Source organism: Choloepus didactylus, chromosome 21 (genome assembly GCF_015220235.1).
Source record: "Choloepus didactylus isolate mChoDid1 chromosome 21, mChoDid1.pri, whole genome shotgun sequence".
NCBI lineage: Eukaryota > Metazoa > Chordata > Mammalia > Pilosa > Megalonychidae > Choloepus > Choloepus didactylus.
Genome location: NC_051327.1, coordinates 36,581,035 through 36,652,828, shown reverse-complemented (window position 1 = coordinate 36,652,828; position 71,794 = coordinate 36,581,035). Strand labels below are relative to the sequence as shown.

Below are 71,794 nucleotides of genomic sequence, written 5' to 3'. Positions count from 1 at the left end.
GATACCTCACACAAAGATATTGTTCAAATTCAGTAAGATATTTCACATGTGAACTAAAATTTTCATTTTCCCAATAAAAATACTGCACACTTGTGTCTCACTGTTTTAAATTCTAAGTACAAATAAAAAACTCTACATGTTCCCCTGGCGTGACAGAACGGAAGTAAGCCAGGTCCTGGATTTTTTGTCTAATATCGTGACGTCCCTCTTCTTTATGTTGAGTCTGTTGTTTAAATGCAGGAACTTGTATCCATGACGTAAACCATTCCTGAAGCAAACTCCTGGGATTACAAACTGTCAGGAACTTAACTTCCAAAATAATTGTGTGTAGCTGAGTTCATGTGTGTTGAGGGCTGACTGCATACCTGTATAACAGGAACTTCTGTGAAGTAACTTCCATGTAGAATACAAAGTTGATTAAAGATTATGTAATAAAAATATGCTGATTTGGAATTTACAAACATTTTATTAAAAGTCAGGGGAGCGGATCTAAGATGGCAGCATAGAGAGGAGTGGAAGCTAGTTAGTCCCCCTGGAACAACTAATAAACAACCAAGAACAACTAGTAAATAATCTGGAATAACTGCTGGGGGAACAAACCTGACTGTCCACTCATCATACACCAGTGTGATTTGGGAGGAGTGCCCAAGATCCCAGCATAAAATCTGTAAGTAAAAATGGTGGATCGAAGCCAGGTGCCTCCTCCCCCCACCGCCTGAGCTGCAAAGCCTCGTGGTGCTGGAAAGCAGCTGTCTCCCAGCAAGCGAATATAGCTCAGCTGAGCTCCAGCTGGGATTTTAATTAACAAGTGTGGACTGCTTGCTATGAATCCACAAGCAGACAGAGGCTTTGGGTGATGACTGACCTTGGAGAGCCGGAGGGTGGCCACAGACTGGCCCTGAAGGGGGCTTTCTGTCCCTGTTTCAGCTCAGTGGAGAAAGCCTCAGCCATTTTCAGTTCCCAGTGCTCTGACCCAGACAAGGGTAGAGATAGCACAGGCAGAGAGAGACCATAGAAATGCTAATGACCTCTCCCTAGTGGGGGGTATCTTCCCTAAGAGGAAAGAGGTGGGGCCCAGCTCTACTACCTGCCCTCCATTCAGAACCAGACCCTAGAGTCTGGGGGAAAACAGCCATGGGCCACACCTCCTTACACCAATCTGAAGTTACAGGCTGACAGGCACCACCTGCTGGGTGGAAAAGCACAGTGACCTGAGGCATCACAGGGTGCACCAGTTTTCTAAGACACACCCTCAGGGAAACCAGATGTTGAAAATTTCTTCTTTCTGGGACCTGAGCCTGTTCTGGTCTGGGAAAACATGATTGCGATAACCAAGGAAACCAAGCCTAGACAACAGAAAACTACATCCTGCACTAAGAAAAACAAAGTTGTGGCCCAAAGGAAAAAACTTACACTTCAACTGAGATGCAGGAATTGAAACAACTAATAATAAGTCAATTCAAAAAGTCTAGGGAAGATATGGCAAAAGAGATGAACCGTATAATGAAAACACTGGGCATACGTAAGGTAGAAATTGAAAGTTCAAAAAACCAATTGGCAGAATCTATGGAAATGAAAGGCCCAACACAAGAGATGAAAGACACAATGGAAACATGCAACAGCAGATCTCAAGAGGCAGAAGAAAACACTCGGGAACTGAAGAACAAGGCACCTGAAAGACTACACACAAAAGAACAGATAGAGAAAAGAATGGAAAAATATGAGCAATGTCTCTGGGAACTTAAGGAAAAAACAAAAAGGAAGAGTGTATGTGTCATTGGTGTCCCAGAAGGAGAAGAGAAGGGAAAAGGGGCAGAAGCAATAATAGAGGAAATAATCAGTGAAAATTTCCCATCTCTTATGAAAGACATAAAATTACGGATCCAAGAAGCGCCGCATACCCCAAACAGAATAGATCTGAATAGGCCTACACCAAGACACTTAATAATCCCATTATCAAATGTCAAAGATAAAGAGAATCCTGAAAGCAGCAAGAGAAAAGGTGATCCATTACATACAAAGGAAGCTTGATAAGACTATGTGCAGATTTCTCAATAGAAACCACGGGGGCAAGAAGGAAATGGAGTGATATAATTAAGATCCTGAAAGAGAAAAGCCACCAACCAAGAATCCTATGTCCGGCAAAACTATCCTTCAAATATGAGGGAAAGCTTAAAGTATTGTCTGATAAACGGGCAATGACAGAGTTTGTAAACAAGATATGTGCTCTACAGGAAACACTAAAGGAAGCCCTGCAGACAGAAAGGAAAAGACAGGAGTGAGAGGTTTGGAACACAATTTTGGGAGATAGTAGCACATCAATGTAAGTACACTGAACAGAGATGACTGTGAGTATGGTTGAAAGAGGAAGGTTAGGAGCATGTGCGACACCAGAAGGAAAGAGGAAAGATAAAGACTGGGACTGTATAACTCAGTGAAACCTAGGGTGCTCAACGATTGTGATAAAAGGTACAAATATGTTTTTACATGAGAGAGAACAAATGAATGTCAACATTGCAAGGTGTTAAAAATAGGGTAGGTTTGGGGCAAAAATACAATCAATGAAAACTAGAGACTATAATTAACAGAAACATTGTATTATGCTTCCTTTAATGTAACAAAGGCAATACACCAAAGCTAAATGCATATGGTAGGGGGACATAAAGGAGGGGTATGGGACTCTTGGCATTGGTGATGTCTCTTTATTCTACTTTGGTTTGATACTACCTTTCCTTTTGTCGCTTCCTAGCTGTTATGTTTTTTTGGTTTTTTTTTCCTCTTTTTTTTCTTTTATCTCTCTACCTTCTTTGACTCTACCTCCTTCTTTGTGGAAGAAATGGAGATGTCCTTATATAGATAGTGGTGACGGGGTGAATATATAAATACGTGATTATACAGGGAAACATCAATTGTTTACTTAGGAAGGAATATATGGTGTGTGAACAAAACTGTCTTAAAAAAATGGGTTGATGAAGAAACCTTGAGGGCACTATATTAAGTGAAATAAGACAGACACATAAGGATGAATATTGCAGGGTCTCACTGATATGAACTAGTTATAATATGTAAACTCATAGACATGAAATATAAGTTACCAGGATATACAATGAGGCTAAAGAATGGGGAGTGGTTGCTTATTATGAGCAGAAGTTCAACTAGGGTGAACTTAAACATTTGGAAATGGACAGGGGTGATGGCAGCATGTTGTGCAAATAACTAACAGTGCTGAAAGGTGTGTGAAGATGATGAAAAGGGTAAGCTCAGAGTCACATATGTCACCAGAAGGAAAGTTGGAGGTTAAAAGATGGAAATGTATAAAACAATGAATCTTGTGGTGGACAATGTCCGTGATTAACTATACAAATATGAGAAGTCTCTCTCACGAGCTAGAACAAATGTATGACACTATAACTAGAAGTTAATAATAGAGAGGCATATAGGAAAAATATATATACCTATTGCAAACTATATACTACAGTTAGTAGTATTTTAACATTTTTTCATCAGCAGTAACAAATGTACTATACCAAAACTATGAATCAGTAATGGAGGGGGGCGTGGTTAGGGGTATGGGAGGATTTGTTTCCTTATTTTGTTTTTATTTCTTTTCTGGAGTAAAGAAATTGTTCTAAAAATTGAAAAAAAAAATTGTGTTGATGGATGCACAGCTGAATGATGGTACCATGGGCAGTTTATTGTACACTTTGGATCTTTGGACAATTGTATGGTATGTGAACAATCTCAATAAATATATATATATATATGAAACAAAATAAGCAAACAACCCAGTTTAAAGAAGGCAAAAATTTTTAACAGACACTTCACAAAAGAAGACATACAGATGGCAAATAAGCATATAACAAGATGCTCATCATTACAGAAATGCAAATTAAAACCACAATAAAACAGTCATTAGAGAAATGCAAATTAAAACCACAATAAGATACCACTATGCGTCTATATGAATGACTAAAATAAAAAAGACTAGCCATATCAGGTGTTGGCAAAGATGTATAAAATTAGAACTCTCATAATATACTGCTGGTGGGAAAGTAAAATGGTACAATTACTTTGAAATACCACTTGGTAGATTCCTAAAAAAGTTAAACACACCCCTATGATATGATCCAGTCATTCCCCTTCTAGGCCTTTACCCAAGAGAAATGAAAGCATATGCCACAGAAAGACTCATATATGAATATTTTATTTGTAATAGCCAAAAATTGGAAAAACTCAAATGTTCATAAACAGATGCTTTGATAAACAAATTGTGATATAGCCCTGCAATGGAAAACTACTTAGTAAATAAAGAGGAACGAACTCTTGATAAATGCCACAATATGGATGAATCTTAAAATAATTATGCTGAGTGAAAAAAGCCAGACCAAAAAATATATATATTCTAAAATTCCATATATATAAATCCAGAAAATGTTAACTAATCTATAGTTACAAAAAACAAGTCAGTGGTTTCTTAGGGATGGTTGGAGAGAGGCAGGAGGAAGGGATTCTAAAGAGGCACGATGATCCTTTTGGGTATATTGGATATGCTTACTCTCTGGATTGTGGTGTGGTTTCATGGGTGTACATGTATATATATATTTATAGATATATATACACATATATATGCCAAAATGAATCAAATTGTACACTTTAAATATTTGTATTTATTGTATGACAATTAAATTTCAATAAAGTTGTTACATATGTTAAAAAAAAAAAAAAAAACTCGGTCACTAACCCCAGTGATTGTTTAGAACTTGAATCAATAAAATATTTTTTGGGGGGAGGAGCATTTTATCACCGACATTGTTTAGTATTGCCTGTGCATGCTATGTTAACTGGTTTTATTATCATTTTAAAATTTTCTTCCATGTAACCCCCACTGTCACTGCTTGACCCTGGGACCCCACTGCTAAAGAGTTTTTTTAAACAAGTATGTTCAAGGCCTTACTTTTCATACTTTCAGTTTCAAAATTTTTGTAAGTTGATTCCTTGAGTCCTGTGGGCTGCGTTGGCAGGATTCAGTACTCCTTTCTGGTGAGTTTTGGTTGAGTCCTGGCCACTTATTTGGAATTCACTTTTCTCAGTGGCCTTTGAGGTTCGGTCATTCATTCATCCATCCATCCACTTTTTCATTCTTTCAGCAAACCCCAAATTGAGCACCTGCTGTGTTCCAGGCACTCTGCACAGTGCTGGGGATGCAGTGACGAGCCAAACCAGGCAAGGGCTTTTCCCTCATGGAACTTACCGCAGGGCCTCCCTGCTGAAATCATGCTCTGTGGATCAGGCTCTCCTGGGAGCTTGTAGGAAACACAGAATCTCGGACCCTGGTCCAGCCCCCCACAGTGAGAGTCTGCAGTTCAACGCGATCCCCAGGTGATTTGTGAGTACATTAGCGTGTGAGAAGCCCAGATCTAGAGGAGCAGACAAGGACTTAGGTCTGGGTAAGAGACACAGAGTACTGCACTTTAGAACACAAACGAAAAAAGCATCGTAAATAAACAAGACCGTGGGAAATGCCCTGATTTGCAAGTGTTTGCATATTTAGAATAATCCACAGTTCTTTTTCCTGACCTCTCCACTGCCCAGCATTCTTTCACGTGGCCCTTGGCAATAGACAGGATAACAGCCCACGGGTTCTAATCCCCTGCACCCGAGATGTTTCCTTCTGGGGCAGAAGGGACCCTGCAGCTGGGATTGAGTTAAGGATCTCGAGACAGGAGATTAACCAGATGAGCCCACTTTAACGAGGGGTCCTTAACAGGCAGAGAAGGAGCGGTGACGACGGAAGTGGACAGCAAGAACTGAATTTGCTGCTGCTGGCCTTCAAGGTGGGGGAAGGGGCCAGGGCCCAAGCCATGCAGGCAGCTTCTAGAAGCCGGGAGGGGCAAGGAAATGGGCTCACCCTTAGAGCCTCCCGAAGTAGCTGGTCCTGCCAACACTTTGGTTTGAGCCTTTTAAGACTGAATTGGGATTTTGGGCCTCCAGAACGGGAAGACAATAAATTTGTGTTGCTTTAAGCCCCAACTAGTGGCCACCACTGTGTTCGAGGTGATCTGTTATGGCATCAATAGGAAATGAACACTCCCACGCTCGCCCACAACAACCCAAAGTCTACCAGAAGGCTTTTTAATAATGACAAACGTCACGCTGCATCTCCAGATGATTCATCCGACTTCAGAAAACCTGGTTCATGTGTCTGGCTTTCCAACTCTGTGGTTGGGTGGCCTTCCCAGCCCTCTTCACTTGTGAAATGGGGAGGGGCTGGAGGCCTGGGGACTCCAGGGAGAAGGGCCCCCCACCCCTCACCCTCTCCAGCCAGGGCTCTCCATCTCCCACGCTGGACTACTGTGGAAGAGGTTTGAAAACAACCATCTGCATCAGAGAATGCATTTGAAATTGCATTTTTGAAAATTTTCATAATAAACATGGGAGAAAAACTATAGTAGAGACTTCACTGAGATAGTCTCTGAGCTCCCTGCCTGCCCCAACAGAAGTTGTCTGTGGTTTTTTATCTGGTTCTGGTTTCCCTGAGGAAACAGAACATTCCCTGAGCCATACCCAGACACAGCTGTGTGTCCCCCAGCACAAATTCACCTCTCTGAGCCTCAGTTCGGCCACCTGTGAACTGAGGGAGAGACCAGTGCCCACCTCCGGGGCTACAGAGAGACACGGTCTTTATGCACAGCCAAGCGCGGTATAATAATAGTAATACAGATAACAATTGTGGAGCACCTGCTAGGCGACGAGTTCCTTGCTGTGTCTGGGGGAAACACATTTGTCTTCCTTTCCAGGCTGGGAGAGGGTGCTGAGCTGGGATCTGAACCCAGTCCATCAGACTGGAGAGTCCACTCGTGGGAAAGATCACCTCTGCCTGACCTGCGTGAAGGGCGTTTCCCCGTGTGCTGGGTTCCCACCCACAGGAGCCCCTCAGTCAACAGAGCGGAGGGGCCGGGTGCAGTTACCTAAGCAGGCTGGGGGAGAAGGCCAAGGCATTCGCTTGGGTCCAAAAGGGTTTGTCTCAAGGCTTTCCCCTATTTTTCACTCCCGACGTCCATTCTTCTCTTTCTTATAGCAGGAGTAGAATGTGCATGGGTCTTATCAGGACTTTCAGATTAATCCCTTTCTTCAAGGAGCCCCACCCTGCTTAGGAAAATCAAACCAGAGCCCCAAATGGCCTAAAGGTGAGCTTCGTCCCACTTCGCGGATGGCGGGCTGTCAGTGGGGCCTGCTCTCAAAGATCCCCGTCAGTCCATCACTCAGCCGCCTTCCCACCTGCAGAAAGCCGTGCACCCTGGAAGCCACCACCGTACTTTCCTCAGCCCCTCTGGGCTTCTCCAAGGCTCCACTTCCCACTCCTTGCACAGTAGCCCTGCAACTGGTGCCTGGGGGCCCTCGGGAGCCCCTCTCTGGCCTTGCTCTTCATGTGTGAGCCCCCAAACACCTACAGCATGGGGGGTCCTGGCCAAGGCAAATAGGCAGGAGCTGCCAGGGCTGACCTGGATCTATCAGCTTCTGAATCTGGGGCAAGGCTTGGGCTCCAGGAAACCCGTGATCTGTACTCTCTGGAGACCACAGGGAGGGGGAAACCTTCAGGACAATATATGTACACGTATGAAATATATGGTAAAATAATAGATATGCAGAGGCCCACTGAGGGGGACAACCTTTGAGAACAACATGTATCCAAATAAAAATTACACATGCACTTTGATCTTGCAACTCCTGAAAGTTATGCCCACAGATTTCCCAGAAACGTGGTAGAATATTTATATCATTGAACATTATGCTAAGTGAAGAGACCTGGCTCAAAGGCCTGCATATTCTGCGACCCGGGTATATGACATTCTCTAGGGCCAGAGAGCTAGTTGATGGTTGTCAGGACAGGGGGTAGACAGAAGGGCACAAAGGAACCTCCTGGGTGATGAAAAAGTTCTGTATCTCCGTGGTGGTGGTTGATACCTGGGTGTCTATGTTGGGACTCATGTCACAGTACACTGAGTATGAATTTCACTCTGGAAATTGTACCTTGTTGAACCTGACTTAAAGAGATGCACTTAAAGGACATTTATTGCAGCAAAGTTTTGTAATAGCCAAAGGTAGAAAAATAACTTAAATGCCTGTAGAAAGGAACGGTAATATAAATAATGGTAATCCATATAACGGAGTACTACGCTGCTGCTAAAACGAAAAGAGATGTCTATGAACCAAAACGATAGTCTCCAAGAGAAGTGGAAAATAAAGCGTGTGGTATTTGCCATTAGGTAGAAAAGATATGTATTTATGTATGTGTACATATGTGTGAGAATTAGATTAAGTTTAGCTTTCACACAGGGTGGGGGCAGCTCGGGAATGGCAGAGAGTCAAGAAGCCAAGCTATAATTGGTGGCCAGTCCTCCTGTTTATCTGCCCACCATCCTTGCAAGGTGGAGACTGGGGGTGGGGGTGGGGGTAGAGCTTCCTAAAATAGCTTCATAGTTGTTACCAAACTAGCTCAGACTGGCTCTGCCATTAAAGAACAAAGGAAAGAGGGGTGGAGACTTGTTTCAAACATTTCCAGTTTGTGCAGGAGACTTTTTTTCAGATGTTTCCAATTTGGGCAGGCTGCATGTTTCAAATTTGCTCCAGCTAGTTAGGCTTGTGGAATAGAAGGTAACCTCTGAAGTATCCAGCTATTGGAAAAACTGGAGGGACTTGTGAGTTAGGTGTAGGGAATAAATACTGCTGGGTCTATTGTTCTGTGCACCAACCCCCCACATTTTGGTTGGGCGCCCGTTCTTGCAAGATCGTGAATAAATTCCTTTCTTCTTCACAATTGGGTGAGCATTTATTCCTTTTTAGGAATAGTGCTTGTTTCTCACATATGTGTAGACTAGCTCTAGAAAAATACAAGTCTGAGAATAGTAGTTGCATCTGGTGAGACTGGAAGTAGCCTGGGGTGATACAGTGTTCAAATTGTTAATGGTTTTACCACAACCCTTTATTGCTTAAAAAACACCCCAATTCTTTTTGGTCCATTTCTTGGCTGCCGTCTTTGCCCCAGGCACTTTTCAGACACGGTGTCCTGTTCTTACAGGATCCTGCAAGGTGAGTGATGTAGGTACTGGGGGGTGGAGGGGCAGGTAGGGCCCTTCTTATAGGTTCACTGTGGACATGAAAGTGGAATCGGCACACAGGTACACAGAAGGTGCTCAATAAATGCTCTTTCTCTTTACTGTCTCCCTGCCTTAGTTCTCTCATACCCACTCAGTTCTAGTCCTTCTTTTAGGCAATTGTCCTTGACCTGAGGAGAAGTTGCCATTGAACATCCTCCACTGTCAAGGGAGATTTGAGAGTTAGATTCTTTTCCTTTCCATTTCAGTGGGAGGAAACCTCCCACAAATCAAGCACTCCTCTCGTTCTATATTTTGAAATTTTGTGGCTACTCCTCCCAACCGAAGGAGGGGTGTTTCTTGGCGAGATAAAAATTTTGTTACAGAATATGTGTCTCCATTTGGCAGGGCTACTGTAGCAAATACACAACCTGGTTGGCTTAAACAGCAGGAATTTACGGCCTCACAGTTTGAGAGCCTAGAATCAAGAATCAAGGGGCCGGCAGATGTGACTGCATGTCGGCAATCCAAAACTCTGTCTCCACCTCTGCCACAAGCCATCTCTCCTTGACTCTCTCCTCCACCCAGGTCCACAGAACTCTGCTTATAAAAAGGACTCAGTCACATCGGCTTAAGGTTTACCCGATGCAGTTTGGCCTCCTCTTAATTAGCAGGGTCTTCAAAGATCCTATTTACACATTGCAGGACTGGAGGTTAGAACTTGAACACAGTTCATGACAATAAGATAATTGTTGGAATAATTATCTGAAATCAATTCCTCAGGTCATTTATTCTGAAACAATACAACTCAATTTTAGAAGCCCGTTCGTTCATTCGTTCAGTACATGCTAGATGCTGGGCATTTCAGGAAGAGCAAAGTGGACGTGGTCCCTGTCCTCAGGGAGCTTATGACCCCCCCCCCCCTTTAAAGTCAGGTTCATCAAAATACTCTTTATGTATGGTACATTCTCCCTTTTAGCTGTATAGTCCCATGAGTTTTGACAAACACGTATCATTGTGTAGCCATCAGCACAATCAAGATACAGACAAGTACTATCACCCCCCAGAATTTTTTCGTGCCCTTTTGTGGTCAGCCCTCTGCCCATCCCCACCCCTGGCAACTCCTGACCTCTTTTCTGTCCATGTGGTTATTGGTTGGTTGGTTGATTTGCTTTTTAAAGCAAGTTTACAGGAAGGGTTCCTATATACCACCCCCCTCCATATGGTTTTGCCTTTTCCAGAATGTCATCATCTTATCCTGTCGCCGCCATAACAAAGGACCACAAACCAGGTGGCTTAAAGCAACAGGAGTTTGTGGTCTCAGTACTGAAAGCCAGAGGTGTGCAGTCAAGGTGTCGGCAGGGCCCGCTCTCTTCTGGCTTCTGGAGGTTTGCTAGCAACCCATGGTGGAGCTCCCTCTCTCTCTGTGTGTGTGTGTGTGTGTCCAAATTTCTTCTTTTTATAAGGACACCAGTCATGTTGGAATAAGGGCCCACCGAAATCCAGTTTGTCCTCATTTAGCTAATAATGTCTTCAAGATCCTGCTTCCAAATAGGGTCACGTTCATGGGACCAGGGGTTAGGATTTGCACACGTCTTCTGGGGGGAACAGTTCAACCCCTAACAGTTGCATAAATGGAACCACATGGGGTGCAGCCTTTGGGGTCTGGTTGCTTCCCCTTACCTTACTACATCGGAGACTCACTTGTGTCACTGCATGCAGCAATGGTTCGTTCCTTTTTGTGGCTGAGTAGTATTCCACGGATGTCCTGCTGTCGTGGAATCCCCTGGACAAAGAGAGAAGAAAACAAACGGTGACCGGATCAACCCTGAATTGATTGTGGTTACTGGAGTGGACTCTATGAAAGTTTCCCCCATGGGGCAGGGTTGGGTCTGGGAGACCAGATGCGATTGTCACAGAGAAATAAAAAAGTTGCCTTTTCTTGCATCCCCAGCTCTGTGGGTTGAGAAACCAATAATCACTTTGTTGAAATTTGCTTTTTTTTTTTTTTTATTTTCTTCATTCAAGCATTATGGCCCCAGGCTGCTTGCAAGTGAGCAGGGTTCTGCTAAAAGGCTTTGTGACACCAGTGCCGAGTCATAGAGGTTCTGCCAGCCCCTAAGAGAAGCCCTCTCCCCTTTCCTGCTGATGCTTTTGCCCCCCTGGGCAGAGTTTGGCCCGTGTGGTGCTGATGGAGGAGGATGGAGTTTCTCGGAACCCTGCAGACCGCCAGTTACTGTGGCCCCAAGAAGGCCTGTGATCTGGCCACGCTGCCCCCCGCCGTGCAGGCCCCCGTGGTCCAGGAATGCTACCAGCCCTACTACCTGCCCGGGTACCGCTACCTCAACTCGTGGAGACCCAGCCTCTTCTACAAGGTCTCCAACATCAAGACCTGCCCGGATGAGGGGGCTGCAGGCCGCCACGCCCTACAGCCCCCCACCATCCTGCCGGCGCTGCGCTCGGCACTCTTCTGCCGCTACAGCCCCCACGACTGGGCGCAGGCCAACCAGCTGCAGCTGCGGGGCGCCGAGGCCTCCCGGCTGTGGGCCGGCCGCCTGACGGGCGACTCCATGCGGCTCCTGCAGGACAAGGACCAGCTGACCCAGCAGATGCAGGAGGGCACCTGCCGCCACCTGGGCCAGCGGCTGTCGAACATCGGCTTCTGGAAGGCCGAGCTGGGCTACGAGCTAGAGAGGCTTCTGAACGAGAGTCACAGCATGGAGACGATCAAGAGGCGGCTGGAGTGCGCGGCCAGCGAGGTCAACTGTCCCCTGCAGGTGAGCATGGGGGTGAGGGGCTGCACACACACACACCGCTCCCCCAAGGGAAGGTCCAGGCCGCGGGCACTTTGCAGGCCAGCTCGAGCCACATCGGAGCATGGGACCGGTTATTAAGGTGAAGATCTATGCTTGATTGAAGCAGGGTAACCCCAGCCACATCTGGGTTTCTCAGGCTGAATTTGATTTCCTTTTCTCCGTGGGGTCACGTCAGAGCTGCAGGGGTTGCATCAAGACGTTGTGTGCGTGTGTTTGCGTGTGCATGTGTGTGTAATGGTCCTTTCCAGTGTTTACTTAAAATAACTGCTTGATTGCTCTCCTCAGCACTTTTCACCTTCTGACCTACCCTGTAGTTTACTTGTTTGTTGTGTTTCTCCCCTGACTGCAATCTAGGCCCCATGAGGGCAGGGACTTTTGTCACTTTGTCCCCCATGCCGTGACGCATCAGCCTGTCCGGGCTGGTGCCCGCCAATGTCTACGCTGCTTGTGTGTTGCCTCCTCCAGTGTTTCTCATGTATGCACTGTTCCCACAGAGTCCAGCACATAGTAGGCCCACAGTAAATACTTGTTGATTAAATGGGTAAATATGCCAATGCCTGGAGAAAAATGCCCAAAAAGGACATTATTGGGACACTTGAAAAAATTGGAATATAAACCGTAAGCTTCATATCCACAGTAAAGCTCTTGAACTTGGTTACTGCACTTAAGGTGGCTACACAAGTGAATATCCTTGTTCTTAGGAAATGTACATGGAAGTAAGTGCTCAAGCAGCATGATGCATGCAACCTGTTCTCAAATGCTTAGAAAATAGATGATAGATACAGATACAGTGACATGACAATTGTGGCAAAATGTTAAAAGTTGGTAGATCTGAGTAAGAGTTCTCTGTATTGTTTTTCTATTATTTTTGCAACTTTCCTGTTTCTTTCTGCTCTGTCATCCTTAGCAGGTGACTTTTGTCCTCCTCTTTTGCAAAAAGTATCATACTTTCCAGGCGGGGGTAGGGCAAAGGGCAAACATGCCAACTGCATCTGTCCTTTTTTTATTGGGGAAAGTTCTGTTTTTCCAGAAGGTCCCACACGCATTTCCATTTCTAGCCCATTTGGCAGCACCCAAAATTGATTGTCCCCCTCCCCTCCAACTCTCACTCCCCCGCCTGTCTGGAAAAACCGGCTCTGCCCGGTCACACGGGGCCTCCTGTGATTAGCCACATGGTGGCACAGGGACCCAAAACAATTCTATTTGCCTCCCTCCATCTCCACGGCTCCCACCACAGTCCAGGCACCCTCTCACTGGACAAGAGCGACCAGCTCCTACCTAGTCTCCCACTCCTGTATCCCTATGTCCCCTTCTCCTCATAGCAGCCAGAAGGGATGCATTTTTTTTTTTAAATTAAATTCAGTTCTATTGAAATATAGCCACGGAGGCGGGGCAAGATGGCAGACTGGTGAGCTGTAAGTTTTAGTTACTCCTCCAGGAAAGTAGGTAAAAAGCCAGGAACTGCGTGGACTGGACACCACAGAGCAATCTGTCTTTGGGCATACTTCATACAACACTCATGAAAACGTGGAACTGCTGAGATCAGCGAAATCTGTAAGTTTTTGCGGCCAGGGGACCCGCGCCCCTCCCTGCCAGGCTCAGTCCCGGGGGAGGAGGGGCTGTCAGCTCCGGGAAGGAGAAGGGAGAACTGCAGTGGCTGCTCTTATCGAAAACTCATTCTACTGATTCAAACTCCAACCATAGATAGACTGAGACCAGACACCAGAGACTCTGAGAGCAGCCAGCCCAGCAGAGAGGAGACAGGCATAGAAAGAAAACAACACGAAAAACTCCAAAATAAAAGCAGAGGATTTTTGGAGTTCTGGTGAACACAGAAAGGGGAAGGGCGGAGCTCAGGCCTTGAGGCGCATATGCAAATCCCGAAGCAAAGCTGATCTCTCTGCCCTGTGCACCTTTCCTTAATGGCCCTGGTTGCTTTGTCTATTAGCATTTCAATAACCCATTAGATCTCTGAGGAGGGCCGTTTTTTTTTTTTTTTTTTTAAATCCTTTTTGCTTTTTCTAAAACAATTACTCTAAGAAGCTCAATACAGAAAGATTCAAAGAATTGCAATTTGGGCATGTCAAGTCAAGAGCAGAACTAAGAGAGCTCTGAGACAAAAGGCAATAATCCAGTGGCTGAGAAAATTCACTAAACAACACAACTTCCCAAGAAAAGGGGGGTGTCCGCTCACAGCCACCATCCTGGTGGACAGGAAACACTCCTGCCCATCGCCAGCCCCATAGCCCAGAGCTGCCCCAGACAACCCAGTGTGACGGAAGTGCTTCAAATAACAGGCACACACCACAAAACTGGGCGTGGACATTAGCCTTCCCTGCAACCTCAGCTGAATGTCCCAGAGCTGGGAAGGTGGAGCAGTGTGAATTAACAAAGCCCCATTCAGCCATCATTTGAGCAGACTGGGAGCCTCCCTACACAGCCCAGCAGCCCAGAACTGCCCTGGGGGGACGGCACTCACCTGTGACATAGCACAGCCATCCCTCAACAGAGGACCCGGGGTGCACAGCCTGGAAGAGGGGCCCACTTGCAAGTCTCTGGAGCCATACGCCAATACCAAAGACTTGTGGGTCAGTGGCAGAGACAAACTGTGGCAGCACTGAACTGAAGGATTAGACTATTGCAGCAGCTTTAAAACTCTAGGATCATCAGGGAGATTTCATTGTTAGGGCCACCCCCCCTCCCCGACTGCCCAGAAACACGCCCCACATACAGGGCAGGCAACACCAACTACACACGCAAGCTTGGTACACCAATTGGGCCCCACAAGACTCACTCCCCCACTCACCAAAAAGGCTAAGCAGGGGAGATCTGGCTTGTGGAGAACAAGTGGCTCGTGGACGCCACCTGCTGGTTAGTTAGAGAAAGTGTACTCCACGAAGCTGTAGATCTGATACATTAGAGATAAGGACTTCAATAGGTCTACAAACCCTAAAAGAACCCTATCAAGTTCAGCAAATGCCACGAGGCCAAAAACAACAGAAAATTATAAAGCATATGAAAAAACCAGACGATATGGATAACCCAAGCCCAAGCACCCAAATCAAAAGACCAGAAGAGACACAGCACCTAGAGCAGCTACTCAAAGAACTAAAGATGAACAATGAGACCATAGTACGGGATATGAAGGAAATCAAGAAGACCCTAGAAGAGCATAAAGAAGACATTGCAAGACTAAATAAAAAAATGGATGATCTTATGGAAATTAAAGAAACTGTTGACCAAATTAAAAAGATTCTGGACACTCATAGTACAAGACTAGAGGAAGTTGAACAACGAATCAGTGACCTGGAAGATGACAGAATGGAAAATGAAAGCATAAAAGAAAGAATGGGGAAAAAAATTGAAAAACTCGAAATGGACCTCAGGGATATGATAGATAATATGAAACGTCCAAATATAAGACTCATTGGTGTCCCAGAAGGGGAAGAAAAGGGTAAAGGTCTAGGAAGAGTATTCAAAGAAATTGTTGGGGAAAACTTCCCAAATCTTCTAAACAACATAAATACACAAATCATAAATGCTCAGCGAACTCCAAATAGAATAAATCCAAAAAAACCCACTCCGAGACATATACTGATCACACTGTCAAACATAGAAGAGAAGGAGCAAGTTCTGAAAGCAGCAAGAGAAAAGCAATTCACCACATACAAAGGAAACAGCATAAGACTAAGTAGTGACTACTCAGCAGCCACCATGGAGGCGAGAAGGCAGTGGCACGATATATTTAAAATTCTGAGTGAGAGGAATTTCCAGCCAAGAATACTTTATCCAGCAAAGCTCTCCTTCAAATTTGAGGGAGAGCTTAAATTTTTCACAGACAAAGAAATGCTGAGAGAATTTGCTAACAAGAGACCTGCCCTACTGGAGATACTAAAGGGAGCCCTACAGACAGAGAAACAAAGACAGGACAGAGAGACTTGGAGAAAGGTTCAGTACTAAAGAGATTCGGTATGGGTACAATAAAGGATATTAATAGAGAGAGGGAAAAATATGGCAAACATAATCCAAAGGATAAGATAGCCGATTCAAGAAATGCCTTCACGGTTTTAACGTTGAATGTAAATGGATTAAACTCCCCAATTAAAAGATATAGATACGCAGAATGGATCAAAAAAATGAACCATCAATATGTTGCATACAAGAGACTCATCTTAGACACAGGGACACAAAGAAACTGAAAGTGAAAGGATGGAAAAAAATATTTCATGCAAGCTACAGCCAAAAGAAAGCAGGTGTAGCAATATTAATCTCAGATAAAATAGACTTCAAATGCAGGGATGTTTTGAGAGACAAAGAAGGCCACTACATACTAATAAAAGGGGCAATTCAGCAAGAAGAAATAACAATCGTAAATGTCTATGCACCCAATCAAGGTGCCACAAAATACATGAGAGAAACACTGGCAAAACTAAAGGAAGCAATTGATGTTTCCACAATAATTGTGGGAGACTTCAACACATCACTCTCTCCTATAGATAGATCAACCAGACAGAAGACCAATAAGGAAATTGAAAACCTAAACAATCTGATAAATGAATTAGATTTAACAGACATCTACAGGACATTACATCCCAAATCACCAGGATACACATACTTTTCTAGTGCTCACGGAACTTTCTCCAGAATAGATCATATGCCGGGACATAAAACAAGCCTCAATAAATTTAAAAAGATTGAAATTATTCAAAGCACATTCTCTGACCACAATGGAATACAATTAGAAGTCAATAACCATCAGAGACTTAGAAAATTCACAAATACCTGGAGGTTAAACAACACACTCCTAAACAATCAGTGGGTTAAAGAAGAAATAGCAAGAGAAATTGCTAAATATATAGAGACGAATGAAAATGAGAACACAACATACCAAAACCTATGGGATGCACAAAAGCAGTGCTAAGGGGGAAATTTATAGCACTAAACGCATATATTAAAAAGGAAGAAAGAGCCAAAATCAAAGAACTAATGGATCAACTGAAGAAGCTAGAAAATGAACAGCAAACCAATCCTAAACCAAGTAGAAGAAAAGAAATAACAAAGATTAAAGCAGAAATAAATGACATAGAGAACAAAAAAACAATAGAGAGGATAAATATCACCAAAAGTTGGTTCTTTGAGAAGATCAACAAGATTGACAAGCCCCTAGCTAGACTGACAAAATCAAAAAGAGAGAAGACCCATATAAACAAAATAATGAATGAAAAAGGTGACATAACTGCAGATCCTGAAGAAATTAAAAAAATTATAAGAGGATATTATGAACAACTGTATGGCAACAAACTGGATAACGTAGAAGAAATGGACAATTTCCTGGAAACATATGAACAACCTAGACTTACCAGAGAAGAAATAGAAGACCTCAACCAACCCATCACAAGCAAAGAGATCCAATCAGTCATCAAAAATCTTCCCACAAATAAATGCCCAGGGCCAGATGGCTTCACAGGGGAATTCTACCAAACTTTCCAGAAAGAACTGACACCAATCTTACTCAAACTCTTTCAAAACATTGAAGAAAATGGAACACTACCTAACTCATTTTATGAAGCTAACATCAATCTAATACCAAAACCAGGCAAAGATGCTACAAAAAAGGAAAACTACCGGCCAATCTCCCTAATGAATATAGATGCAAAAATCCTCAACAAAATCCTTGCAAATCGAATCCAAAGACACATTAAAAAAATCATACACCATGACCAAGTGGGGTTCATTTCCAGGCATGCAAGGATGGTTCAACATAAGAAAAACAATCAATGTATTACAACACATTAAAAACTCGAAAGGGAAAAATCAATTGATCATCTCAATAGATGCTGAAAAAGCATTTGACAAAATCCAACATCCCTTTTTGATAAAAACACTTCAAAAGGTAGGAATTGAAGGAAACTTCCTCAACATGATAAAGAGCATATATGAAAAACCCACAGCCAGCATAGTACTCAATGGTGAGAGACTGAAAGCCTTCCCTCTAAGATCAGGAACAAGACAAGGATGCCCGCTGTCACCACTGTTATTCAACATTGTGCTGGAAGTGCTAGCCAGGGCAATCCGGCAAGACAAAGAAATAAAAGGCATCCAAATTGGAAAAGAAGAAGTAAAACTGTCATTGTTTGCAGATGATATGATCTTATATCTAGAAAACCCTGAGAAATCGACGATACACCTACTAGAGCTAATAAACAAATTTAGCAAAGTAGCGGGATACAAGATTAATGCACATAAGTCAGTAATGTTTCTATATGCTAGAAATGAACAAACTGAAGAGACACTCAAGAAAAAGATACCGTTTTCAATAGCAACTAAAAAAATCAAGTACCTAGGAATAAACTTAACCAAAGATGTAAAAGACCTATACAAAGAAAACTACATAACTCTACTAAAAGAAATAGAAGGGGACCTTAAAAGATGGAAAAATATTCCATGTTCATGGATAGGAAGGGTAAATGTCATTAAGATGTCAATTCTACCCAAACTCATCTACAGATTCAATGCAATCCCAATCAAAATTCCAACAACCTACTTTGCAGACTTGGAAAAGCTAGTTATCAAATTTATTTGGAAAGGGAAGATGCCTCGAATTGCTAAAGACAATCTAAAAAAGAAAAACGAAGTGGGAGGACTTACACTCCCTGACTTTGAAGCTTATTATAAAGCCACAGTTGCCAAAACAGCATGGTACTGGCAGAAAGACAGACATATAGATCAATGGAATCGAATTGAGAATTCAGAGATAGACCCTCAGATCTATGGCCGACTGATCTTTGATAAGGCCCCCAAAGTCACTGAACTGAGCCATAATGGTCTTTTCAACAAATGGGGCTGGGAGAGTTGGATATCCATATCCAAAAGAATGAAAGAGGACCCCTACCTCACCCCCTACACAAAAATTAACTCAAAATGGACCAAAGATCTCAATATAAAAGAAAGTACCATTAAACTCCTAGAAGATAATGTAGGACAACATCTTCAAGACCTTGTATTAGGAGGCCACTTCCTAGACTTTACACCCAAAGCACAAGCAACAAAAGAGAAAATAGATAAATGGGAACTCCTCAAGCTTAGAAGTTTCTGCACCTCAAAGGAATTTCTCAAAAAGGTAAAGAGGCAGCCAACTCAATGGGAAAAAATTTTTGGAAACCATGTATCTGACAAAAGACTGATATCTTGCATATACAAAGAAATCCTACAACTCAATGACAATAGTACAGACAGCCCAATTATAAAATGGGCAAAAGATATGAAAAGACAGTTCTCTGAAGAGGAAATACAAATGGCCAAGAAACACATGAAAAAATGTTCAGCTTCACTAGCTATTAGAGAGATGCAAATTAAGACCACAATGAGATACCATCTAACACCGATTAGAATGGCTGCCATTAAACAAACAGGAAACTACAAATGCTGGAGGGGATGTGGAGAAATTGGAACTCTTATTCATTGTTGGTGGGACTGTATAATGGTTCAGCCACTCTGGAAGTCAGTCTGGCAGTTCCTTAGAAAACTAGATATAGAGCTACCATTCGATCCAGCGATTGCACTTCTCGATATATACCCGGAAGATCGGAAAGCAGTGACACGAACAGATATCTGCACGCCAATGTTCATAGCAGCATTATTCACAATTGCCAAGAGATGGAAACAACCCAAATGTCCTTCAACAGATGAGTGGATAAATAAAATGTGGTATATACACACGATGGAATACTACGCGGCAGTAAGAAGGAACGATCTGGTGAAACATATGACAACATGGATGAACCTTGAAGACATAATGCTGAGCGAAATAAGCCAGGCACAAAAAGAGAAATATTATATGCTACCACTAATGTGAACTTTGAAAAATGTAAAACAAATGGTTTATAATGTAGAATGTAGGGGAACTAGCAGTAGAGAGCAATTAAGGAAGGGGGAACAATAATCCAAGAAGAACAGATAAGCTATTTAACGTTCTGGGGATGCCCAGAAATGACTATGGTCTGTTAATTTCTGATGGATATAGTAGGAACAAGTTCACTGAAATGTTGCTATATTATGTAACTTTCTTGGGGTAAAGTAGGAACATGTTGGAAGTTAAGCAGTTATCTTAGGCTAGTTGTCTTTTTCTTACTCCCTTGTTATGGTCTCTTTGAAATGTTCTTTTATTGTATGTTTGTTTTCTTTTTAACTTTTTTTTTCATACAGTTGATTTAAAAAAGAAGGGAAAGTTAAAAAAAAAAAAGAAGAAGAAAAAAGACACACAAGGAAAAAAAAAAAAAAGATGTAGTGCCCCCTTGAGGAGCCTGTGGAGAATGCAGGGGTATTCGCCTACCCCACCTCCATGGTTGCTAACATGACCACAGACATAGGGGACTGGTGGTTTGATGGGTTGAGCCCTCTACCATAAGTTTTACCCTTGGGAAGACGGTTGCTGCAAAGGAGAGGCTAGGCCTCCCTGTATTTGTGCCTAAGAGTCTCCTCCTGAATGCCTCTTTGTTGCTCAGATGTGGCCCTCTCTCTCTGGCTAAGCCAACTTGAAAGGTGAAATCACTGCCCTCCCCCCTACGTGGGATCAGACACCCAGGGAAGTGAATCTCCCTGGCAACGTGGAATATGACTCCCGGGGAGGAATGTAGACCCGGCATCGTGGGATGGAGAACATCTTCTTGACCAAAAGGGGGATGTGAAAGGAAATGAAATAAGCTTCAGTGGCAGAGAGATTCCAAAACGAGCCGAGAGATCACTCTGGTGGGCACTCTTACGCACACTTTAGACAACCTTTTTTAGGTTCTAAAGAATTGGGGTAGCTGGTGGTGGATACCTGAAACTATTAAACTACAACCCAGAACCCATGAATCTCGAAGACAGTTGTATAAAAATGTAGCTTATGAGGGGTGACAGTGGGATTGGGAATGCCATAAGGACCAAACTCCACTTTGTCTAGTTTATGGATGGATGTGTAGAAAAGTAGGGGAAGCAAACAAACAGACAAAGGTACCTAGTGTTCTTTTTTACTTCAATTGCTCTTTTTCACTCTAATTATTATTCTTGTTATTTTTGTGTGTGTGCTAATGAAGGTGTCAGGGATTGATTTAGGTGATGAATGTACAACTATGTAATGGTACTGTAAACAATCGAAAGTACAATTTGTTTTGTATGACTGCGTGGTATGTGAATATATCTCAGTAAAATGATGATTAAAAAAAAAAATAATAAAAAATAAAAATGTAGCTTATGAGGGGTGACAGTGGGATTGGGAAAGCCATAAGGACCACACTCCACTTTGTCTAGTTTATGGATGGATGTGTAGAAAAGTAGGGGAAGGAAACAAACAGACAAAGGTACCCAGTGTTCTTTTTTACTTCAATTGCTCTTTTTCACTCTAATTATTATTCTTGTTATTTTTGTGTGTGTGCTAATGAAGGTGTCAGGGATTGATTTAGGTGATGAATGTACAACTATGTAATGGTACTGTAAACAATCGAAAGTACAATTTGTTTTGTATGACTGCGTGGTATGTGAATATATCTCAATAAAATGATGATAAAAAAAAATGCAAAAAAAAAAAAAAAAAAAAAAAAGAAATATAGCCACATACCAGTCATCCATGGTGTACAATCAGCTGTTCACAGTACCATCATATAGTTGTGCATTCATCACCCCGATCCATTTCTGAACATTTTCCTTACATCAGAAAGAATCAAATTAAGAACAAAAAAAAAAAACTAAAAAAGAACACCCAAATCATCCCCCCCATCCCGCCCTATTTTTCATTTAGTTTTTGTCCCCATTTTTCTACTCATCCATCCGTAGACTAGATAAAGGGAGTGTGATCCACAAGGCTTTCACAATCACACTGTCACCATTTGTAAGCTACGTTGTTATACAATCATCTTCAAGAGTCAAGGCTACTGGCTTACAGTTTGATAGTTTCAGGTGTTGACTTCTAGCTATTTCAATACATTAAAACCTAAAATGTAATGTCTACATAGTACATAAGAATGTCCACCAGAAAGATCTCCCAACTCCATTTGAAATCTCTCAGCCACTGAAGCTTTATTTCGTTTCATTTTGCATCCCCCTTTTGGTCAAGAAGATGTTCTCAATCCCATGATGTCAGGTCCAGATTCTTCCCCGGGAGTCATATCCTGTGTTGCCAGGGAGATTTGTACCCCTGGGAGTCAGGCAGAGGGGATGCTTTTAATTAATTAACTGGATCTTGGCGCTCCCTGGCTTAAAACCCCATCCATGGCTGCCCGTTGCAGCGTAGCTGACCTCTCAATTCCTGGTCACAGCCTCTGGCCCCTGCATGGTCCAGCCCCTGCCCACTGCTCGGGCCTCCATCTGGCCTGGCCTCCGTCTGCTCCTCCTGCCACCTCAGGGCCTTTGCACCCGCTGCTCCCTCTTATCATCATCGCTGCATGGCTGCCTCTCGTGGTTCAGGCCTCAGTCCACCTCCTCCCTGACCACTGCCATCACTCCTCTCCACAACCCCCGGGTCATCCTCATTGCAGTCCTAATCACAGCCAGAAATGGAAGTGTTTCTTCACATGTTTACTTGTCTCCATCAGAGTGTAGACCCTATGAGAGCAGGGACCCCACCTGTCTGGTTTGTTGCAGCATCCCCAGCACCTCCATCAAGCTTGGCACGTAGAGGGGCTCGGTACATTCTTATAGGACAAGTCACTGAATGGCCCCAGGTACACATGCACCCTGACATCGAGATGCCAGCGCTCTCCTCCTGCTCTTTGTGATGTCACAGGCAGGGGCCCAGTCACCTTCTCCCTCAGCCTCCTCCATTCAGGCGCCCCCCCAGCTGTCCCTTCTTCCATCTTCCATCCCGCTCTGCTTTGTGTCTCCCTCAACAGTGGGCCCGTGGGGGTGAGGACCGGAGAGAGAGAATCTCCAGGCATGTGGCAGAGTGGGCTGGGCCTCCCGGGACCCCAGTCACTTTCCAGAGCTCTCCCTTCATTTTGGGATCTCCAAAATTGGGGTTTCATATTCATTTGTGGGTGATATTTACTGACACGGTTCTGAGTGTTTTACGCTTGTCCAGCGGATCTAATCTGTACAACAGATCTGTGAGATATGCATCAGTATTGTGCCCAGCTGCAGAGGAGGAAACAGAGGGTCAGAGAGGTTAGGTAACCTGTCAGAGCACACACAGTAGGAAGTGGCTAAGCCTGGATTGGAACTCAGGTGGTCTGGCTCCGGACACAGGCTCTTAACCACTAAACTATGGTATGTCTGGAGTTAGACCTCCCCTCGTCCAAGAATCACCCCCTTTTCTAAGTTAAAAGAAACTTGGAGAAGGGGCCCATCCAGTCCAACAAGGAGCCAAATCAGCCAGGATGTCTTCTCATCCATAACCCCTTAGTTTATATAGCAAGGTCTGAGCAAGTGGGAGAGTAGAGTCCACAATCAGAAAGAAGATACGCTGTTAGTTAATTGTATATACACAGAGCCCAGCAGATGTAGACCTAAAATCATCTTCAAGTACTTCACAAAGCCCCTGTCCACCACAGAGTCCTCCTCTTTCTGGTTCCTTCCTTCTCTCCTAAAGTTTCTCTTGGTCTTTTCTACTACCCCTCTCCCTGTGCCCTTCACTCCATCCTGGAGGGGCCTGAGTTCTCACTTTGCATCTTTAGAGGTGATTTTAGGTGTTCGAGGTTTGTTAGTGCAGAGCAGAGGTTGGCAGACAAAGAGAGCCAAATCTGGCCCACCATCTGTTTTTGTAAATAAAGTTTTATTGGACACAGCTATGCCCATTTGTTCACCTATTGTCTGCGGCTCTTTTCATGCCGCCATGACAGAGTTGAGTAGTTGCAATAGAGTGTTAATGGCCCGCAAGTTGAAAATGTTTACCGTCTGGCCCTTTAAAGAAAATGTTTGCTGACCTCCAATGCATAGCATCTACACAACCAATGTGTCATGAAATATCTTCAACGCTTTCTGAGGCCGGCAGTGTCTCTAAGTCTCTCCTCTGCCTTAATAGAGATGCCCGCCCCTCGAGGAATGAGGGGTGAGGAAGGAAAGAAGATGAACCCCCCACCCCCCCATCCCCAGCTTGGCTCCCCATTCCCAGGCCTGGCCTTACCACCAGTGAACCGCATGGCAGGGCCGAGCTTAAATGTTGGTCGTCTAGATGGCTTCCGTCCAGTGTCTCCTTTGGGATTTCTGTGGCTGTAACTGGGGTGTCCCTGAAAGTAGGAAATTAACCATTTTAAAGTGAACGGTTCACTGGCATTCAGTATATTCACAATGTTGTGTAACCACCCCCTCTATCTAGTCCCACATTTTTATCACCCCATAGGCAGTCTCAGCCACATCAAGCAGTCCCTAGCAACCACTAATCTGCCCCTTGTCTCTATGGATTTGACCATTCTGAAAATTACGTATGAACGGAATCACATAGTATGTGGCCTTTTGTGACTGGTTTCTTTCACTTAGCATCAAAATTTGAGGTTCATCCATTCTGTACCATGTATCTGTACTACAGTCCTCTTTATGGCCGAATAACATTCCACTGTGTGTATATTCCACATTTTGTTTATTCAGGCATTTGTTGATGGGGTGCTTTCCCCTTCTGGCTGTTGTGCAGTGAACACTGGTGTGCAAGCATCGGTTTGAGTTCCTGCTTTCAATTCTTTGGGGTCTATACCAAAGAGTGGAATTGCCGGCTCATATGGTAATGCTGTGTTTAACTTTTTGAGGAACTACTAAATTGTTTCCCACAGAGGCCAACTCATTCTACATTCCCACCAAAAATAGACAAGGGTTCCCATTTCTCTACATCCTCACCAATGTGTTATTTTGTTATTTTTTTATTACAACCATCCTAGTGGGTATGAAGGATTATCTTGTGGTTTTGATTTGTATTTCCCTCTGATTGATGAAGTTGAGCATCTTTTCAAGTACTTGTTAGCCATTTATATATCTTATTGGAAAAATGTCTATTCAACACCTTTGCTCATATTTTAACTGGAATGGGGGATTTTTAAGGAAGGGCCTTCACTTTCTAATCTGGTGGCCCATTAGAATCCCATTTCAACTATCTATACTTTCTCATACAGACTTGGGATGCTTCTCAGCACTGTTTTATCAGTTCTACACTATTCATGTTTGTGTGATCTGGGTATATAACTTATCTCAAAAGGTGACCCTCAGGACACAAGAACTGAAAGACTATGCCTTTGGAGGGTTATTCCTCTCCCATCCCTCTGAACCTCAGCCTCTTTATCTATAAAATGGGAGGATTGGGAGGGATCATTGATTTTTGCCCCCTTCCCCTCAAAGCTGAGAACTCTCTTCAAATATGACGTTAAACATAACAGATAAAGCAGATTAAAGTCGAGCTGCAAGGAGTGACTGGTGCCTCATTTATTTGACTGAGACACCCCGCAGACATGGAAACCCAAGGGCCACTGGGAACACCAAGTTCCAAACCACCAGACTGATGTCCACCGCAGCCCTGTGCAGGTCCAGAAACCTGCAAGGCTCTGTGATGACTCACCTGGCCGAGAGGCAGGGGACGAGGCTTAGGAAGCAGCACTGACAAACTGCACCTGGATAAGTTCAGGACCTCTAATAAGAGGACTGATGATTGTATTTCTGCAGATTGGGCTTAAGAATTAGGATCTGGAATGAGTGTCTAGAGGGTGGCAGTAAACTCCCTGTATCCTGACGTCTTTCAGAAGAGGAGAGATCCAGCATGGCTCTAGAATTTCTATACAAGAGGGGCTCAGGGATAGCAGTTTCTCCCTGATGGGCTTAGGGATGACAATCTGAGGGATGGATGAGTAAAGACTTTGTCTTGAAACCGTGTTTTTTACTTGGGTTGTATAATAAGAATCAATAAAAACAGCAAAATATTCTAAAGACTATTATATTTGCACATTACATGAAACAGAGGAAATGTCAGCAGTTCACATTCACTATTATTACAACAAATCTCCACCGAGCGACAGGTCACAAAAATTTCAGTTGAGGCTGTGCTGGGGCAGGGAGCTCCCGGGTCCTGTGCACCTTCCAAAGCCCGACCTGCCCGGCATGTTCTCTGCTGCCCCCTGGTGGTGATTGTCTGCTCCAGCCCCCCCTGTCAGCGGGGACCCTTCTGGGTTCCACATGTGGGTGGCACTTCTGCAGGGTGATTGGTTCCCATGCGGTCAGCTGGAGAGGGTTAGAGTCAGGGACCCGTCCTCCACATCTCATAGTCCTGAGGGATGTGGCCTTTGTTTCCCCAACCAGTGCCACCCTCCCTGTCTCTCCCCCATGGCCTGCCTGGGGATAAGGGCTTTAGCCAGATGTGGGGGGGGGGGGGGGAGGCTACACAGAGGACAGCAGCCAACCTGTCTTATGCAGTGGAGTTTTACTGTATTACAATTTGCCAAGGCTTGCGGGAAGCTCATGGAAGGGGTGTGACTCCTTGGTGCTACAGTTCAGAGGAAACTTGAACGCAGTTCTGGGGACACTGCTTGACCCCACTTTTTTCCTACACATGTCCAGCATCCCCTAATGCATTGGCCATGAGATCCCACAGCCCCCACCAAGGGAGAGGAGCAAGCAGAAGCCCACCCCAAGGCACAGTGATGCGGCCACATAAGCATCCGCGTTGCCAGGGAAAACAGCAGACTGTGGCAAAGGTGGGAGGGTCCAGCTGGAGCTGCGGGGAGATACACTGATCCCAGTTGTTCCCCACAGGTGGCCCTGGAGTGTCTGTACCATCGAGAGAAAAGGATCGGCATTGATTTGGTCCATGACAGCGTGGAGAAGAACCTCATCCGGGTAAGACATCTCCATCCGCCCGGCTCACTGAGGGAGGAGGGAGCCAGCTGGTCCAGAGGAGTTTCTGAGCTGCTTCTCGGAGCCGAAGCCACATGCGCCACCCATGGAGAGTTAGGGCTCAGAAGCATGGCGGTGGTGGTGGTGCTTAGCCTGCAGTTTGGCAACAGGCAGAAATGGTGATCTTTGACCTTTTAGTCTTTTCATCTCCAAAATGGAGATCATCATAATACAAATACCAAGAAATAGCAGTAATAAAAGCTTGTGTTTGTCAAGTGATTACACTGTGCCACTTCATGTGCTTTAGTTAACAATAAAATAATCTATAAGTGAGCACTTGGCACATAGTAGATGCTCAGTTTTCTTTTAATCTGGAAGTAGATAAAAAGAAAAAGCAGGACAAAGAAATGTGGAGCCTCCCTAATCAATGCTTTGCCACCCGGCCCTGGGATCACAGAAATTTCCTTGCTCTCACCTTGGGGGTTGGGAGGTGGTCAGGGAGAGGTGAGGGATGGTGGTGCTGGCCCAAGAGACAGGATGCTGTGAGTTTTGAAGGTACCCTGTTATTTCCAACCTTTTTCATTTCAGGAGGTCGATTTGCTAAAATGTTGCCAAGAACAGATGAGAAAACTAGCCCAAAGAATTGATATCCAGATGCGGTAAGGGCTTCTTTATTTCCCATGCCACCCCTCCTTGGGGTTTGTTTTGGAACTTCCGGGTTTCTGGGGGGATGTCAGATGGGCGTACTTGTCTCTCTAGGTGGTTCTTTTGGTCTGTGGTATGTTGGTAAACATTTACCAACCAGCTCTCCAAAAAAAAAACAATGCAAGCCCTGATTTGTAGCTTGGCCAATTTCTGTGGTGTAAACACTCCCACCGTGGCTGATTTCAAGCTACCGGCCCGATGTTATTGAGATGCCAGCAAAGCACTGGCTGTTCTTGTTTGCACCAAGGGTCCTGGCAAAAGGAAATTGGCTTCATTGAGGCTCCCATGTGCGATTTATGAACCTCTGGACATGGCCAAGGGTGGGTGGCGTTAGGCAACAAGGTGAGGGGCCAGGGCATCTCCAGAGTTGTTGGCAGATGCCTTGAGCCAGGAGTCTTCAAAAGGAATCCACTTCTTGTTCTTGGGTGATTATGTAGCTGGCATCATGGGAAGCCAGGAGGACCCTCTCGTAATTAAAGGGAGGTTGAGTTTTATGGGGCTCAGGGCCCACAGCTAAGCCTTTGGCACCCAGCTTCCCCAAGGCAGCCTTCCCGTCTGGCTCTTGAGCTGGGCACTCTCCTTAACTCTTGCAGGGCATGCAGCTCTGCCGGTTTTTCCCCTTCATTTACACGCAGTGAGGGGGTCCGGTGGCCTGGCCAGGGGTGCCCCTTCCTGCTGCGTGGTGGACATGGGCAGCCTGGGTGGGATGCTGAGGGCTCTGGTAGTTTGTAAACAGGCTCTGGGAGCCCAGTGCCTGGCTTGTTTGGTCCCAGAAACAGCACCCACCCTTCAGTAGCCCTCCACCTCCCCTGAGGGCTATAAACTGGGTGGCGGGGATGGGAGGGACTTACCCTGGATAAAATGGCATCTCCAGAGCTGCATTGAGAAGGAGAAAGACGTTGCAGAAAAGCTACCTGCAGGTCAAAGGGCATGGTGGAGGGGCTGGCGTGCTGGGGAGACCCAGGGAGATGACCGAGGTGGCGGCCTGTGAAGGAGGTTTGCGTACAAGCAGGGGCTCGAGTGCCTGTTGAGTGGTCGAAGGCAGAGCTGAGTGCCAGTCACTTGTGTGCCTCTGTCCTGATGTCTGACAGTTCCTTGTATCATGTAATGTTTGTCTATAAATCAACTCACTTAAAAAAAAAGAACTTAAATGCTTTTATATAAAAAGGAAGGTTTTAACAAAGGGAGAACTTTGGGCAGGCAAACATTTCTTTTATTGTCTTTTTCTTGCACTTGGTTTTGGGATCACCTTTTCAAGGCAAGAGAGAACGGGTTTCTGTCTGGTAGGGATAGGGATGTGGCGGAACGGGGGGCTGGGGGCTGAAGTCTGGAAAAGTGGGCGGGTTGAGCTGGCAGAGGCAACCAAAGCCCAGACCTGAAACGGGAGAGTGGGGTGAGGGAGGCTGGACCCTGGAAGAGCCCCCTGAGACTGGGGGTATGAGCACTTGTGCAGGGAACGAATCAAGGGGTCAGGGACAGTCCCAGAGATGGAGAGAAACAGAATGAGAGAAGCCTTGACGTCAGGAGGGTCCCAGAGATACAAAGAGAAAGACCCAAAAATAAGAATGGAATCAGGAACAGAGGGACAGAGACAGACAGAGGGAGACAGGTACACTGGAGAAAGATAGGACTCAAGAGGTGGGACAAAGACAGAGGAAAACAAAAAAGGCACAGATGTGGAGAAAGAGGAAAGGAGAGAGAGGGGTGCCGGGATAGAGACCAAGAGGGCGTGAAAGCGACCAGGGCAGAGGCAGGTGGAGCATCAAGGGGGGCTGGCGAGTGGGCGAGGGGCGCCACTGCCCTTTGCTGGAGCCACTGCAGGCGGAGGTGTGTGTCTTTGGACGCCTGCCATCTCACAGCGCAGCAGCTCAGGGCTCGCTCGTTAACCTGGAGCTGCCAGAGCCGTGTTAACCGGGCAGAGTGTGGGGCATCCTCAGCCCCTCAGCAGGTGCCCTGTGTGGTCCCCTGGCTGCTTCCAGCCAAGCGGAGAAGGCTGCTCCTGGTGGGCCGATGCCAGGGCGAGCCTGGGCACGGGCCAGGCCCTCAGGTGGGAGCCCAGGACGGGAGGCCGCCCCCCTTTCCCCAGCCCTCATGGGCTGGGCGGCCAGCTGGGGCTGCTGACAGGACTCCGAGGGCCCCCAGTTCCCCTGAACACTCCGGCACACTTGTTTCCCACCTTCCACCTCACTCGGCAGGACGAGTCCCTTCTCTGCAGCTCTGCCAGTCCATAAAGCCTCGAGGGCACGGGCTTGGTTCTCCTGCCCTGACAGGACCCCTTCCACATCCTGGTCGGTGGGAGCCCACTGTCAGGACTGAGTCTCCTTGCTCCCGGGCTGCATAAAACTCCACATCCGCTCCCCTTGCCCATCGCAGAAAAAGAAAAAGACAAAATGATAGAGACATGCAGGGAAGAGAGAGAGCCATACAGAGACCCTGGGCCAGAGAGAAACAGGAGAGACAAATCAGAGAGAGAGAAGAACGAGAAGGGGGGGAGGGGGAAAGACAGACAGGGAGACGGACAGATGCAGGCAGGAAACGAGAGACGCTAATGTGACAAGGACCCTGGCCATTTTCATTGGAACCTGGACATCAGCTTGCTTGCGAGGGTCTCCCTTTCTCTGTTCTCTTTCAACTCTTAACACTTCAAGGAGAGAGTCCTACTTGGTGCTCATGAACAGGCAAGATGGAAACAAGGACACAGGCTTAGAACTTTCTGGAGGCAATAAATTCTAGCTGGGATTCCATTAGTCTTGTCTTAGTATGGAAGTCTGAGGTGACCTTCTATTAATGGAAAGAGCTACTAGTTTTCCGTTAAAGATAGTGATGTAAATTTTCCTTTTACATCATTTTAAACATTTTTTTTTTTTTTAACAAAAAATATCGAGCAACTTATAGTCCAGGTACTTTGGGAATATGGCAAGAATTAGGAAAATGGCTCTCCAATATCTGGAGTTTGGGAAACACTGGCCTATAATCTAAGCTTCTTAGCCAAGATGCAGCCCTCTGGGTTCCAACCCTGGCCAGTTACATAGTCCTTCCCCTGCCCTGCCCAGTCCTGACCCCACCTGGTCCACTGACCCCTCCCGGGCCACGACCCCACCCAGCCCTAAAGAGCTGCTTGCAGGTTCCTGAACACCCTGGTGTTTCCGGCCTCCCTGCTTCTGTACAAGTGCTGTCCTCAGCTTGGAATTCCCTTTCTCCCACCCACTTTGTCATTCATGTCTGTTCCTATTTGATGTGAAAACCCCGCTCAGAAAGCTCCTGGGGAAGCCCTCTGACCATTGCCTTGCCCTGAGTTGATCACTCTCTCCCCTGTGCTACTTGTGTATCCTTTTCAAACCTGTCCCGGTGCCCTTACTGTCTTGTCCTGTGTTTATTTTTACTCTATTTTTTGTACAAATCTGCCTTATTTTGTTTATTCCCTCTGTGTCCAGCACATGGTCCAAAACAAGGATTTGTGAACTGAGTGGAACTGATGCAAGGCTTTGTCCAAAGGGAGAACTTATATCCTCTGTATCAGGAGTCTGCAAACTATGGCTCCCAGGCTAAATCTGGCCCATGACCCATTTTTGTGAATAAAGCTTTATTAAAATCCAGCCACCCCCTTTTGTTTATATCTTGCTAGGGGCTGCATTCACGCAGAGTTGAGTAGCTGGAGCAGAGACTATACAAACCACCAAGCCTAAAAGTTTACCAACCCCTGTTCTAAATGACAAGTCCGCCTGGATTGGGAGGGAGGGTGAAGAGCGGGGATCCCTGGGCGTGGTGGGGGCATCAAGGTGGGACGAGGGCCAAGCAGCTGCTCTGTGCTGACGGAGCACCTTCTGGGAGCCCAGAGATGGGTTTCCAGCAGCGGCTCTCGCCGACCTGCCGGGCGATCCTGGGAAGGGGGCCCTGGGTAAGTGCATTCTCCATTGACAGATCTTTCCTCCCCACAGGGACAACCGAGATGCCCAGCACGCTCTGGAGAGAGACCTCGAGGACAAAACCTCAGCCCAGTTTATCGACGAGAAGTGCTTTAACTTGAGGAACACATCGGACTGCATCACCTTCTTCCACGGCATGGAGAAGATAGATGGCACGTAAGTACTGGGCCTTCCGTCCCCACCCCCTCCCCTCCCAATGTGGGAGAGAGTTTGTGGGTCTGCTGCCAAGGAAAATAAAGGGGTGCCAGGCACCTGTCAAGTGAAACTGAGTTGAATGAGGAACCTCGGTTGCAAGCAACAGAATCTGATTCTGGCTAACAAGACAAGATGGAATTTACTAGAAGGCTGTGGGGGAGCCACAGGTTCCAGGGGAAGGCTGCAAAGCCCCAGGCTCTGGCCACTTGAGGACGCCAGGGAGAGGCACTAATCAGCCATGTGGTCAGAGCATTGCTATCTTTCTTCCTTGTCCCCTTTGCTGGGATCCAAATTCTAGGGAGAGCGAGCACATGGTTGGCTTGGTGAGGGCCACACGGCCACTGCCACTTGCATTATTCACAAAAGCCAAAAGGTGGAGGAACCCGAGTGCCCGTCAACAGATGAGTGGATAAATATCTGTGCAGTGGAACGTTTTTCAGCCATAAAAGGGAAAGAAGTTCTGATCCGTGGTTGAACCTTGACAACATTGTGCTAAGTGAAAGCACCCAGCCACAAAAGGACAAATACTGTATGATTCCATTTATATGAAATATCTAGAATAAGCAAATTCATAGAGCCAGAAAGTGGATTAGACATTGCCAGGGGCTAGGGGGATGGAATGGGGAGATACTGCTAAGGGGCACAGAGTTTCTCCTTGGGGTGATGAAAAGTTTGGGTACTGCATGGTGATATGGTAGCACAATATTGTGAATGCAATTAATTCCCCTGAATTGTACAGTTAAAAATGGCTAAGATGGCAGATTTTACATGTGCATACGTGTGACCAGAATAAAACAATAAATAAAACAGTGCCCACCTCCCAGGGTTGCCGTGAACATGTGATGTGCCAAGCACGGAGGAGTGGTAAGAGCTGACATTTATTCAGAGCTCACTGGGCTCCTGGCACCCTTCCAAGTCCTCATGTGCATGACCTCGTTTTCTCCTCACGACACCCAGGATGACTTCTGTGTGCCTGGCACTCTTGTGGGCATGTCGCAGGCCATCAGATTTCATGCAACGCTGAGACGCGCTTTCGCAGCCGGCAGTGCCGGGTCTGGGACAGTGATGGCTGGGGAGGGGCTGCAGGTGCAGGCAGAGGGTGGGGCCTGACTTGGTCATTAAAAAAAAAATCTCTCTAACAGGGTGGCTTATGGAAACTGTGTGGTAGGCATGATTTTTCTGTAAACCAACAACTTCTCTAATAAGGAAAAAAATTCTCTAGCACAGGATTTTGCATGGCACATGGTAGCTATGGAATAAATATTTGTTGATTGAGGGAATGAGTGAAAGGAGAAAGGCAGGGAAGGGAGAGAGGGAGGGATGGAACTCTTGGGCAGTCTCCTTAGCCCAAGGCCGGGGTCACTTTCCGGATCTTAGTAAATATCTAAGTGTTGAGATGACCCTCTGGGATTCCAGCAGTGGCACCTCCTGGGGACCCTCCTCCTCTTCCTGACCAGGCGCAGCCTCCCCCACGGCGCTGCCAAGGCGAGCAGGACTCCTGGGGCTCAGCTGTTCCATAGCTGCCCAGGCCAGGGGCGGACAGTGCAATAGCCGTGGCCGGGAGTGACCTGCTCTTTAAAGATGCTCAACTAGAATCTACGGCCCGTGCGTGGTGACTCGTTGCTTCCCAGATGCGCTAGCTCAGGGCTTTGCATTTGGGGTTTTCTTAACAGCAGGGCCGTGTCTGGGCAGGTTAAAGAGGATGTCTGAAGGTTGCATTGCAGGGTCTCTGTCTGCCGCCCCTCTTGTTACATGAATTAACCACCGCCAACAACCACAATAAATAGATGCCTTTTGTGTGGCGTTTGCTACATGCCAGGTGCTGTGCTGACAGCTTTCCGGTGAACGTCCTGTGAACGATAAACGTTTATCAGGTGCTCCCTAAGTGTCAGGTACTACGACAGAGGCTCACATTTCTCATTTGGTCACTCAACAACCCTGTGGAGTGGGCTCAATTATTATCCCCATTTTATAGCAAGGAAATGAAGGCTCAGAGAGGGGAAGAGACTGGCCCAAGCTCACACAGCGAGCAGCAGAGCTGTGACCTGAGCCCACACCAAACATGGGGCCTGTGGGTTTTTCTTGGTGCCTTCCTGCCTCTCCAGCAAAGCCCAGTGTCCTGTCTGTCTTTGGAGGACACAGAGTCCAGAAAACTCATAGCCTAGGAGACAGGCTGCCTTTGGTAAACTACCCCCGGGAGAGTGTAATTAAACGGGTTATGTTTTCTGGGGAGCTCAGCCGTCTGCTCCAGTGGTTGATCAGCTGTGTGACCTTGGACAAACAGCTTTCCCTCTCTGTGCCTCAGGTCTTTGTTGGATGAAAGCTCTGGACCTGGCGTTGTGGTCCCTCCCACCCCTCCCGAAGCCCAAGACCCCTGTTTGTTGCTTGACGTCAACAACTGCAGAAGCCAGACGAAACAACCACAATCCGTGTTTTAAAAATTTCGTATTCACCATGCAGTCTGAATCTCTGGAAAGGGACTTGTAGTTCCGAAAACTGAGCCCCTGTTTTTCCTACTGTCTGGGACTAAAAATCTACTTCATTTAAGAACCAGAGACATCCAGGCCAGAAAAGACCTTGAAAAGTCATCTCGTCTGGTTTATCCAGGACCTGAAGCCAGCTCACGGGAACGTGTGCCCCTCATTCTCAAAGGCTTCCAGAAAAGACCTCATGCGTTCCTGTGGTGGCTTGTTCCCGGATTTCCACGCTCTGCCTAGAGGAGCTTTCCGTTCCCTGAGCTGAGTCCCTTGAGCGCCACCACCTCCGAGAAGCCTTCCTGGCCTGCCCTTTCTAAAGTAGGCCGTGCCCGTCTCCATTTGTTCTCCCCAAGATCCATTCTCCAACGGGAGGGGTGCCTGCAGAAGAGCCTGGGACAGGAGGAGAGAGATGTCTGGAGATTTATTCCCCTCCTCCCGGGGACGGTGGTGCCCCTGGCCCATCCCCGCACTGGGCTCCGGAAGCCCTGTTCAGACTGGGGAGAGCGTGAGTCTCTCACATCCTCTCGTTGGCTCCTTGAACCCTTCCCGCACCTCCAAGGAGAGTCCCTGTGTCAAACCCCTTCTGAGTAGCCCGTCTCTCCTTTTACAGCCCTGACTGGCACGTACTGACCCCACCGCCTTCCTCTCTTCCGTCATCCTGCTTCTAGATTCCTTGGGAGGAACGCAGTGTGTAAATATCTTCTTTATGTATTGTCTGCTGCTTTCTGCCAGAAGTGGAACCTTACCCTTTTCTTCGTGGCTCTATCCTAATTATCTAGGACAATGCTTGGCATGTGGTAGGTTTTCAAAAAATACTCACTGAACGAGTAAGACAGTGAAAATGGCATGGCCACACACTCATCAGCAAATTGAAGGGACCCACAGCCAGCCTTGGGCCCCGGGGCCTGCTTCGTGGCCTCTGTGTTTTTGAGGGTGGTGGTGAGGTAGGGGGTGATGGAAAAGGGATCCCTCCTCTGCCACCAGCTCACTGACCCCTCGTCAAACGTCAGCTGCTCTCGAGGCTGCAGCTGCCCCATCTGTGAAACGAGGGGTTAGGATTAGGACAGTGGTTCTCCACTGGAGGCGACTGTGCCCGCCAGGGGACACGTGGCCATGTCTGGGGACGTTTTTGGTTGCCACTCAGCTGGAGGAGAGGGGTGCTGCTGGCCTCTGGCAGGTGACGGCCGGGGATGCTGCTAAACATCCCACAGCGCTCGGGACAACAGAGAATTATTTGGCTCCAAACGTCAACAGTGCTGAGTGAGAAACGCTGGGTCGGGAGGTCTCCAAGGCCTGCTGCCAGCCCCCCAATTCCTCACCGGCTTACATTTGCCCCTCTGTCCCTTGCAGGATCTCGGTGCCCGAGACCTGGGCCAAGTTCAGTAACGACAACATCAGGCACTCACAGAACATGCGGGCCAACTCCATCCGGCTGCGGGAGGAGGCCGAGAACCTCTTCGAGTCCCTGTCGGATCAGATGTGGAAGCAGTTCACCGACACCACCCTGGCCTTCAACGCCCGCATCTCCGACGTGACGGACGTGAAGAACAAGCTGCAGACGCAGCTGGCTAAGGCGAGTGCCATGCTCCTGGGGCCCCCGAGACCCCCGTCTGCTGCTGGATCCTCGCCATCCTCCATGGGGCCCGGCCAAGCCCTGGTGCTGAAATGGTCCTTTCCACCCTGCCTCTGAGATCCTGTCCACTCCGAGTGGCAGGAGCGGTGGGGAGCCTCCTGGGGCGATCTGAGTATCTGGGGTAAATCTTCCTCTCTGGAGGAGGGAGATTGGAGCTTGGCCTGGCTGCCCCCGCAGTGCCCCAGACACTGCTGATGGCTCCCGCCTCCTTCACTCTCCCTCTGAGGGCCACTGGGCTGAGGACAAAGAGGGTGTCGATCTCGGAGCCCTGGGAAGCCATCGTCCCCACCAGTCGGGTCTGAGCAGACCTCTGCTTGCAGCTGCAGCTTTGTGACCTTCACTTTGACTTTCAAAGGCTCCGAGAGAGCACCGAGATCCCTTGTAGAGGGCCGGGTGCTGTTTGTCTTGGAGGCAGAGGGAGGACTGCCCACTTCTGTCGCCTGATCTCCTCTGCCCCCGCAGCAACTCGCCCTTTTCGCTACTCTCCTGCTCACATGCGTCGAGCTGTTTCACACACACCCTCTGCCTGGAATGTGCCCTCCTCATTCAGCAAAAATCTGCAGAGCACCCACTTGGGGTCAGGCACTGGGAATGAAAAGAGGAGCCGGACAGACATGGTCCCCCTGTCCTCAGGAGACTTAGTTTCTGGTTGGGAACCAGTGGTGGCTCTGAAATTTACACGGAAGTAGGGCTTAGGAACGGTGATCAGGATGGAGGGAGGGACTAGCCTGGCATCTCTGTTTGCCAAACAGCATCCCCTGTTGATTGTATATATATGTATTTGGAGGTTCAGTGGGCTGCACGCAGGGATTGTTGGAAATTACAGGACCGCTTTGGCGCACCCATCTCTGCTACCCTTTGGTCTGGAATGTGGAGGACACAGACAAAATATGTTTTCATAAAATAACTGCAAAGTGTAATACGTGTTAGAAAACAGGCAAGGAGGGCTAGTTTGAGGAGGTGACATTTAACAGCAAGAGCAGATGGATAAGGATTTAGGCAGGCGCAGGATGGTGGGAAGAGTATTCCTGAGAGAGAAAGCAAGGGCCAGACCCGCCTGGGATGAAGGCACGTGCTGGGGAACGGGGGGCTCAGGTCACAGGGCCCGCGAACCGTGGGGGGCCTTCGGGGCCTTCAAGCAGGAAGGCGCTGGGATCCGATCTCATCACTTTCCTGCTGGGTGGTGAAGGGGTTGCAGGGCAAGGAGAGGGTTAGGAGGCTCTGGGAGGCGTGGGTGAGGGACGGGGTCGGGGGCTAGCCTGGGCTAAGGTGGCAGCAGAACATGGAGAGGGAAGGATGACCGTGAACCATCCTGAGGGGGCACAATTGGCATGATTGCCTTCCCTCCATCCTTTGCCCCCATTTTCCTGTAATTGTTCTCTAGAACGGGGTTAGCAATCTCTTTTCTGCAAAGAGCCTGATAACAAATATTTTGGGCTGTGCGTGCTGTGTGGTCTCTCTTGCGACTCCTCAAGCTCTAGAGCAGCCATAGACAGGGTGTAAACAAGAGTGGTTGTGTCCCAATCAAACTTCATTTACCAACAGATGCAGCAGGCAGGACTTGGAACTTAGCTCAAAGGTTGTTTCCTCAGTTTCCTTATCTGTAAAATGGGGATAATAGTGGTTTCCACTTGGGGGCTACCACAAGGATTATTGGAATTGATGTAGGAAGAGCACCTAGAGGAGTGGCTGGCACCCAGGAAGCACCCTCCCTGTGCTGGTGGCCACGATTTTATTACTGGAGTTGAGTTACTTGTCTGTGTCCCTTCGAAACATGACTCCCTAGTCAACCTTGGACCCCCCCGCCCCCTTGCCTAGCACACTGTCCAGCATATAGTTGACACCTCGTAAATCTCTGTGCAGTGAGTGAAAGGAATCAACCACATTGAATTTTGTGCTTCTGGGGTTTTTAAAAATGATGCATGAATGAGTGAACGCTTTTAATTACATGCATTTTCTTTTAGTGAGGCATTTTATATGGTGGATCAGATACAGCTCATTGTCTTGTTGCATTTCATGACATTTGTGGGCCAGGAAGGGCTTGGGGATTTGTTCCGGAAGGTTCCTTTGGTTGGGTGTCAGTGGCTGGTGTCTCAGCTGTGAAGCAGGGACTGGCAATTCCTACTTTGTATTATTATTGTTTTAATGAGTTGATTTTGGTGAAGTCCTTAGAACAGTGTCTGGCGTATGATAAAACTCAATAAAAGGTAAGTTACTATTGGTATTAATATTATTAATTGAGAGGTAAAGGAGCTTTTGGGTGCAGGTCGGGGAGCAAACCTTTTCCCTTTCAAAATTTCTGCAGGGAAGTTTTTAATGCCCGCTAACCACCTCATCCCTGCTGAATGGACATTTTTTGCACCCTCATGGGTATGTGTTAGCGGTCATTATTTACTCACCAGCTGCTCTGTGTATAGGACAGGCCCCAGCACAACACTGTTAACATTTGGCTTCAGCAAGGAGTTGTATTCTGGTGGGTGACTCCCTTACTTGGTGTTTTTCTAAGATAATAAAAGGAGTTGCTGCCACGAAGATAAAGATATAGCAACCGTTGCACATTTCAGTAGTTTGCTGCAGCTGGAGGATTTGAAATGCTCCCTTTACAATTTTAACTGAGCCTGGTTGAGCTCAGCCTGATTTCCCTGGGCAGGAGGTGCTTATCTCCTGTGGGAACCTGGGCCTCGCCTGCGATGCAAACCAGCCGGTTCCCCAGTGATAGTAGAATCCACCTTGGGAAGCCAGGTCCACGCAGCAACTCTGGCAGGTTAGAATCACCCCGTGGTTTGGAGCTGGGTTGACAGCCTCAGCCGCCCGCTGTGATCCTGTGGTCCCATCTCGAGGCCACGCCCCAACCTTGTAACTTTCCCGGTGTCCTTACCCTTGCTGAAGCCCCTTGGGGCCTGTGCACTGACTGTGGCTGGAAGAGGGGCTGGCGACTTCTCTGGCTGCAGCAGTTGATGCCTGAGAGGCCTGGAGGAATGAGTTAGGGCCCCCAGTGTCTCCAAATAAGGGCTCTCCCCACCCCCATCCAATTTCTCAGTTGGATGTGCCGCTGTCCTTGATGTGTGAGAAAGATGCCAGGACCTGGGGCAGGGGCAGGCAGTAGGGACACTGCTACAAAAGAATGTTCATTCTGAAGTGTGGACACAAGCCCGTGGCAGGTGAAAATGATATTGGGTATTTTACCTGGATGCAGTGTTAATATTATGGAATTGCCTGGTGAGAAAGTCATTCCCTTCTTCAGTTGTTTTCCAACTCTTGTGATGGTCACGAGAGGAAGGTCTCCACTGAGTGCTAGTAAGCCTTCCTCATCTCTTTAAAGCTCCCCAGCCTCCCTCTTAAACATAGAGGAAGGTCAGGCTAAGATCTCAGGCAGCAAACAGTATCCAAGCAGTTTAAATGATGTGGTTTTACTTTCATCTTGTTTCCTGTGTTTTTATGGTTATTTCCGTGTATGGTTAATTAATGGCTGATCTTCCACCAATAACAGTGATATAAAATTTCATTTAAAAATAAATGCGTGTAAGTTTTTTTTTGGGTTTTTTTTTTTTTTTTTTTTTAATGAAATGGCTTAAAGAAAAAGATTAAGTAAATGTTATGGGGGATGCCAGAACATGGAAGAAATGGTGAGGGCAGCAGGTGAAAGTCAGATGCTTGAAAAATAGCCACGTCAACCTCGGGTCTCAAATATCACCATGTGTTCTGGTTTGCTAATGCTGCCGTTATGCAAAATAGCAGAAATGGATTGGCTTTTATAAAGGGGCTTTATTTGGTTACAAAATTACAGTTGTAAGGCCATAAAGTGTCCAAGGTAAGGCATCAACAATAGGGTACCTTCACTGGAGAAAGGCCATTGGCATCTGGAAAACCTCTGTTAGCTGGGAAGGCAAGTGGCTGGTGTCTGCTTGCTCTCAGGTTGCATTTCAAAATGGCGTCTCCAAAATGTCAGCGTCAGCTTTCAACGGCCGTCTTCAAAATGTCTTTCTTGGCTGTAGCTGCTCTGAGGTCCTTCTGTTCGTGAGCTTTTATAGGGCTCCAGTGACTAAATCAAGAACCACCCTGAATTAGCGGGGCCGCACCTCCATGAAAACAAGCCCATCAACAGGTCGCATCCTAATCAAAGGTGTTACTAGTCACGTCTCCATGGAAACAATCAAAAGGTTCCAACCTAATCAACACGAATATGTCTGCTCCCACAAAATTGCATTAAAGAACATGACGTTTTGGGGGACATAATACATCCAAACCAGCACATTTGACACCCTGAACCCCAAAATGACATGATCTTTTGATATAGAAAATGCATTCATCCCATCATTATATCACAAAAAACTTAAAAATCATTTCAGTAACAATGGGTAAGTATAAGATCTTATCAAAATCAGTTGCATTTATGGTCTGTCCTAAAGCAAAATACCCCTCTGGCTATGCATCTGTGAAACTTAGAACAAGTTATCTGCTGCCAATATACAAAGGAGGGACAGTCATAGGATAAACCTTCCCATTGCCATAAGGAGAAACAGTAAGGAAAACAGGGTTTAAGGGACCAAAACAGTTCCTAAAACCCACAAGGCAAACTTCATTGGATTTCAAAGTCTGAGAGTCATTTATAGAATGACGTTTTATCCTTGGGGCTTGAGAGAGCGGCAGTCCAACCCTTTCCAATGGCCTTTGCAGCAACCCTTTTCTCTCCAGACGCTGGGGTGAGTGCTCCAACATATCCACACACTGGGGAGACCACTGTCTTCTTGGCCCCACCCTCCTCAAACATCGGGGTGCCACCTGGACTCTGCCTGTCCGGGGAAGGGTCTTGGAAAAATCTTGTTGGCGTCACATGAAATACACAGGGGTCAAAACCGTCAGACGATAGGACTTTCCACAGATCTTTTCTGGATTACTTCGTCTCCAATCCTGGCTTGTACTGAAATGACGGTCAGGTTCCATGTGTGGTTAAATCCTCATGTGGGGCTGTAGCCACTGGGGTTTCACTTTTCGGAAGCCCAGAATTTTCCAAACTATCAGTTTCTGGTTTCTTTGTACCCAAGAGTTCAGTTCTTAGCTTGTCTCTTTCCTTTCACATTTTACTGGAAGCTGCAAGGAGAAGCCAGGCTACATCCTCTACCCATAGTCTCGAGATCTCCTCAGCTAAGTGTCCCAGCTCGTTGCTTTCAAATTCTACCTTCCGTCTGACCGTAGGATTCAATTTTGCCAGATTTTCCACCAATCTAAAACAAGATCGCCTTTCTTCCAGTTTGCAACAACACGTTCAACATTTCTGTTCAAGGCTCATCGGAAGTATATTTAGAGTCCATATTTCTACAAACAGTCTCTTCAAAGCAGTATAGACCTTTTCTATGAAGCTCCTCACAGTTCTTCCAGAATTTTCCCCTTATCCATTTAAAAAGCCATTCCAACATGTTTGGCATTTGCAAACTCTGCAGCACCCCACTTCTCTGGTACCGGAATCTGTTCCGGTTTGCTTATGCTGCCATTATGCAAAACACCAGAAATGGATTGGCTTTTATAAAGGGGGTTTATTTGGTTACAAATTTATAGTCTATTGATGTGACCTGTTGATATGAATATAGAATGTGAATCACCTGGGGATTTCAATGAATTGAGGATTCTGATTGAGCAGGTCTGGGATGGGCCCAAGAATCTGCATTTTGAACAGGCTCCCAGGTGATGCTGTCGCTGCTGGCAGTGAGTAGAAGGGATTAGATTATAGAATATGTTGGCTTTGAGAAACATCTGGGTAAGCAGCTCTTCTTCCTCTCTCTCTCTCTTCTTCCTCTCCCTCTCTCTTCCTCCCTCTCCCTTTCTCCTCCTCTCTCCCAGGCTCAGAATATTAGGGGCACAATAATTTCCCAAAAGGCAAGCCTCAGTCATCTAACTCAAATCAGGTTTTCTTTCATTGCATTTTGCTCCTGGGCTCACAAGCCAAGCCCAGTGCACCCATGTTTCCACCCACGAGAGACCAGGCCAGCTCACCCCATCACAGCACATCCTGCCCAATTTGAGCATATGCAGAGGCCCCTGTGGGGTTCTGCCATCCCTCAACAGTGCGAGCCCTGAAGTCAAACCCCATTTCCCCATCTTGGTTGTTAACGGGGTCAGAGCAGTGACTTCAGGAGCTGGGGCATCATGATGAGACAAGCATACCCGAAACCCAGCCAGGGTCCAGCTGCTAAAGAGGTGGGTTGGACTTCCCTGCCACCTCCCCTTAAGAGCTCCTACCTCACACAAGCTGTGAGCTTTCTTGCAGTCAGAGGCAACAAACAGGAGGGGACGGGAGACAGATGGGGTGGGTGACTGTCACCCAGAGGAGCAGTGGGAAGGCCGGGGAAGGGACTTCGCAGAACTCATGGTCGAGCACAACAGTAGCTTCTTAAATAGTAATTCCTGTCTCCAGCCAGAACCTCTCTGCTCAACTGCCCTCCCCTGGGATTTCTTAGAGGCACCTTCATCTTAACATGCTCAAACCCCAACTCCAGAGTTTTCACCCTCCCACCTGCTCCACCCAGAACTTTCCCCATCGCAGTCAGCGGCTACACCCTCCTTCCAGGTGCTGGGTCCCAAACCTCGGTGTCCACCTGGAGCCCTCTCTCCTACTCCCACCCCACCCACAGCAGCAAATCCAGTTGGTTCCACCTTCAGAAGCTCATCACTTCTCACCCCCTCCTCTGCCTCCACCTGCCTCCTGTCACAGTTATTGCTGCAGTCTCCCGACTGGACTGTCTGCTCCTGACATCACCCCTCTCCGATCTTGTCCAATTTGAGGGTAAAAGGATGAGCTGGCAGGTTGTTAAGAGGACATTCCAACCAGGGTTGACCTGAGAAGAAAAGTTCTGCTGTTTTAGGTTTAAACCCTGAGAGTTTGGCTAGGGGTACACGTGACAGGCTCCCAGTGGGAAATGCCTGCTGCATCCTCCTGTCGCCAGCTTCCCCCCGGGCAGGCCTGGTCTCCCTCATGGGAATTGCCCAGCACCCCTGACCTCTGCAACCTTAGCACCCTACACACTACATGGGGCACAGGGGTTCTTAGCGAATGGTGGTTGAGTGGTTTGAATCAGACAAGGAACAACGCCAGTGTTCTATGGGTCAAACCTGACTCTGATAAGATTTGGCCCTCACAGTGGTTTCTCTTTTAACAGCTTTATTTATAAGGGACGCTATAGACTGCACATATTTAAGCGCACAGTTTGATAAAATTTGACGTACATGTGCTGTGAAGTCATCACCACAGTCAAGGCAGCAAACACATCCCTCACCCCCAAAGTCTCCCCGTGCCCCTTTGCCACCCCTCCTTCCTCCCCACCCCTCCCCCCTCCATCCCAGGCAACCGAGGACCTTTCTGTCTCTACAGATAGTTGGCATTTTCTAGAATTTTATAGAAACAGATGGAGAGTATGTACTCTTTTTTATTTGGCTTCTTTCAGCATAATTATTTTGAGATTTGTGTTGCGCATATCCGTGGTTTATTCTTTTTTATTGCTCAGCAGTAGGTATTGTGTGGCTACCGTATTGTATGCATACACCACCTTGTGTGTATTGCTGGATGTGTTACCAGACCGAGGCGGTGGATTCTTTGCCCGGTGTGCTCAGATGACCAATTCCTGAGATACTGGGGTTTCAAAGAGATAAAAAGTTTTATTGCTAGGCATTAAGTAGGAGAGCAGATGGCCTAGCGGCCCAAAATCTGTCTTCCTGAACTGCAGTAACTTTGTTAATTTTATAGTATTTCAAAAGATGGGCAGGTTTTAGGATAATGAGAACAGTGGCCCCAGATGATGTCATTAGAGGTGATTTAATTATTGAGCCTGTGCAGATTGACCACATGCTTAGTCACAGAACGTATGTAAGAAAATGGCAGCCTTAATATTGATGATGGATGTGATTTTTAGTATTCTAATGAGGTATAGGTGACTTGTAGGTTAAAGTCTAAGCTACTGTGCATGTCAGGCAGACCCACTTACCTTAGATCCAGCTTCATTTATCAAGATAACTTTGGACTTGGGGTAGGTTAGTTCTGGGCTGACCCTTCATTAATAAACATTAGGGTTTATCTTTAGTGATCATGAGACTCTAAAGTTGAAAAACTGGATAAATGGGTAAAAATGGTTAGTCATGAGGTTTTTACAATCACAAGGGCACAAGATAAAGGCCCTTTATCCTTTCATTATCAGAGATCAAGGCAGCTAGATTACAGTTCGGAGATTTCAGGTATTTCCCTTTGTCTACTCAAATATACCAGAAAGTAAAAAGGAATATGTATGTAATGATTCAGTAATCGTAATCAGCCCTTAAATCCTAACTTCTCGGTTACAAATATACCATGACTTATTTATCCGTCCAACTGTTTGTGGACAATTGGGTTGTTTCCAGTTTGGGGCTGTTTATACATGAAGGTGCTGTGAACCTTTGGGTACATACGTTTGTATGGATGCTTATAGAGCTTTAAAATATTTTAGTAAAAAGTAGAGATTTCACAAAAAAGTCCAGATTTCTAGCATCTCTTGAAAAACTGTTAGTGCTAGCAATCCTGAACCCACATTTCACCGGGCAACAGTGGGCAGGAGTTGAGGGGCAGCTGCCTCTCTTCGGACAGGCCCCGGGCTCTCCAATTTGCCAAGGCCCCCCTCGCCCCATTGCCGGCCCCCTCATTTACGTTACTTGCCTAGTTCCTGTGGACCTCTGAATTGGCAAATTCTGCATTAAGTGTCAGAGGAAATTCAAAGAAGCAGATATAGAAAGCAGCTGGGGGTGGAAAGCGTTTTCATCCAACACAAAGGGGCTATGAATTTTAACGTTGAAAGGCTTTGCCTTACTTTGAAGTTTCTTTGCATTTTTGACTTCCAAATGACCAGGTGGCCATTAGCACCAGCAAAACCACCTCTGCCCAGGGAGGCCACACTCCTGCCCTAATTTCCCCCAGCAGGAAGGTGCGGTGTCTGGGGGGTGGGGGCCCCGGCCTGGGACCCAAGCCTGAGCGCCCGTACCAGCCCCCATTTGTCCAAGGAGGTCTGGAACCCATTTTGGAGTGGAAAATGCTTTTGTGCTTTGCAAGCAGCCGAATCCCTTCCAGGGCCTGTGCCTGTAAGCCAAGCCACTGCCAGGTGGTTTCTAAAACTGGTCCAGTCCTGGGGAGGTGGGGCTGGCTTCCTGCCTCCCGGCTGCTTGGGGCAGTCTGATTGGGGGGGGGGGGGGCATGGCAGGGCCTGAACAACACTGGATCACAGTGAGAAAGGCACCCTCTTCTTAAGTTCTCTCCATCGATCCTTCTAACTGTCAAGGAGCACATCTCCAGGTCTGTCTCCCAGGTGTAGGCGTGCAGGAGATGCTTAACTCCTCTCCCTCTGGCAGATGGATGGCAAGTGCATCCTGTCCTGGACTCAGAGTTAGGTGCTGGGGATACATACAGCTGTGAACGAGAGACAAGATCCCCACTCTCGGGAAGTGGGTCTGTTCTAGCAAGGGAGACAGACTAAAAAATAATAAGTAAACACACAGATAATTAAACATTGACATAAGTGTTAAGAAGGAGACAATTGAAGACCAAGATAGTGGGTGACCATGAATTTTCTTGTGGCATACGGGCCTCCTCCCCTTTCCAGACCCTTCCAGTACTTTCAGGACCTCTGACCCCAGGCACCCACTCAGCAGCTGATGTTTGTATTGCTTGGGCATTGTCTGAAGGTAGCTGGGCCTTCCCTGGACCAAAGCCGTGGTGAACGGGGTTCCCTCCGGAGGGGTGAGTTTGCTCCCCAGGGGACATTTGGAAAGGTTTAGACATTTGTGGTTGTGGGGGAAGCTACTGGCACGTAGTGGGTAGAGGCCCGGGATGCTGCTGATCATCCTGTGTGGCACAGGACAGTCCCACCCCCATCCCCGCCAGGACAGTTATTCTGCCTCACACGTCAGTAGTGCCCAGGTTGAGAACCCCGCTCAGGAGCTTTCACGACCCGAATTCCTGGCAAGGTCCCTCGGGAGCCCTCCTCACTCTCCTTGCTCCTGGGCTTGGCTGCACTTGGAAGTCTCCCACCCTTTGAAAACGGGTTCCAAACTGCTCTCCCCCTTCCCTGAGCTGGGAAAGCTGCCCTGAGCCAGGCATCTCCTTGGAAACCTCTTGGCTTCATGCAACTTGGAAAACAATACATTTGCAAGGTTGCACAAAGCATCCTGGAGCTAGAACAGGCTGGAACAGCCAAATCCTCTCCTTCCCTCCACATCAAAAATAATTTCCTGGCCCTAGGAGCTTTCTCCGCAGTCACAAGACAACAGGGAGGCAGATAGTTTTACATGGCAGACCATCCCCCCAAACACCTCCCCGCTTTCAAAGCCTCTGGGGGCATTTTGATTCCCGCCAGGAAGATCCGGGCACTTTTCCGCTGAGTCGGGATTGGCTTCATCCCAGGCAGACCTGGCAACCGCCTTCCACACCGTCCCCCGCGCGGACCTCACCCTTTCCACATGTTGGCTGCCGGGGTGTGGGGAGGTCTCCCCTCAGCTCCCCGGGGGTGAGGGTGGAGGGACATGGTCCAGTTCGTCATCGTGCAGCAGGCAGAAGGAGAAAGGAGGAACCTGTCTTCACAACACAAGACCTATTAGCCTTGCTGTGTGCAGCCAGGGTCCGCAGGGCTGAGTTCTGTTACCTGGGTCCACTCACCTTTCCCTCCTACACTCCATGAAGAAGGGTCATTATTCGCCCCATTTTCCAGAGGAGGAAATCGAGGACTAGTGATCTGCCTAAAGCAGCCCCCCTGCCCCCACCCCAGCTAGGGAGTGGCAGAGCTGGGCTTTGCTTGCAGTGGTCTTGCAGCAGAGTCTGTGCTGTGGGGTAAGACGGACGTTCCCCGCCACACATCCCTAGACACAGCCTAATGATGATGATAACAGGTAACTTCTAGAGCAGTGGTTCTTAGATGGAGGCAGGTTTGCACCCCATGGGACATTTTGCAATGTCTGGAGGCTGAAAAAAAAAAAATATATATATATATATATATATATGTATATGTATATAAGCAGATAGATGAGTAAATGGGTGATGTGTGGACACATGGATGAGGTTGAGAAGTCCTGATCTGCAGAGTGGAGTGCTTGCTCTGTCCAGCCACAGCCCTGAGCACATCACATGGACTATCTGAATCAGTCCTCGCAGTCACCCTCCGAGGTAGGTACTGTTAGCACCTGCATCACAGAGACAGGGAAACTGAGGCTTGGAGAGGTGCGCTGTTTGTCGAGGCCCCCCCAGGCTGGTACTGGTGACTGAACTCAGGCTGATGCCTCCCAGTCCTTGCTCCTAGGAGGCACCTCCTGATTTTAGGGGGGTGGCCAGATGGAAATCTGCGACTAACTTGGGTCTCTCCTCACTCTGCACGTTCCCCCGTTTATCGTGTCCTCGCAATTTAATCTTTCAGATCCTCTTGTGGCCTCGTTCCCTCTGCCTGGCAAGGGCCCCCATTGTCTCGCAGCTTCCTCTCCTCCACCCCCAAAGGGCAGCCGAAGGGCTCTACCTAAAACCACAGACCTGACCGTGTCATTCTCCCTGAAAACCGTGATATGCAGAGGAATCACGTGAGGAGTTTGTTAAAATGCAGACTCTGTTTGTAGGTTAGGGCCTAATAGTCTACGTTTCTAACGAGCTCCAAGGAGCCCTCACTGATGTTGTTCTGCAGACCCTGCTTTAGGTAGCAAAGATCTAGGGAAATTTTTCTCTTCTCTGAACCCCAGGAACTCCAGAGGAGCAATAAATAGCCTCTATAATGAGATATGGGCAACTTAAAGGTATCACAACTTCCTCCATAGTCGTCTACAGCAGGGGTCTCAAACCACGCCCCAGGGCCGAATGTGCCCCTCACCCACTTTTTATAAGGAAAGTTTTATTGGCACACAGCCATGCCCATCTGTTTATATATCACCTATGGCTGCTTGAGTCGAGACCCTGTGGCCTGCAAGGTCTAAAATATTTGCCATCTGGACATTTACAGAAAAGTCTGCTGACCCCTGGGCTAAGCATCTTCAAGATGCTCCTGAGGCTGTGTAGTAGGACTCCCAGCATCGGAAGGGGTTAACTTGAAGACTCGAAAACAAAATTGAACACACATACGCACACATAGACACCCAAAGCCATCCATACCTGCCAGGAAGGCAGTGGCTCCAGGCATGGGGTGGAGATGGTGATGGAGACAGACATTTGTAGATTATTTACCTGGTCCAGGAGCACTTGCAGTTGGGCAGGCCTGGAGCCCCATTTACTGGATGGGGAAACTGAGGCCCGCATCAGGAAGGGCCCTGAGTATGGACGTGGGGTCCGCAGCTGACTTTTGTTAGGGCTCAAACTGGAACGTGGGTCTCCTGACTTCCTGCCTGGACTGCTACCTCCTGGACATCCAGCTTTGGAGGCCCAGTAGCTGGCGATTCTGCCCGAGGGGGTTGGTTTCCAGAAGGTTTGGTTTCAGCCCTGGGCTGTGGGCAGAAGAGCTGCCTGCGTCCACCATGGGCCAGCTCCCTCTCGGATGCAGACTCCAGAGGCTCTGAGAGAGGATGTTGCCTTGACCCCTTGTGCTTGAACGATGGGGTAAACCTTTGAACCTTTGAATGAGGGAGCCCGAAGTTCTGCCTCTTTCCAGCTGTGTGGCCTCATCACATTGCTTAATATCTCAGAATATTGCTGCAATTTCCAGGGAATTGATTTAATAGGTTTTTTTGTTTGTTTTTTGGGGGTTTTGTTTTTTGTGGGGTTTTTTTGCCATTTGAAACATTTCCAGTTTTATTTAAAGTTTTTTAGTAACAGACATCTCACTATTTTCCAATGATGCTCATTTGATAGTTGGGCTCTTGCAAAATTCTTTGCCATATTGAGCCAAATTTTCTTTTCCTCTGATTCCTACTTGTTTCTTGTTTCTAATTCTGACCACTGGAGTTGTGGCCTCTTCTTCGTCCTGGCTTTTTTGTTGTTGTTGTTGATGTTGTTTAATTAAATTCAGTTTTATTGAAATATATTCACATACCATACAATCAACCACGGTGTACAATCAGCTGTTCACAGTACCATCATATAGACATGCAATCATCACCCCAATCTATTTTTGAACATTTTTCCTTACATCAGAAAGAATCAGAATAAGAATAAAAAATAAAAATAAAAAAGAACACCCAATATCTCCCCCATCCCACCCTATTTTTCATTCAGTTTTTATCCCCATTTTTCTACTCATCCATCCATATACTAGATAAAGGGAGTATGATCTGCAAGGCTTTTACAATCACACTGTCACCCCTTGTAAGCTACATTGTTATACAATCATCTTCAAGAATCCAGACTACTGGGTTGGCGTTTGATAGTTTCAGGTGTTTACTTCTAGCTATTCCAATAAATTACAACCTAAGAGGTGTTATCTATATAGTGCATAAGAATGTCCACCAGAGTGACTTCTCGACTCCATTTGAAATCGATTAAACAGTTTTGAAGAGAGAGCCCTTTGGGATTTAAAAAAGATAGTCTTGAAGTTGGGAGTAGTGAAGGCAAAAATGAAGGCTTTTTAAAAATTATGGTGAAATCCACATAACATAAAATCACCCATTTTAAAGTGAACAGCTCGGTGGCATTTAGTATAGCCACAATGCTGTGCAACCAGCACGTCTATCTAGTTCCAAAATATTTTCATCACCCCAAAGAAAATCTTTAAGTCCATGTTCCCCAAGCTTCACCCATTCACCTTTCACCTTCACATTGTTATAACAAGCATTTGTTTCATGGTTTTCTTATTTTGCACCTGAATGAATACATTGATTTGTTTACTACACAGTTACTTCTTAAAAACAGTTTTTAAAATGTATAATACAATAGAGGGACAGGACTGCATTAATCTTAAGTGTACAGCATGAAGAATTTCAGAATTTTTATATGTGTGTCCACCGTGCAACCACCACCTAGTTCCGTGGCCTCCCAGGGGACAAATGACAATGGTAGTTAACACAATTTGGGTGCAGGCTGCTGCTGGCATCAAATGGATGGAGATCAGGGTTGCTGCTAAACATCTTCCAATGCACAGGACGGCCCCCTCATCAAAAAATTATCCAGCCCCAAGAGACAGTGGTGCCAAGGTTGAGAAGACTTGCCTTGGATCAAGGTCCAAGACATTTCCAGCTCCCAGAAGCCCCTCTTGTGCCCCCTCCCAAGACAGCACCTGCCCCCAAAGGGAGCAGCAGTCTTTCCAACTTCTCTCCCCATCGATTGGATTGGCCTCTTCTTGAATTCATAGAAAAGGAATCATACACTATGTTCTCTTTTTGTGCCCAGCTGCTTTCACTCACTGTGGTCTCTGTGAGATCCATTGGTGTGGTGTATATATTAGAAGCATGTTCTTTTTTATTGCTGAGTAGTTGTACAGCCATTCCACGATTTATCCATTCTCCCAGTGGTGGACATTTAGGTTGTTCTGGACATTCTCAAACATTCTTGTACAAGTCTTTGGGTGGACACATGCACTTGCTTCTCTTGGGTATATTCCTAGAGGCAGAATTACTTGTTTATAGAGGAGATGCGTGTTCAGCTTTAGGAGACACTGTCTAACAGTTTTCCAGAGAGTTTGACAAAAGTAGACTTCTACCAGCAGTGTATGAGAGTTCCAGAACCTAGCCAACACAGAATTAGCAGTCTTTTCATTTAGATTAAAAAACAATAATTAAAAGGCAGTGGGTGCAAGCTTTCCTTTTTGGGGTGAAGAAAATCTTCTAAGTGGATTATGGTGATGGTTAGACAACTCTAAATATACTAAAAACCACTGAACTGTATACTTTAAATGCGTAATTCATATCTCTAAAGTTGTTTAAAAAATTGAAAAGAGAATAGCTTTCTCACATTGTGATTTAATGTTATTGTTTACCACTTAAAATTACTTTGGAAATATTGGTTATGAGGTAAAAGAACTTCACTACTATTTCTTTACTGTCTCCTCTTTTTGGCTTTACATACAAGTAATTATCCATGAATCTGACTGCAGGCCCCACTTACAGGTGTAAAAGGCTGTCATGCACTTCCATTTTCCCAGGGGGATGCTTTTCAGGAAGGTCTGAGCAAGAAAATGTTTGTGCCTTGGGTCATATTCATTTTTAAGGGGTCTCTGAATTCTACAGGCCTTACTTCTTTGCCTTCCAAATTGCACAACAAATACATCAAGAGCTATGGTTCTCAACCAGGGGTGATTTTGCTCTCCACCCCCCCCCACCAGGGGACATTTGTCAATGTCTAGAGCATATTTGGTTGTCACATTGGGGGCAGAGGATGCTACTGGCATGTGGTGGACAGAAGCCAGCAATGCTGCTAAATATCCTATAATGTACAGGACAGTTCCCACAACAACGAATTATCTGGTCCAAAATGTCAATAGCGCTAAAGTCGAGAAGCCCTCCATCAAGGGTGATTTCATTGTGTTTGTGGATTAGATGACTAAATACTGTTAATATGTGAATACTATGCAGTCCCAAACAAAATTCCAACAAACTTTAAAAAAAAGTTTATTACAAAAAAAAAAAACCAAACCAAACCAAAACAAAACAAAACTTATTACAAAGCCACAGTAACGCAAACAGTATGGCACTGGCACAAGGACAGACATATAGATGAATAGAATTCAATTGAGAGTTCAGAAAAAAACCTTCACTTCTATGGCCAATTGATTTTTTTTTAATTTTTTTTTTTTACAATCCACAAGTCTTCTATTTCTTTTTTACACCTCTTATGCCATGAATTCATAGGGATTAGGCTCCAGTAGCTCAGGCTGCTTTCCATGGGTTCTCACAAAGTGTGCTTCTCTGGGTGGAGCAGGCTGGCACTTCAGTTGAACGCAGGTACCTTTCTTTTCGGCTTCCTTTTTTTTCTCCTGGTCGTTTTCCTTCATATGCTTCAAGAAGCTAGCTTGGCTCTTAGAGTGCTTAATATGCTCAATACGTACATTAATTCTCTTGGCAAGAATCTTGCCCTTCACTTGTTTGTTTACGACGATACCAACAGCATGCTGGGTAACATGTAGACTCTTGAAGTTTTGCCATGGCAGCACTGGTGGGGCATTCCTTTTTGAACAGTGCTCATTCTCTTGATGTCTACAATATTGCCTTTCTTGTAGATTCACATATACGTGGCCAAAGGAAAGGAACAACCCTATGTTTCCTAAAAGGCCTAGAAAACTTACAGTGGGTGCCTCTCCTCTTTCCCTTTGCATTCGTCATTTTGGCGCATTACTGCAAGATAGAAGTTCTAGTATGGCCAGCTGATTTGGGGCAAGGTTGCTACTTCCAGTCAATGAAAAAAGAATGATGTCTTCAACAAATAGTGCTGGGAAAACTATATATCCTCATGGAAAAGAATGAATTTGGACTCCTACTTCACATCGTATACAAATATTAACTAAAAATGGATTAGGGACCTAAATATATGATGTAAATCCATAAACCTTAGAAGATAACATAAGGGCAAATCTTCGTGACCTGGGATTTGGGACTGTATTCTTAGTTATGATGCCCTAAGCACAAGCAACGAAAGAAACAATTGATAAATTCAGCTTTATCAAAATTAAGAAACTTTTGTGCATTGAAGGACATAATCAAGAAAGTGAAAAAAACAACTTAAAGAATGGGAGAAAATTTTCAGAACCCACGTATTCCATAAGGATTTAATATCTAGAATATATAAAGAACTGCTACAATTCAACAATAAAAAGACAACCCAATTTAAAAAAAGTTCAAAGGACTTGAAAAGACATTTTTCCAAAAAAGACATACAGATGTCCAAAGAGCACATGAAAAGATGCTCAACATCATTAGCCATTGGGGAAATGCAGATCAAAACCACAATAAGACACCACTTCACCCCCACTAGAATGGCTATTATTTTAAAAAAGGAAAATAAGTGGTGGGGAGCATGCAGAGAAATAGGAGCACTCATTCATTGTTGGTGGGAATGTAAAATGGTGCAGCTGCTGCAGAAAACCGTTTGGCTGTTCCTCAGAAACGTAAGTATAGAGCTATCCTATGACCTGGCAATCCTGTATTCCCAAAAGAATTGAAAGCAGAGACTTGAACAGATACCTGTACACCAATGTTTGTAGCATTATTCACAATAATCAGAAGGTGGAAGCAATCCAAGTGCCCACTGATGAATAAATGGATAAATAAGGTGTGGTATAACCATACAGTGGACTCTTATTCAGCAGTAAAAAGGAATGAAATTCTGATACATGCGACAACATGGATGAGCCTTGGAAACACTATCTGAGTGAAATATGCTAGACACAAAAGGACAAATACTGTATGATCTCACTTATATGAAATAACTGTAACATTAAAATTCATAGATACAAGATTACAGAGCACCAGGGCTAGGGGTAGGGAATGGAGAATCGATGCTTAATATGTACTGAGTTTTCTTTTTGAGGTGATGGGAAACCTTCAGTAATGGACGCTGTGATGGTAGACAACATGGTGACTCAATAGAACCACTGTATTGTATACTTGAAAGTTGTTAAAATGGGAAATGTGCTGTTGTATATATGTTACCTCAATACTTTTTTTGAAAGGATTGATTTACTACAAACTCTTTAGTTACATATGTCATCTCAATTAGGCTTAGGTTCACCTGAATATAATAGAAAACTCCAAATAACATCAGCTTTAATAAGAAGTTTACTTTCCTTTCATGTGATAAGGAGTGCAGGGCTGGCGAGATAGCTACATGGTGTCGTCAGAGGCACGGGCCATTCTTTCAGCTTCCTCATCCCACCATTTGGTTTTCACTCTTGGACCGTATAATACAAGTGGGCTGCTGGAGCTCCACTTATGTCTTGAGTTTGAACCAGCAAAAGGCATCAGAGAAAGAGAAGGGCACAATCTCTCCCTTTTAAAGAGGCTTTCCCAGAAGTCGCAGTCAACTCTTTTATTTTCTCTCATTGGCTAGAATTAGTCACATGACCCAGAAGTGCAAGGGGTTCTGGGCAATGTAGTCTTTCATGGTGTTCTGCAGGGTAAGAGGAAATGGATGCAAAATGAGCCCCTTCTGTGTCAGGCTGCCCCTATACCAGGTTTATCATGTCATCCTCACCATAGCCCTACAGGGCAGGCATTAGCAATTCCACTTCACAGACGAAGAAACTGAGGTTTAGAGAGATCGGAAAATTTATACAAGGTCAAGTCATGGGTAGGTGGTATAGTTGGTATTTGAACCCAGGAGGTCTGATTGGTCCTGAATTCCTGCAGTAGATTGGAATCTACAAGAACATTTAAATGGGGCAGGAGACTGTAAAAGACAACATTCCTTATGTAGTGGGCTGTTAAATTACTTGCCTGTTGTGTGTGATCGATTCTCAAAGGTTAGATTTAGTTGTAAATTTGTTAAGAAAGGCAGTTATTTCTCCGGAAGTCCCTCTACCCTCCCTCTTTACGGAATCTAAGTTTCCTGCAAAGGCCAATTCTGTCTGATGAATCTGAGTTCCCCATCATCTTGCATTGAAAAAAAGACAGATAATTCCAAAGGAAAAATCTCCCAACAGATTGGGAGTGAGCATCTGGCATTGGGGTGCCAGGCACCGGTAAGCCCTTTGCACACAGTGCCTCATGTAATCCCCCGACAGCCCTGTCAATGAGTTATTATCATGGTTATGCCCATTTTACAGACAGAGAGCAAGTGCCCAGCACAGTGTCTGGCACCTAGAAGGGGCGCAACAGACGTTGAGTCCATGAGTGCATGAGGCACAGAGAGAATAAGCAGCCCGTTCAAGGTCACGCAGCTGGTACGAGGAGGAGCTGGAATTTGAAGCAGGTGACTCCAGAGGGGCTCCACAAGATGACGTGACCTGGCCCCCAGCTGGAGGGCATATGGGAGGTTGGGACTCGCCCTCCCGGGTCTCCCAGCATTGGCTGGCTGGCAGGGGCACGCAGAGCACAGAGCTAGAGGCTGGTGAGAGAAGAGCAGTGGACCTGCCCACCTCCTACCACTCCCTTCCTGATGGAGTTCGTGCTCCAGGCCAGGGCTGGGCGGGTGGGCAGGGCTGGCTGCCAGGCTCAGGGTGCCCTAGACTCCTCCCATGGGGTGACCCCCTGGGCCAATCCCCGGCGGCCCCGCCCAGCAGCTAGCAGGAGCCAAGCCAGGCTGTGTCCTGGAGAAGCCCCAATCCTTCAGCTTTGTGGGAGCAGAAAGGTTAACATTCCTGTGGAGGGGATTGGGGTGGGGCGCTGTGGGGTCCAGAGCAGCCCTCAGAGCTCAGGGGAGGGGCAGAGAGATGCCAGCTGTGTGTGTACGTGTGTGTGTGTCTGCTTACATTAAAGGTACACTCTACCTGGCCAGGGGGAGGTGGGAGGGGCATGATGACTTTTTTTGGTGGCACTCTCCAAGATGTATTTGTGGGAGAAGCACCACCCACAAGCATGCCTGCATGCATAACACGTACACTTGCTTTGAGGAAAGGGCACGGCACAGTCGCGTGAGTGAGAAGGCGTATCGGTGTCCCCAGCTCTGCATGGGGGGCAGCAAAAGGGGTAAACCACTTGCTAAGGTTTCCTGAGCCCCTTTGCCCAGGCAAGGGGTTCTGGGAAATGTAGTCTTTCTAGGCACATTGCTGGATCTTCTCACTAGGCCTCTTCTCCCCTGTGCAGAGGGAATGAGTGTGATCCCATTTTACTGGCAAGGTTCAGAGAGCTTAGGACACTTGCCGAAGGTCACCCAGCTTGGATGTGCTGGAGCTGGGGTTCCAACCCAGGCAGCCTGGTGCCAAAGTCTGCCCTCTTGTCTTAACCAACCACCCCATGGTGTGTCTTCATCCATCCAGGGAACGAATGTTTACTGCACAATTGTGACATGGCCAATATTTGCAAAGCCCTTAGAAAAGTGCCTGGCACTCAGTAAGCGCTCTTTTAAGTGTTAGCTATTATTATCATTATTGTTGTTGTCACTATTGTTACTGTGCTCTAGGCATTGATTGGGATGGGCACTGGGGATTTAACATTGTAAAAAGGAAATAGATAAGAGTCCCTCCCCATGTGGAACTTACATTCTGGGAATGAGCAAAAAAATAAATAAGACATCGTAGTATGTCAGATGGTAAAAGGACTTCTGCAGGAATAAAGCAGGGGAGGGGGTGACTGGGAGGGCTGGCTGCTTTGGGGGCTGCCATTTAAAATGCGATGGTCAGGGAAGGCCTTCTCATTCTTTTAGCCACAGCCTGAAGGAGGGGAGGGAACGAGCCATGCAACTCTCTGGGGAAGGAGCATCCCAGGCAGTGAGGACAGCCCGTGCACATGTCCTGTGGAGGGAGTGGGCCTGGTTTGATGTGGATGTGTGGACACCCCAGCTCTGGGAGTAGGTAGGTGTTCTGGTTTGCTAGAGCAGCCGTTATGCAAAATATCAGAGATGGATTGTCTTTTATAAAGGGGGTTTATTTGGTTACAAATTTACAGTCTGAAGGCCATGAAAACGTACAAATTAAGGCATCAACATGAGTATACCTTCACCAAAGGAAGGCCAGTGGTGTCCAGAAAACCTCTTTTAGCTGAGAAGGCATGTGGCTGGCATCTACTCTTCCCAGGTTTTGTTCTGGCTTGTCTCTCAGCTCCTGTGCATTCTTCAAAATGTTGCTCTTGGGGTGTTTTGTCCTCTCTTAGTTTCTCCGGAGCCATGTCAGCAAAAGTCTGCTTTCAGTGGCCGTTTCCAAAATGTCTCCCTTGGCTGTAGCCCTGAGCTCTTTCTGTCTGAGCTCTTATAGGGCTCCAGTGATTTATTAAGACCCACGCTGAATAGGCAGGGCCACACCTCCACGGAAATAATCCAATCAGAGTTATCACCAACAGTTGGGTGGGTCACATCTCCATGGAAACAACCCAATCCAAAGGTTCCAACCTAATCAAGACTAAATATGTCTGCCCCACAAGATTGCATCAAAGAACATGGCATTTGGGGGGATGTAATATATCCAAACGGCACAGTGGGTGTTCCGGTTTGCTAGAGCTGCTGTTATGCAAAATACCAGAAATGGATTGGGTTTTATAAAGGGAATTTATTAGATTACAAATTTACAGTTCTAAGGCCATAAACGTGTCCAAACTAAGGCATCAATAAGAGGATACCTTCACTGAAGAATGGCTGATGGCATCTGGAACACCTCTGTCAGCTGGGAAGGCACGTGGCCAGTGTCTTCTGGTCCTTTGCTCCTTGATTGTGTTTCAGAATGGCTCTCTCCAGAATGCCTCTGGACTTCTGTCTTCACTCCTTTCTCTCAGTGCCTGTGCGTCCTAGCTTCTTTCTCCCAGGGCATTTCTCTCTAAGCATCTAGGGGTCCTCTCTTAGCTTCTCCGGTGCAAACTCTGGGCTTCATCTCTTAGCATCTCCAAACGTCCTTCTGTCCACGCCTCCAAGCATCTCCAAGTGTCAGCAAGCGTCTGTGTCGGCTCTTGAGCTCTCTTAAGTACTCCAGTGAACCAGTCAAGACCCACCCTGAGTGGGCGGGGTCACATCTCCATGGAAGTAATTTGATCAAAGATATCATCCACAGTTGGGTGAGTCACAACACCATGGAAATACTCAATCAAGAGATTCTACCCAACAAGATTGGGTTAAAAGATCCTGACTTTTGTGGGGGACTTAATACATCCAAACCAGCACAGTGGGGCAGTAAGAGGCTCATTCTGTGCATGTGTGTGTGCACGGGCACTTTGAGTCTGGGGGCTCTTGAACACAGGAACGTGTGAAGGCTGCCTGTGCACTGAGCTTCCTCCCTGCCTGGGCAGGGCTCTGGATTGTCTGGGCCGTGGTGGGAGGAGAGCACAACTCCAGGCCTGGAGTTCCAGGTTTCCAAATTTTGTTGACAGCAGATATCCTCCAGAAATCCCTTCCCTGGGTCCCTTCCTGGAAGCACAAGCCCATGGTGGGCTGATCACACTCAGGCGCAGCTCAAAAACAATCTCCAGCCTCCCTTGATCAGTATTAGGGATGAAATTATTCACCATATCCCACTTTTTCCTGCCAGGACAGAAAAGCCGTAAAATACCACGTTCCTAACTGAAGTCATTAACCCATCTCCTTGACTTGGAAGCATTGAATTTTTTTTTTGCCATATCTGTAAATCACCCGTACTGATGATTCCTGACCCTGGCTGCACTTTTGAATGACCTGGGAGCTTCTAAAAAAAAAAAACAAAACCCAACAGAGATAGCCAGGCTGCACCTTAGGTCAATGAAACCAGAACCTGTGGGGTGGGACACAGGCATTCGCATTTTCTTAAATCCCCAGGTGTTTGCAACATGATGCCTTTGAGAATCAATGACCCTTACTATGAGGTACTTAGTATTTTTTCTTAGATTGGATTTCTCTGTTAAAAATAAAACAGCACTTAAGGAGTTATTTTAAAAGAAAACTTGAAATCCCTTAAAGTTTTAGGTAGTTTTCATCTTTTGACTCGGATGGAGAGGAGTGTCTCTTACAGCTCAGTTCCTGGCACCAGCTGGTCTTTGCAAAGCCCTTTGTCCATTTCCTAGTTTCCCTTCCTTTTATCCCCCACACCTCCCTTTCCCCCTTAGACACCCATTTTAATTGTTGGATAGGGATCTTTGTTTAAATGTGTTCTTAGAAAGTGTATACGGCTGCTAAGTGTGCACAGATTTTTAATGTTCCCAAGCACACTGGGTGATAGGGGTCCTAGTTCCCGACTTCCCACCTGGCAGTGCACAGGAGACCCACACCTGTTGCTCTGTGTGGCTGGCAGCTGCCGCGAGCCTCCCCCAGGTCACCTACCATCCTCCGTCCTGGGCCTCCCACCCACCATCCCCCGTGGTGGTACTTCTCGGAAAGCCCATGCATATGGGCCCTGGTGGCCCTGCGTGAAGATTCCCTGCAGGACGTGCCCAGGAGTGGAATCGCTGGGAAAGGCAGGCCCCCGGTTTGATCTCGTTGCCCCGGGTTGCGCTCCAGAAAGGCTGCACGGTTCTGCACCCTCCGGCCCCGGGATGGAGGTCCCCGTGTCCCCCACCCCATCGGCACCGGGCACTCTCCAGCTCGCCCCTATCTGCCAGTTTAAACCTGCCTGTGACCCCTGCTCCTCCTCAGCCTCTCCTCATGTGCTCCTTTTATTGTGTGTTTCCTTGTCTTGTTCATATCATTTGCCTATTTTTATAGTAAGGTGGTTTTTATTTTCTTATTTGCTGGAGTTCCTTAAAAAGAAACTTCATGTTAGTACCGTAAATGGAAGGCAGCCGTAAAAATACTTGCCACATACAGATAGCAATAGACAGACAGATGCACATGTGGAGAAAAAACAATTACTGAAGTCTACCCAGGCACAGTTATCTTCACTAGTGGTTCTCAACTTTGGCTACAAATGGAACTCTCTTGGGGAACTTGAAGCAGTTCTCATGCCTGGGTCCCACCCCAGTGACTCTGACTTAATTGGTCTGGGGTGTAGCCTGGGCATCAGGATTTTAAACATCTTCCCAGGGACTGAGCAAGCTCAGGTTGGGAAGCATTGGCCTGGGAGGACTCTGAGCTTGAGGTCTGCTCTCCCTTTCTTAAAAAAAAAAAAAAAAAGATTATTTGAGAGTGGTGATGACTGTGCAACTAAGTGAATATAATGTGAGACACTGATTGTTTACCTTGGACAGAACAGATGCTATGTGAACTTAGGAACCCCCTACTTAAGTCAGGCCCTCAGCTTGAGGCTTGGTCCTGTGAAGGGGAGGCTGAGCCCTTCTATAATTATGCCTAGGAGGCACCTCCAGGAAACCTCTTTTGTTGCTCAGATGTGCCCTTTCTCTCTCTAAGCCCAACTCGGCAAATAAATTGATTACCCGCTTTCCAACGTGGGACATGACTCCCAGGGGAGTGAATCTTTCTGGCAGTGTGGGATGTGACTCCCAGGAATGACTTAAAACACTGATAGCTCGGGCATCACAGGATTGAGAAGGCCTTCTTGACCAAAATGGGGAAAAAGAAGGCAATAAAATAAGGTTTCAGTGGCTAAGAGATTTCAAATAGAGTCAAGAAGCTGTCCGGGAGGTTACTCTTTATGCAAACTCCTACTAGATATTCCAAATGGCTACAGGATGCCAAACCCAAATCAACAATGGCCCTGAAAATCCTAAAGAATACCCTGTATGAGACTCTAGAAAAGTTTCACTCACTAAGTTTACTTTTCAGAAGCTTAAATCCCCCAGAGTGTTCCCATGCCAGATAAGTCCCAAAACCCAGAGGCAACAGCCTCTTCAAGAATATCAACCAAAAGCATCCCCCTTCCCCATAATGTCGACAACCCCTTTCAATTTAACAGGTTAGGGTGGTCGCTGCCCAGATACCCCTGAAGACTAAGACAGTGATCAAATGAGAGAGAGGGATAGCAGTAGACAAGATAGGATTTAACAAAGGATTACAAATACTAAATCAATCTCTTTCTGTGCTCTCTCTCTCTCTGCACACACACACACACACACACACACACACACACACACACAGTCAGTCTCTAGGGTATTAGAACAGCTAGAAGGAAATAACTGAAATGGTGGAACTGTAACCCATAACAGTCTTTGAAATTTGCTCTCTAGCTACTTGTTAAATCGTACTTTGAAATTAACACTTTTCTGTACAGATGTTATATTTCACAATAAAAATGTTTAAAACACACACACACACACACACACACAGAGTAGTAAGGGGGGTAAAACTAGCGAGGATTAGAGATGTGTTATAGAGACATGTTAGCATTCAGCTGAGACTTTCTCCACCCAGGCTCTGCTGCTTGGTCGCTGTGTGACTTCGGCCCCAGCATTTAGCCTCTCTGTGCCTGTTTCCTCCTCTGTCAAAAGAGGATAGTATTAGTGTTTCTGCCTCATGGGGTTGTTGTGAAGATCCAGTGAGTTCGTGACTGTAAAGCCTTAGAATGTTGTCTGACATAGAATGAGCGGGGCTGAGGGTGGGGGAGAAGGGGCAGGTCTCAGAGGAGCGGGTGAGTGTGGCTGGCGGTGGGGAGAAGTCAGCACCCCAGGGAGGTCATGATTATGCCTTCTTCATTATTTTACATGAACACATTTAAGAAAATGTATTTGCAGTCAATTAAAAACATGATTCAGCAGATAGGGTGTCAGGAGCCACAGGTACCTTGAAAAGGGGAGAGGGGTCACATGAATAATTAACTGGGAAATTGGGAGGAGAACCTGCCAGTTTCACCATCTCCAAATGTAAATGCTCAGCTGCCCCTCCCTTCCTCTTGGGGAGAGGGGGACAGAGCAGGGCTTTGCCTGCCGGAGGGCTCTGAGGCTACCATCAGGGCAGGGCGGGCACTGCTCAGCTCCAGGGCACTGTTCCCACTGTGGCCATGAATTGGCACCCCTGGAGTTGTGCAGTGTACAACCTGAACAACCATACTTGGTGTTCCTGGACCTCACCCGGCAAGCTGCTCATCCTGGGGGGAAATGGCCCCACCTGTTTTCTCCCTTCTGGTGAAGATACCCCTGTGTGTGAGGGACAGCCAGGACAGGAGCTTTGGGAGAGCGTTTTTCTCCAGAATGAACTCCTGGGTAGGTTTCCCTCAGGTATGAGTCATCAGTGTGCATCCTAGAGCTGCAAATTCTGGAAAACCCCTGCTGGTCTGGAAAATCCACAGGCAGGCTTGCTCAAGAAATGCCAGTGGGGAGTGTGGGAAAGTGAGCAACGGTCAGCTCCTAATCCCTGCTCCCTTCACCCCCACCCCAGACCCAGCCCTGAGAAGGAGGAAGCAGCAGACTTTGCCCCCGTAGCAGCCCCCCTCAGCTGGCTGCTCTCACCTGCACTGTTCATCGAGTACCTGGGAGACACACACGGTGACGCAGGGGTTCCCAAATTCCTGGCCATCTCCCCAATTTTGACATAGTGACGTGCCACCTATATTTACTTTATTTTTCTCTTTAAATAGAATCACTTAAAAGTTTTTTTTTAAGTTTTGAAAAATCCATTTATTTAAAAGAGACACTTTACGTCACTTCTTTAAATGGAAAATCAACAGTGCTTTTCAGAAGCAGAGGGCAGCCAGAGGATAACTATAATGAAAAGGGAGCAAAGTTATTAAAATACAGCCCAAGCCCGTTGCCTGGAGAAACCGCTGGAGTCCACAGCCACTGACTTTTTGTTAATAAAGGGACAAAAGCAAGTGTTCAAAGCAGACGAGCTGCATATCCCTTGAAGCAGCCAGCTGGTGGTGAAAGAACGGGTAAGGGGACAATAGTCTCCTTTCCTCCTCTCCAAACCAGGGCTGTCACGAAAACTTTCCCCGTAGGATGGGCTGGTCCTTCAGTGACACCATCCGTGGGAGTCTCGGGGCCGGGTCTGGCTTGGAGCAAACCCCTGGTACGTGCTCTCCGCATGGCCCTGCCTGGCCGCCTGCCACGTTCTCGTGAGGTCCCTGGAAACCTGAAAGGTGCCTCTCCTGTGACCGTGCCCCGCAGTGTCCTGCACACCAGAGGCATCCAGTAAATGTTTGTTCCTAACGAGAGGAGGTGGAAGGGACGGGGGCTTACGTGGTGCTAAGAGGAAGCATTCGTCAGAGCCTGGCACACGTAGAGCTGCTCGATAAACGAGTACACGGGTAAGTGGCTGTGAATGGTCCACTAGGACGTGAGCACCACGGGGCCCGGCCTTCAGGTTGTTTTCTTTACTGCTCTGTCCACTGCCTAGAAGATGCTTGGCGTTTAGAAAGGTGCTCAGTAAACGTGGTAGATCAGCGGGCGAGTGACTCAACAAATCCATAAATTAATGAAGGAGTGAAGAAATGATTGCACATGTGGTGGCATCATATTGGAAAAATATTTAGACAGATAAGTAGAAAAACTTGAGTCTTCCTTCCTTTCTCCTCGCTCCCTCTCTCTTTCATTTATTGACGGACCTCAGTACCATTCTGATTAGGAAAGCAAACTGTGCATGTTAGAAAGACGGAATAATTCAGATAAATTCAGATTAATGTGGATTTAGAGATTAGCTATTCTTTTGGATTGTTTGTTTAAAGATCCTCCCTCCCTCCCTCTCTTCCTTCTTCTCTCTTTTCCTTACCATTGAATACTGATCGGCAAGCTGCCGGCGAAGCAATGGATGTCGGAGATTAAAAATAAAATCAAAGCAGCATTGGTCCTTGTGCCTGCCCGGCATTCACGGTCCTGTGGGTGATCAGAGGTGACTGCAGCTGCTCCCCAGAGAGGTTTTCTTAGGAAGAGCCGGTTCCCTGTCCCTCTTGGGGCTCTTGGGGAAGGAGTAATATAAGTGTCTGTTTGGAAGTGAACGTGGGGTGAGGGCAGGGGGGCTGGGCGGGTGGTGACCGCCCCGTGTGTCCCCCGCAGACGCTGCAGGAGATCTTCCAGGCGGAGAACATCATCGCCATGCTGGAAAGATCCATCACGACCAAGGAGTGCCCACTGAAGGTAGCGCAGACGAGGCTGGAGTGCCGCACATGGCGCCCCAACGTGGAGCTGTGCAGGGACATCCCGCAGTTCAAGTGAGTGGTGGAGGCCCATGGGGCTCCCGGGGAGCCAGGAGAGGGCAGGGGTGGGTGTCACCTCTATCTAGTTCAAGAACATTTCCATCACCCCAAAAGGAAGCCCCATAGCCATTAGCAGTCACTCCCCATGGTGCCCCACCCCCTGCCCCTGGCAACCACCAATCTATTTTCTGTCTTTATGGATTTGCCGACTCTGGGTATTTCATGTAAATGGGACCCATGCCATGTGTGGCCTTTTGTGACTGCCTTCTTCCACTCGGTATCATGTTTTTGAGGTGCATCCATGTTGTAGCATGCATCGGGTCTTCGTTCCTTTTTTAGGGCTGAATAATATTCCATTGTATAGATGGACCACGTTTTGTTTCTCCACTTGTCAGCTAATGGGTGCTTGTGTTGTTTGCTCCTTTTGGCTATTATGAACAGTGCTGCTGTGGAAACTGATGTACAAGTATTTGCTTGAACACCTGTTGTCAGTTTTGGGGGTTGAATACCCAGGAGTGGAATTTCCAGCTCATGTGTTAATCTATGTTTAATGTATTGAGTTACTGGCAAATTCTTTTCCTATGCTCCATTTTAACATCCTGTTCTTCGTTTGGTAACTGTCTTGTGTATTTACTTGTCCACCTGTCCGACCCCTGGCTTCCCCTTGGGGATCTTGTTCGCCGCTGTTTGCCCAGTGCCCAGCGCTGTCTCCAGCCCACAGCAGATGCATCCATGCGCACAGCTGGGTGAACTGCGCCTTCCCCCTCTGCCCTCCCCCCAGGCTGGTGAACGAGGTCTTCACCATCGACGACACGCTGCAGACCCTCAAGTTGAGGCTGCGGGAGACGCAGGACACCCTGCAGCTGCTGATCGTGACCAAGTCCCGGCTGGAGCACGAGCTGGCCATCAAGGCCAACACCCTCTGCATCGACAAAGAGAAGTGCATGGGGATGCGCAAGGCCTTCCCCAGCATCCCACGCCTGGTGGGCTACACCTGAGCGGCCACCGCCAGCCCCTCACGTGCCCTGCTCGGAGCCAGCTCGTCGCGGGGCGTAAGGTTTGAAAAATCGGAAAAACAAAATAAACGAAAGTGTCATTTTCTCCCTTTCCTTCTATGATGAAAAAAATGTATATATATTACAAGGCAAAATAAATTGTGCTCAGAACTAAAGCTCATGGTGCCTCGTTCCTCGCTGCAGGACCAGCTTCCCAGACTGACCCCGAGAGGACACTGCAGTCCCTCAGAGGCCCCGGGAAGGCAGGGGGCCATGTCTCTTCACCCTTTGTCGTTGCGGAACGTAGCGGAGACCTTGGTGTCCAGAGATTGGACACTGGAGCCCAGAAGCCAGCCCTGGCACTCCGCTCTAGAAAACAGGGGTCAGTCGAAGGTAGAGGGGACCGTTGGCAGAGCAGGGCAGTGGCAACAAAGAGGATGTGGAGTCAAGTCCCGGGTTTGATTTTGCTAGACGGAGCGTTTTAGAAATCTCAATGGGAGAAGAAGGACGCAGAGCAGTTGTGTGGGTGGAGCAGGAGGCGGGTGCGAGGCTGAGGGAGAGCTCCATCGAGAAGGCACAGCGTGGTCTGTCTGGGCTGTGGGGAAGGGCTCAGCCATAAAAGGGAACGGCGTGCTGATCCTGCAGCAACCAGGATGAACTCGGAAACATTACCCTGAGTGAGAAAGCCAGACGCGAAAGGTCACGTGGTGTCTGACCCCATTTATGTGAAATATCCAGAATAGGGAAATCAACTGGAGCAGAAAGCAGGTGGATGTTCTAAATGCCACTGAATCATTCACTTTGATGGTTAACTTTATGTTATGCAAATTTTACTTCAATTTTAAAAAGAATTAAAAAAAAAAGGAATATTGGAGCTGCGTCTTGAAAGAGGAGGGGGATAAGGCAGAAAAGAGGTGGGTGGTACTTCCAGGTGGGGCACCATATGGATAAAGCAGGGAGCGATGATCCTCTATGGAGAAGCCCTCGGAGAGGCTCATGAATAATCCAGAAGGATCCTTGAAGCCAGACCATGAAGGACAAAAGATTCAGACTCTCCTCTGAGGTCAGCGTTTCCCGGGCTTCACTATTCACCCCAGTGCGTCTCACACTTCAACATGCCCCGACCCACCTGGGGACCCTATGAGGCAGATCCGGGTGCAGGAGGTCCGGGGTGGGGCCTGGGAGTCTGCGTTTCTGGGCTTCTGCTCCCAGGTGACACTGATGGCCCAGGACCACACTTGGAGTCGCAAGAATCCAAATAACACCTCCACAGTTATTACCATAACCAAGTACCATCTATATTGTTTTCTCAGTATTTTTAAAGAAAACAAACTTAAATATGAACCCTGCTTTGCCCAATGTTGTGTAAAATAGTGCTTTTGATGTCTAGTTAGATCATATTGTCTGACAAAGGCTTAGGCTGAGGCCTCTTCTCTCTTGTTTGAAAGAGGTCAGTAAGAGTTAGGGGTCAAAGGCTACCTAGCGAAATAAATACATAAAATTTTGAAAATAAAAGAGAGTGGTACATAGCACCTAATGGAGACTGTCTTTGAGAAAAGTGGGACTGGAAGAGGATAGAAAAGTCAACTTGTGATGCAGTGCTGTGCGTGAGGCCCTGAATGCCTGGGGCCTGGGGCAGGACAAGTCCCCGAGGAACGTTTCCGAGGCTGAAGGCAGAAGCTTTGGGGTGGGGGTCAGGGGTGGGGGTGAGTGGGAACCCAGGGTGCGGCAGAGGTGCCAGGCTCGGTTGCTGGTGCTCAGAGATGCTGTGCCCTTGGGGCAGGTAGGTGGAGGCAGAGGGGCATGGACCACGTCACCTTCCCACTCTCCACCCCCCCCACACCCACCCCCTACCCCTGGAGTCTGAAACGCCCAAGGGACATCCTGGTGTCTAAAGCCACAGGAGTGGGTGAGCTGCCCCGGGGAGGTCTCACAGAGCAACAGGGAAACTCAACAGGTGGAATGTGATGCTGGGGTGGGCGGAAGACGAAGGGGGCACCGGGAAGCACAGTGAGAGAGGTGCAGACAGAACGGGAAGGAGCATTGCCAAGGGGATCGAAGGAAGGGCCGCGAGAGTGGGAGTGCTTGACAGTGTGCGGTGCTGGGCGAGGAAAGTCAGACGAAGAATAAAGCCAGCCCTTTGGAAGCGGCACACCCAGTACACCACTGATCAAGATGCCCATGGGTGTCCATTTTGGGAAAGCAAATTGGAAATATGCATCAAAAGCCTTAAGAACTTCTGCACTCTTTATTATGAATGTCTTTCTTACAATTCTATCCTTAGAAAACAATCCCAAATGCAGATCCAGGTGTTGGTGTTGGGAGTGGTTTATCCTAAGAAACCACTGGATAGAGAGAACAGCTGAGGAAATCACAGCACAGAGGCTTGAGTGCTGATGGGACATGCTTACAAGGCTAAAAGCACAAGGTTCTAGATGGCGATTATAACCTCACTGTGTCCTTTATTTTGTCGGAACTGCATGTCTGCATGGGGAAAAGGTAAGCAGCTGCTGCTTTCTTATTTGCCTGTCTAATGAATGTGTATTCCTTTATGAATCAGAAGGAAATGCTTTCCTGTAAATGAACTTTGAATTTTGCAATAATTTTAGGTTTACAGAAAAGTTGCAAGACGGTACAGAGAGTTCCCATGTACCCTTCCCCCGGTGTTAGCTCTCGTGCATTTGTCAGAACTAAGAAATGAACAGCCAGGGGTTCTGGGTTTTGGGTGAACGTGTCTCTCTCTCCACATCAGTGGGTACGTTTGGCCCACACAACATCATTTATTTATTTATTCAATTATTTATTTCTCTGCATGGATTCAGGTATATTTATTTTATCCCTTGAATTATAATTCAATACAACATTATTTTGTTGCTCAAATTGTTCTGGCTTTGCCTGCTACAGGGGGGCTTCCATCCACCTTTGACATCCCCTCTCTTCTGGTTTTTTACCACTTCCTTACTTTCTGGTACTACGAGATGCTCCAGGCCCATCGTGGACTTCCCGTGCCCCAGGCCTAGAGCCAGCCTTTCCTCCAAGGAGCCCTGGCTCCTTCTGTTGGAGAACAGTATTTAGAAACAGGCACTGGTGTGCTTGTTGTTAAGAAATGATCGTTTTTTTTTTTTTACAAATTAATTTTTAATTATTAATTTATTTTTAATTGTAAAAAATATATCACATACAAGCCATTTTAACTGGTTTTTTAGTGGACGGTTCTTTGACATTGAGTTCGTTGACAAGACTGTGTAACTTTCACCACAGTCTGTTTCTAGACAATTTTCATCATCCCAAGCATTGATCTCTTTCACCAGTATACTTCAATTTCCTAAAAGTACGCTGTAACTAAGCAAATATATACTTTAAGATACTGTGAATTAGATGCATGAAGAGGAGTCAGCTAGGCTCTTTTTTTTAATTAAAGCAGTTGTAGATTTACAGAAACACCATGCAGAAAGTACAGCATTCCTATATAACCCCCACTTCACATACACATATTTCCCTGTTATTAACAATAAATGTTCTTTATAATAAGAGAAAGAAGAGACTCCAGGGTTTGGTGCCCCGGAGGCCTTGGGCAAGCGTGGGAGGTGGTTTGGGCAGATGATGAAGCCACCGGATGGTGTCGGGGTACTGGAGGTTCCCCACAATTTAGTCATCTCTATATCCTTGGTCCCTGCACACAGAGAGTGTCCCATAAAGAGTTTACTGGGCAAAGAGCAAACAGCCAAATAAGTATCTACAAATGCAGGGGAGTCCATCTGGGACTGTGCGCTATCTCTGAGTTTTAGGGGAAAAGGAGCCTGGTTGCATTTGGGAGTGGGGAAGGCAAGCCCCCAGCAGCGTCTGCTGCTCTCAGCTGAGGGACCGGGAGATACGGGCCCCCGCTGTGGCCCTCGGGAGCTGGCCCGCTGACCGCAGCCTTGCAGGGCGCCTCCCCCACTGCCGACATCCATACCTCTTGGCTGTTATTTCTAGTTTGTTATTTCAGGCTACCCTGAACCCACATTCCCCGTGTGGCCGATGCACCAAGCCTCCAGGAAATCCTAGCGACAACCCCAAGAGCTGGCTCCCCGCCAGGCCTGAGAACAAATTGTGAGCCCTTGGAGGATTTCCCACTGCCCTGATTTCCCGGTTGGCTCATAAGGGATGCTGTCCAGAGGACTCCCAGGAACACTGCCACTCCCTAAGGAGGGTGTGTGTGTGTGTGTGTGTGTGTGTGTGTGTGTGTGTGTGTTTGCTTGCATGTGTATACATTTCTGGTTTTCTCCTGCCTCCGTGGCCTGACCCAGCATTTTAGCATTTTTCTGAAGACCAGGCAGGCCTAGAAATCCAGGAGGCTTTGGAGGCAGAGAAAAGTGAGAAACCACAAGAAGAGAGATGGAGTTGAACATGCAGACGAGGCAGGGAAGGCCAAAGGGCACATAATCAGGTCTCAATTTGTAGGACACCTTTAAAAATGCATTGAATTAAAAATAGCGATTATGCACCTATATATATAGATATGTATGTGTATTTTGGATTCCCTTGAAAATGGGATCATCTGGCTACTTTGAGCCCACATTCCCCTTCGGAGCTGATACACCGAGCCCGAAGCATTTGTTTTGCAACAGTCCCCACCACTCCCTATTGCCGCACACTTGTCCTGCTTCACTCACGTATATTGCCTGCTAGCCCTTTAGGTACTTGATTTTGTCACCCCTCCTTGTTGAGGTTCCTGTAAAGACCGTCCAATCCAGCCCAGTCCTTTGGCCAAATTGAGGCCCAGGGGATGGGACGGAGAAGCAACACGCGAGGTCCCACAACTACGATAGAGGAACATTTGGGATAAGGATCAGGTCCCCTGACTCTGGCCCAGTTATAACAGATTTTTTTGAAAGATCCTGAAAATATGGGCTCTCTCAGGTGGGAAAGGGGACCTCCGGATCTGTCAGTGTTTAAGAGGGGTGGTGGTATAATGCCACAGGTTTCAAATTGGCCCTGGGTTCTAATTGGGACTCTGCTGCCTACTAGCTGGGTTGCCTTTGAGAGAGCTGCATGAGCATTCTGAGCCTCAGTTTCCTCACCCATAAAATGAAGCCAACGATACTCTTTCGTGGGCCGATTGCAGGACTAAGTATGATTCTGTATATAAGGAGTATTAAGTAATAGTTTTAAAGTACTGTCTCACATCCATTGAGCACTTGCCCTGGGCCAGGGTGTTTTTAAAGTACTATCCCATTTAACTGTCATTCAGCCCGGGCACATAGATTCTATGTTATGGCGATGGAAATTGAGGCACAGAGAGGTTAAGGAACTGTCCTTAAAGAACGCACTGAGTAAATAGCTGGGCCAGGATTTAAGCCCTGCAGTGCGACTTCAGCCTGAACTGCTGACCACAGCCCCCAAATAAAGGAAAGGTTATTGTTCAGGGTGGACCGAGAGCTAAAGAGGGGTCTGGCAAGGACACTGGCAAAGTCAGAGCCACTGGACGGCCCACGGGAACAGAGGGGTCCCCTCGGCCTTGCTACTGAGCTGCTGACCTGGGGAACAGCGTTTCTGCATTCTCGGCTAACGAAGAGAATTGCAATAATTGGAGGTGGCATAGCTTGAATGCCTGCAATATGCCAAGTGCTCGGTCCTCTATCAGGTAATTCCCAAACCCATCCTATGAAGGAAGTGCTGTGCCCATCCCCATTTTACAGACAAGGAAGCTGAGGCACAGAGGCTAGGTCACTTGCTCACAGTGACACAGAGGGGGCGAGCTGGCGGTGGCCTCCAGCTCTGATATACCCACCATACTGGGTGCCCACCCACCCACCCCCATACACACACTCCCAGCCAGTTCTGGGGACAAGGCACTGGGCTGGGTGGGAGGCGGCTGCATTTTTCTGCCAGAAATGTCAGTGTGTCAGCATCACACAAAGTCCTGGCTGTCTGCTCCTCTGGTTCCTGGGGCTCCTGACAAGTGTCCTCACATGCACGCTGGGGTGGGGAGGGAGTGGACAGGAATGGGAAGCAGGTTCAAAGCACACAATTAAAATTCCTTGGGGGCTATTTGGAGTCATCTGTTCCCCCCTCGAACACATAGAGAACATTCTTCCTCTCTCCATCGGGCTGGGGCTGGGCTTTGAGCCTCTTGCTGCACCTTCTGGGTCCCATGTGACCCTGGAGTGCTCCTGGGCAGGATTCTCTGTGTCACGGAGATGGTGCCCCCCCATCCCCACCCCACAGTGCTGTTCTGGATTCCTGGCACTCCGCTGGAGGCAGCTGGGGTGCAGACACCCTGGTGAGCGGAGCTTGGGATCGGCTGGGGGGTCCCAGGGGCAGCAGGCCTGGCCCCTCCCCTGCCTCCGGGGCTGATGGTCAGGGCTGGTTGTGTGTGTGTGTGTGTGTGTGTGTGTGTGTGTGTGTGTGTCTCCGTAGAGGTGTCCACAGCTGCCCCCAGCATCAGCCGAGGATGTGAGAGAGAACTGGCCCTCCTGAGGGGTCTGTGGGTCTCCTCTCCAAAGAGGGATTGTTCTGGACCCTGGGAACCAAGAATCCAGCCAGGTACTTCCTCTCCCATTCACCCCATCCTCCCACCCTCCTCTCTCCCCATTTCCCCACCCGACAGGTGAGAGCAGGCAGGAACCCAGAGGCCAAAGCCTAAGGTTCTCCTGGCTCTTAAGGAGGCACTCACTCCCGGGCCCCCACGTGCACGGCCTGCACTGGCAGGAACCCAGGGCCAGTGCCTCCTTAAATTTTGTACCTGGCCCTAGACCCAGCCCTGCCCCCAATCACCTCCTGGGGACTTTTATCCCTGTCACCCTTTATCCTCTTCCCCTGCCTGAGATGGACCTTCTGCTTTGAGGGTCAGCACAAGGATTAAAGGCTCTCTTACGGTTTGCTGATACTGCCTTTTCGCAAAACACCAGAAATGGATTGGCTTTTATAAAGGGGGTTTATTTGGTTACACAGTTACAGTCTTAAGGCCATAAAGTGTCCAAGGTAATGCATCAACAATCGGGTACCTTCACTGGAGGATGGCCAGTGGTGTCCGGAAAACCTCTGTTAGCTGGGAATGCACATGGCTGACATCTGCTGACCCCGGGCTGTGTTCTTGTTCCTCTCTCAGTTCCTGTGGGTTTTCCAAAATGTTGCTCTTGGGGCGTTTATCCTCTTAGCTTCTCCGGAGCAAAAGTCTACTTTCAATGGCCATCTCTTGGTTGCTCTCCAAATGTCACTCACAGCTGCATTGAGTTCCTTCTGTTTGTTAGCTCATTTATATGGCTCCAGTCATCTAATTCAGACCCACCCTGAATGGGTGGGGCAACACCTCCGTGGAAATTATCCAATCAAAGTAATCACCCACAGTTGGTGGGTCATATCTCCATGGAAACATCCAATCAAAATGTCACACCCTAGCCAAAAAGATTAATCAACCTGTCCCCACAAGATTGCATCAAAGATAATGGCTTTTGGGGGGCCACAATACATCCAAACCAGCACAATGTATGTTATGAGAAGAAAAATTAAAAGAAATAAAAACCATAGGACTGTGTAACACAAACAATGATCTGTAGTGTAAAGCACAGACTATAGTTAATAGTGCAACAATAAAAATATTCTTTCATTTATTGTGATAAATGTATCACATAATACAAGTTGTTGTAATAGGGTGGTATTGGGGAACTCTGTGTTTCATGCATGATTTTTTTCTAAACCTACTTCTCTAAT

General features: G+C 47.0%; 1 protein-coding gene and 1 pseudogene across 1 annotated transcript; one reads left to right on the top strand and one right to left on the bottom strand.

The window, feature by feature from the left end:
- Window positions 1-11,137: 11,137 nt before the first annotated feature.
- Window positions 11,138-64,243, top strand: TEKT5 (tektin 5). Its single transcript, XM_037815337.1, has 7 exons — window positions 11,138-11,872; window positions 26,612-26,695; window positions 27,281-27,351; window positions 31,336-31,479; window positions 35,346-35,568; window positions 62,965-63,119; window positions 63,886-64,243. Exons 1-7 carry the CDS (start codon window positions 11,297-11,299, stop codon window positions 64,100-64,102), a joined length of 1,470 nt encoding a protein of 489 aa, XP_037671265.1. The 5' UTR covers window positions 11,138-11,296; the 3' UTR covers window positions 64,103-64,243.
- LOC119518248 lies at window positions 51,369-51,858 on the bottom strand (annotated as a pseudogene).
- Window positions 64,244-71,794: the final 7,551 nt, after the last annotated feature.

Bases quoted from the DNA above. Each gene is read 5' to 3' on its own strand.
- TEKT5 (XM_037815337.1), top strand. From the start codon at position 11,297: ATGGAGTTTCTCGGAACCCTGCAGACCGCCAGTTACTGTGGCCCCAAG. The intron at 27,352-31,335 runs GTAAGGGCTTCT...TCCTCCCCACAG, and splicing joins AGAATTGATATCCAGATGCG to GGACAACCGAGATGCCCAGC. The intron at 31,480-35,345 runs GTAAGTACTGGG...TGTCCCTTGCAG, and splicing joins ATGGAGAAGATAGATGGCAC to GATCTCGGTGCCCGAGACCT.